Source organism: Dreissena polymorpha, chromosome 1 (genome assembly GCF_020536995.1).
Source record: "Dreissena polymorpha isolate Duluth1 chromosome 1, UMN_Dpol_1.0, whole genome shotgun sequence".
In the NCBI taxonomy this organism is placed as follows: domain Eukaryota; kingdom Metazoa; phylum Mollusca; class Bivalvia; order Myida; family Dreissenidae; genus Dreissena; species Dreissena polymorpha.
This window is the reverse complement of record NC_068355.1, coordinates 186,660,927-186,733,015: the sequence shown is the minus strand read 5'-3', so window position 1 is coordinate 186,733,015 and position 72,089 is coordinate 186,660,927. Positions and strand designations below refer to the sequence as shown.

General features: G+C 36.1%; 1 protein-coding gene and 1 long non-coding RNA gene across 2 annotated transcripts; both read left to right on the top strand.

Moving 5' to 3' along the window:
• Positions 1–13,054: 13,054 nt before the first annotated feature.
• LOC127865076 (uncharacterized) lies at positions 13,055–40,502 on the top strand. Its single transcript, XM_052404964.1, has 5 exons — positions 13,055–13,528; positions 20,911–21,720; positions 33,469–34,457; positions 35,402–35,595; positions 40,380–40,502. Exons 2-5 carry the CDS (start codon positions 21,386–21,388, stop codon positions 40,500–40,502), a joined length of 1,641 nt encoding a protein of 546 aa, XP_052260924.1. The 5' UTR covers positions 13,055–13,528; positions 20,911–21,385.
• Positions 40,503–48,851: 8,349 nt separating this feature from the next.
• Positions 48,852–52,021, top strand: LOC127864282 (uncharacterized). The gene is made up of 3 exons (XR_008041675.1): positions 48,852–49,086; positions 51,335–51,477; positions 51,915–52,021. It is a non-coding gene; the product is annotated as an uncharacterized LOC127864282 (long non-coding RNA).
• The last annotated feature ends 20,068 nt before the right edge of the window (positions 52,022–72,089 follow it).

The window sequence follows — 72,089 nt, the reverse complement described above, 5'->3', positions numbered from 1 at the left end:
CTGCTATGTTTTTCTTGCATGTTATATGACTAGTGTAGTGTCTGTTACTTGTATTATACCATAGGATGAAAATGTTAGATAAAAAAATAATGCATGCATGATCAAATAAAATTCAACTTGATTTGAGTAGGGGATACCTTGAGCTTTAAAAATAACACCAAGGAAATGCTGTATCTACAATTTCAATTTTTTAGGTGAGTGAGACTACTATGAGCACCAATACCGTGTTTTAGCCGTATATCAAGTGAACTCCCTATAATATCTAAAAATAAATATATTAGTGGACCCCCTAAATATGAAATCAAAAGTATATAGCATTCAACTTGAAAATATATTTTATGTATAAATCCGTGTAAGTCTGTTAAGTCATTTAAACGTTAAAAAACGTATTGAATCTAGCAATTTTCTTAAACAAAAAGGAATAAATCAATGTTCCTTTAGAAAGATAACGACAATAGCAATCGGTTTCGGCAGTCAAAGAGTCAGTTGGCTGATGACACGAGAATCACTGCTTCCCGAATGTTATGAAAAAGTTTTGTCATCCCTGACTATGACCTGTCTCACCGTAATTATCTAACAAATGCCAGTCCAAATACATTACAGCTTAGTTTCTTAACAAGATATTCAAAAATCCTATTATTAAATGATACACATATCTATTTGTGTGGCTGTTATTGCAATTGTAATTTCTATTTATTATCGTTGTCAATCGCACAGTCATGACCTTGATTACTGCAATGAAACCAGATTATTTTACAACTATATTCTGGAGCAGGTACATGTAGGTTATGTACAAAGTTTTCTGAACCTACTGTCCTGTACAAAGTTGACTAGTTTTGCGAAGACTCTATCGTTATACACACATAAATTCCTGTCAATGAAATTGCATTACTATTTTCACCACAAAATATGTTAAATGGTGAATGCAGTGTGTTTTATTCATCAAAACATAAAACAAACATAATAGTATGTTTACCGGTAAACATGAGTGTGAGCAAAAAATATTGCGGTCATGTTTCAGGCAATATTTTGACGATATAATTGAATTTGTAAGAATTACTAAGTGTGTTCTATTTTAGTATAGATGTCAGTGTGCCCAGTGTGTCATACAAATCAACCCAAAGCTTTGATACACATGTACAATATTATTAACTGCTTTTTGTACAAAAATTGTGCAACCTTTATCTGTATATCATATGTAAGGGCAAAGTACAAATAGTTTAATCACCCCATGTTCTATAAATGGAAAACCAATTGATAAAGTCTGATACTATTTAAATTATCTTACATTCACTTCACCTTTATAAATGATCTTGTTGTAAACCACCTGACATGAATAAACAGGTTAACTGTTAGAACATCGACAGGACATTTTGGGTTATCATCCTCATAATCATAGAAACATATTAGTTCAGATTGTTGACGTTAAATATTTATCTCAACCTAAGATAACTACAATATGGGATTGAATTTATCAGCTTAGTTAGGTATGAAAAGTCTTTTTACTGTGATTTTACAAGCTCTGATTTGATTGTGGTGTATGCCGTCAGTACATGTAAAATTAAGGGCCCGTAAATGTTTTGATAACATGATTCATTTCATTCAAACCCAACAAACAAACAATTGTCAGCTCAATTGGAGCAGTTGATCATCTATTGCAGAAAAATAGTATATGATGCAAACTGATGATCGCTTAACCTTGGCTGACAAGAAATTCACCTTTTGGACCAACAGGCTCACCTATTCCCAAAGACTGAGAAATCACATCCAACGTAGACATTTAAAGGGTCGAGAAAATAACATATAAATGAGCCATTTTTGGGGGTCCTATAACATCTGACATGACCTACACTGACATGATGCTACATTTATACTGAGTTTACCCTATAAAAGACAGAATATGACCAAAAGATAAATATTTTGAGTTAAAACACATACAGGATTTTAAATGGTGTTTTTACAAACGATTATGACCTCATCTTTCCAACCATGCATACTTAAATATAAGAAATTATGGTCATGCCGTTAATTGAAATAAAACTTAACACTCTCTTTATAGAAAACATAATTTATTTGAATATTTGTAACTTTCATGTTTTCTCAGGGAGTTTTCTCATATTGTGTTGTGTTTATAGAAATCAAAAGTGTATACATGCAATAATTATTGATATTGTATAAATACATCATTGAGTGTATTTAAAATCTACACCTAATATATTTAAGCGTACTTGATCATTAATCAAAAATGAGTATGTTTCGAGTAGTTTGTTGTCACATGGGTATCAGGTTGTTTAGCTCTCAACTAGTTTCGCCCTAGGTCGTTTTGCTTTTTAGCTCATCTATTTTAAAAAAAAAAATGAGATATTGTCATCACCTATGCGTCTGCGTCGGCGACCGGTTAAGTTTTGCGTTTAGGTACACTTTTCTCATAAAGTATCAATGCTATTGCATTCAAACTTGGTACACCTACTTACTATCATGAGGAGACTGGGCAGGCAAAGTTAGATAGCTCTGGCTTGCATTTTGATAATATTATGTGCCCTTTTTATACTTAGAAAATTGAAAATTTTGGTTAAGTTTTGTATTTAGGTCCATTTTATTCCTTAAGTATCAAAGCTATTGCTTTCATTCTTGCAACACTAACTAACTATTATAAGGGGACTGTGCAGGCAAAGTTATGTAACTCTGACTGGCATTTTGACACAGAATTATGTGCCCTTTTTATACTTAGAAAATTGAAAATTTGGTTAAGTTTTGTGTTTAGGTCCCCTTTTTTCCTAAAGTATCAAAGCTATTGCTTTCATACTTACAACACTTACAAACTATCGTAAGGGGACTGTGCTGGCAAAGTAATGTAACTCTGACTGGCATTTTGACGGAATTATGGGCCCTTCATACTTGAAAATTTGGTTAAGTTTTGTGTTTTGGTCCACTTTACCCCTAAAGTATCATAGATATTGCTTTTATACTTGGAACACTCGCAAACTATCATAAGGGGACAGTAAAGGACAAGTTGCAGCACTCTGGTTGTCATTTTTACGGAATTTTGGCCCTTTTTTGACTTAGTAACTTTGAATATATTTGGTTGCATTTTGTGTTAAGATCCACTTAATGACTAAAGTATCAAGGTTATTGCTTTTAAACTTCAAATACTTTCATGCTATCATGAAAGTACTGTACCTGGCAAGTTGAATTTTACCTTGACCTTTGAATGAACTTGACTCTCAAGGTCAAATTATTAAATTTTGCTAAAATTGCGATAACTTCTTTATTTATGAGTAGATTCAATTGATAATTTGACAAAACAACTCTTACCTGACATACCACAATAGACTCCACCCAAACCATCCCCCGCCCTCCCCCGAATCCCCCCAAATCCCCCTCAATACCCCCCATTATTATTATTTTTTAATTAAAGATCATCTAATAAATGACCACCATACCCTCACACTATAACCCTCCTCCCCACCCCCACCCCAAAAAAATAATGTTTATGCCCCCGGTAGGGTGGCATGTATCAGTTAAACTGTCCGTCAGTATGTCAGTCAGTCTGTCCGTCCGTCCGAAAAAACTTAAACATTGGCCATAACTTTTTCACTTTTGAAGATTGCAACTTGTTGTTTGGCATGCATGTGTATCACATGGAGCTGCACATTTTGAGTGGTGAAAGGTCAAGGTCATCCTTCGAGGTCAAATGTCAAATTTATGGTGTCTGTCCGTCTGAAAACTTTAACATTGGCCATAACTTTCAATGTTGAAGATAGCAACTTGATATTTGGCATGCATGTGTATCTCATGGAGCTGAACATTTTGAGTGGTGAAATGTGAAGGCCAAGGTTATCCTTCAAGGTCAAATGTCAAATAGATGGCGTCTGTCCGTCCGAAAACTTTAATATTGGCCATATCTTTTTTAATATTGAAGATAGCAACTTGATATTTGGCATGCATGTGTATCTCATAAAGCTGCACATTTTGAGTGGTGGAAGTTCAAGGTCAAGGTCATCCTTCAAGGTCAAAAAAATAAAAATAAATTCAAAGCGGCGTTCTGATGAAGCTGCACATTTTGAGTGGTGGATGTTCAAGGTCAAGGTCATCCTTCAAGGTTTAGGTCATCCTTCAAGGTCAATAAAAAAAAAATCAAGGCGGCATTCTCATGAAGCTGCACATTTTGAGTGGTGGAAGTTCAAGATCAAGGTCATTCTACAAGGTCAAAGTCATCCTTCAAGGTCAAAAGTCAAACAAAATAATCAAAGCGGCGTTATCATGAAGCTGCACATTTTAAGTGTTGGAAGGTCAAGGTCATCCGTCAAGATCATCCGTCAAGGTCATCCGTCAAGGTCATCCTTCAAGGTCAAAGGTTAAACAAAAATATGTCAAAGCGGTGTTCTTATAAAGCTGCATATGTTGAGTCCTGGAAGTCAAGGTCATCCTTCAAGGTCAAATGTAAAAAAAAATGAGATTTTTTTCAAAGCGGCGCAAAAGGGGGCATTGTGTTTCTGACAATCACATCTCTTGTTTTTTTCAAACATGGTTAAAGAACACAAATATTTATTTTTATTATTTTATTTTTGAAATGCCGTCCAACAATCCCACCCAAGAATCCCCCCCCCAAAAAAAAAAACAATAAAATATTTGTTTTGCCTTTTTTTGCGTTTTTGGAAGATAATGTAATTAATGAACACACACACACACTATGCACTCCTCTCCACTCCACCCCTCCCTCCTTAGTGATTGAAATTGAGAAAGGTCCCTACACCTTTAAAAAGAAAAATAGATGAGTGGTCTGCACCCGTAAGGTGCTCTTGTTATCTTAATTGATGTATATAAGTATTATTTTACAAAGGAAGCTTTACATAGTACTGGACAGTATGTCACTTTCAAATGACTTTGCAGTTTAAAATGTCGGCATACAAAAGGAATCGTCGTGACGCCTCATATAGATAAAACATGATATCCATACGCAGTGAATTCTGTTAAGCTAAATGGCCTTTCAAGCTCAATTGAAGGTTTGTCATATATTGAAAGGTAAGTTAAATGAAAATATATTTCAAATTACAAATTATTTTGTTTTTATGCCTTCAATTTGGTGGCATATGGCAGTCTCACTGTATATCTGTGAGTCCGTCTGTCTGTCTGGAACCTGTTTCAAACTCTTTCAGATACTGACCATATTTTTTGCGTGTGAGTCTACCTACATGAGTCTTACAGATCAACTTTACGTTTCGTTCTGGCATATTGGTTGTTGATGAAGTTACGGGTCTAATGGACTTGACAATTATCTCTATAATAGCTGCTGTGCAGCTTCAATGTACAGAAGCACACATTGTGTTTCACAAACAGCACTCTTGTTTTTAGCTCTACTGCCAAAGGCAGAAGAGCTTATGGGATGGCATGGAATCTGTCTGTGTGTGTGTGTGCGTGCGTGCGTGCGTGCGTGCGTGCGTTAGACTTTTCTTGTTTATCCGATAAAGTCCACATTTTTCATTCGATTCTATTCAAACTTTTTCAGTGCCTTTATATTAATGAGGACTCAAACCATATTGATTTTCAGGTCACTGGGTCAAAGGTCAAGGTCACAGTGACTCGAAATAGTAAAATGGTGTCCATATAATAACTCAAGAATGCTTAGGCCTAGGATCATGAAATTTCAAAGGTACATTGATCATGACTGGCTGATGACTCTTTTTTTTTTTCAGGTCACTAGGTCAAAGGTCAAGGTCACAGTGACTCGAAATAGTAAAATGGTTACTTTTTCTTCTTTATCCAATAAAGTACACAGTTTCATTTGATTCTTTTCAAACTTGTTCAGTGTCTTTATATTAATGAGGACTCGAAACCTATTGATTTTCAGGTCACTGTGTCAAAGGGTAAGGTCACAGTGCAGGGGTTTTTTTTACTAAGAAAGTGACGCCGATATTCGGCGTCTTCCCCTACCAGAATTTTTCCCCTTAAAATACAATTTCCCCACCAAAAATATCATTTTTCACCAAAAAATAATATTTTCTCTCAAAGAATTGTTTATTTTTCCTTGGGGCATTCGACAATTATCCAATTTGCACCATGTACAACGAATTCGCGCTCTCTCTCTCCAGACGAACACACAACATCTGGGAATCCCAGTTATTCTAAATATAGCTCTTAAATAACGTCATGTAAACTGGGCAACAAATCGTAATAATCATGTGACTATTTTACTGGATACCGGTCTTGCGCGAGAAGGGTGTTTCGTCAATTAATTACCGGAAACCAGTCGAATTTTCATCCGGGCTATGTGCAAGCCGAGGTATAAACGTGAAAACAGAAAAAAATGTCTAACAATTAGCGTTCTTACACAAACAAAATAAAACATTCGAACTCGGAAGATACTGAACGCATCGAGGCATTTTTTAAGAAAGAATCATCGAAAACCGTTATAACCCAGCAGGATTCTGAGGTAATCAACATCGAACATTGTGAAAGTGAAAGTAGACAATCGGCAGCTGCCGCTCCTTTCCCTTCCAATACTGTAGCAAATCAAGATCGTCAACCCATTCATCATGAAATTGAAATCACAAAATTGACATCGTTCCCCGGCCCCAGTACAAAAAAATAGTTGAAAACATTTCCCATTATTAGATCTACTCCTGCAACTTTATTAAGGACTTTGACTTTAATACCTGTTAAATGTGTTTAAGAACATAAAGGACAGAGACAAGTCTCTTTTGATGAGTTATAGACATTGAAATGAACAGTTTTTATTTTTTTCCCTAATATCTCTCTTTCGCACTCTTTTTTTCCCCTTTCACCCAGCGTCCAGCATCTTCCCCTTTCTCACAAAAAAACCCCTGCAGTGACTCGGAATAGTAAAATGGTTTCCAGATGTTAACTCAAGAATGCTTAGGCCTAGGATCATGAAACTTCATTGGTACATTGATCATGACTGGCTGATGACCCTTTTTCATTTTCAGGTCACTAGGTCAAAGGTCAAGGTCACAGTGACTTGAACTAGTAAAATGGTTACTTTTTCTTGTTTATCCAATCAAGTCCACAGTTTTCATCCAATTCTTTTCAAACCTGTTCAGTGTCTTTATATTAATGAGATCTCCAACCCTATTATTTTTCAGGTCACTGGGTCAAAGGTCAAGGTCAAAGTGACTCGAAATATTAAAATGGTTTCCAGATATAAACTCAAGAATGCGTAGGCTTAGGATCATGAAACTTCATTGGTACATTGATCATGCCTGGCTGATAACACCTATTGATTTTTAGGTCACTAGCTCAAAGGTCAAGGTAATAGTGACTCGAAATAGTAAAATGGTTACTTTTTCTTGTTTATCCGATAAAGTCCACAGTTTTCATCCGATTCTTTTCAAACTTGCTCAGTGTCTTTATATTAATGAGTACTCAAACCCTATTGATTTTCAGGTCACTGGGTCAAATATCAAGGTCACAGTGACTCGAAATTTAAAATGGTTTCCAGCTGTTAAGTCAAGAATGCTTAGGCCTATAATCAAGAAACTTCATAGGTACATTGATCATGACTGGCTGATGACCCATATTGATTTTCAGGTCACTATGTCAAAGGTGAAGGTCACATTGACTCAAAATAGTAAAATGGTTACTTTTTTCTTGTTTGTCCGATAAAGTCCACAGTTTTCATCCGATTCTTTTTAAACTTGTTCAGTGTCTTCATATTAATGAGGACTCAAACCCTAGTGATTTTCATGTCCCTGGGTCAAAGGTCACAGTGGCTCGAAATAGTAAAATGGTTTCCAGAATTCGTCTACTGAATGTAATAACTAGGGTAACTGATATTTTGTGAATTGTTCAGGAATGCATATTTTCAGACATTATCCAAAATACAGTAAGAGCACTTACGTTATTTTTTGCGCTATAAATATTTCAGTATTGAAATTATGGTAACTCAGTCTTTTTTAAAACAAAAACAAATTAAGAAAGGAGCGGCTCCTTTCTTAATTTGTTTTTGTTTTAAAAAAGACATATCAATTTGGAGTTTTGTTTCGTTTTTCAAGTGTTATTATAATACTAATCAGAAAATTTGAATATGGAAAAAGAAAAGGTTTATTATTTTAATAAAACATTTTTTTGCTTCTCCTGAAAATTTAACAAAATGTCAGTTACACTACTTTTTACATTCAGAAAATGACATGTGTTTGTTATGTCAATTTCAAAAATTTGATAAAAACATTATTTTTACCAAAAAGGTTGACTTAATATTTTAACAGTTGATGTATTTCATCTTAATAAACACAAAAATGGAAAAAAAGTAAAAATGTATAAAAATGTCAGTTACATGACTTATTACATTCAGTAGGTGAGATGTTAACTCAAGAATGCTTAGGCATATGATCAGGAAACTTCAAAGGTACATTGATCATGACTGGCTGATGACCCCTATTGATTTTTAGGTCACTAGGTCAAAGGTCAAGGGCACAGTTGTTTGTCCGATAAAGTCCACATTTTTCATCCGATTCTTTTCAAACTTTTTCAGTGCCTTTATATTTATGAGGACTCGAACCATATTGATTTTCAGGTCACTTGGTCAAAGGTCAAGGTCACAGTGACTCGAAATAGTAAAATGGTTTCTGCATGATAACTCAAGAATTATTCAGCTTACGCCTAGGATCATGAAACTTCATGGCATATGATCCCTATTAGTTTTCAGGTCAAAGGTCAAGGTCACAGTGTCTCAAAACAGTAAAATGGTTTCCGGATGATAACTCAAGAATAATAAGGCCTAGGATCATGAAACTTTATAGGTACATTGATCATGACTGGCAAATGACCCTTTATTGACTTTAAGGTCACTAGGTCAAAGGTCAAGGTCATAGTGGCAAAAAACGTATTCACACATTGCAGCCACTACAACTGACAGCCCATATGGGGCATGTTTTACAAACAGCCCTTGTTTAAAAAGAGCAATATCAAAGCAATAAGTCTAGAATGACTTCCCCTTGAATATGAGACAATTTTGAAATCCCGCTTCTTTACGCAATTTATTCCACAGTTTTCATCCAATTATTTCCAAATGTGCACAGTATCTTTATATCAATGAGGACTTGAACCCTATTGAATATGAGCAGTATCGGAGAAATAAGTACACAATAATCTCCCCTTGAATTTGAGAAAATTTTCCTTGTTTGCGCGATTAAGTACACAGTTTCCATCTTATTCTTTCAGTAGCAGTAGAGCGATTCAGGCCCTCATGGGCCTCTTGTTAAAATTTACTGATTTATAATCTCAATGGCCAAAACAATACAGCGAATCCATAATTTATTGTTCTATATTCGAATACTGTTAACCCGTATCGAGATAGGTATTAATTGCAATGAGAACATTTTGAAACAAGCACATTTGTTTTTAAGGCTGCAACGAATAAAAAAAAATTGTTCGGATCCAAATCTGAATCAAAATATAGTTTCTTACAGTTTTTCGGATCCGGAACACTAAGAAAAGAGAAAATGAGAATTTGCTGTCTAAATTAAAGAAATCAATGTTTTAGAAGTATAATTTGACTAAAAAACATTAGACATTTATTAACAAATATCATAACAAAGTTGTCGTTTACCATTGTAGCAATTTCAAAATAAAAAGAAACCTCAACACTTATTCACTTAATAGTTTGCTCGTTAACATACACTTTTCACTTTTCATACAGTTTGATGTTGTGTTTTCACTAAAATTAACATATCAACATTGTCTGGGTCCAGGCGAGCCCTATGATCACCAACAAGGTCTCCTGCTGTAGAGAAGATTCTCTCACTAGGCACTGAGGTTCCTTGCATCACAAGATAGCATTTAAAGTTAGTATATGAAGAAAGATGCTTTCAAGGCATTATATGATGCAGGAACACAATTTGACAGACTGCGAAATTATGCAAAATTTACCTAAATAACTTCCAACCACACTGGATCCACTACAGTTGTTTTTAATACAACTCAGAAAGACAATAAGGATTGAAAACTTACTTATTGCCATTAGGAATTGCATTTGAAATGTGTAAATCCTCCATGATTTCAAATTAGTTTTGCTTTCGGCGCTCATATGTTGATAATAAATGCTGAAGGATCGCGAATGATCCGCTATTTGACTGTCACATTTCAATAAATATCGGCTATTATATGTATCTTTAATCTTTTAAACAGCATTTCCAGGGCTGGATCCGTACCCACGACTATGAAGTTGGATCCGATATCATCAGATTTTTCGGGTACCCGTTGCAGCCCTATTTGTTTTATTGATATCCTCCACCATAACAAAACAGTAATTGACAGGCTGATGGACAGACTGATAGGCAGACTGACTGATGGGTGGATGAATAATTCCAAAAGCTATATCCATTCGCCTTTGGCGGGGGATAACAAGGAAATGCCTTGAATTGATATCCACGGCAATCACTAAAAGGTTCGTGACACATGGACGGAGGGAATGAAAGATGGATGGACAGAGTCCGACAGACAAAGATAAAACTCTATATCCCTCCGCCTTTGGTGGGGGATTAAAAAAACATGAAACACTAAAACATTGATGGTTGGCATATGCATATACTACCTGAATAACTGTGTATAAAATGGAATACTCTATCGCATAAAATTATCAATTCACATGCTACAGCTTCAACGATTTTGATGTCTACTTAAAATGAATTTCACATAATACTGATATATAATTATTACTGCAATATAGGATTTCATATGGAGGCTGAATTTGTAACCGTATTTTCCTTTGCTAATGCAAATTTTGGAGAATACGAGTTACCCATTATCTTGACATCGAGAATTGCACAAAATCAATATATACACAAGCTGTATAATACTATACATAATTGTACCTGTACAATTATCAAAAGTGTCAAATGGATTTTGACAAGAACAAGGTGTTGAGAGTGAGATTTAAATCATTGTGGTCAAGACAATAGACACTTTGTAGACGGGTAAGTTTTTAACTCACTCACTGCCTTATGGCGGATTCCGGAGATAGTTGCTGATTCACTGTTGATATCGAAGGTCTGATTTTGATGTTTATAATGATCACCCGTCAATAGTAATTTGCGCTTAAATTTGGGGGTTTTAATACTGGTTACTTTTTTTTAAACGTGAAATATTAATTATGTCGGTGTATGCAGAAACAAATACTAATTCTGAATCAGAGACGCAATTATAGCAATCAACTTAAGAAGAACTATAAATCCACAAAGATATTGAACAGCTAGTTTTAGTTCAATTCAGTAGCATCATAGCCAAATGCACATAGTAAAACAAAGAACATCTTAAAAAATAGCATTACTAATAATTTCAAAAGTTTAACTGCAGTGGTCAATACCTACCACAAAGTAAAGATATTTTAATTATGAAGTGATTATAAACTTATCAATATGTGACAAAGAAGTTGGAATGTTTGCACATCAAATGTAACTAGGAACAAGAGCTGTTTTCGTGAAACACAATGCCCCTACTGCGCCGCTTTGAAGCCATATATTTTACCTTTGACCTTGAAGGGTGACCTTGACCTTTCACCACTGAAAATGTGCAGCTCCATGAGATATGCATGCATGCCAAATATGGAGTTGCTATATTCGATATTGCAAAATTTGACCATTGACCTTGACCTTGAAGGATGACCTTGATCTTTCACCACTCATAATTTGCAGCTCCATGAGATATGCATGAATTCCAAATATCAAGTGGCTAGCTTCAATATTGCAAAATTTCACCTTTGACATTGACCTTGAAGGATGAACTTGACCTTTCACCAATCAAAATGTGCAGCTCCATGAGATACACATGCATGCCAAACATTAAGTTACTATCTTCAATATTGCACAATTTGACCTTTGACCTAGTAGGATGACCTTGACCTAAACCTTTCACCACTCAAAATTTTCAGCTCCATGAGATACACATGCATGCCAAATATCACGTTGCTATCTTCAATATTGCAATAGTTATGGGCAATGTTAAAGTTTTCGGACAAACTGACTGACGGACAGACTGATGAACAGACAGACAGACAGTTAAAAAACTATATGCCACCCTTCAGTGGCATAAACAAGTTCTGGCTAAAGTTAGTTTAAATTGGACGGACAGACAGATGCCATAAATTTGACCTTTAACCTTGAAGGATGAACTTGACCTTGACGTTTTACCTTTCAAAATGTGCAGCTTCATGAAATATACATGCTTTCCAAATATCAAGTTGCTTTCTTTAATATTGAATAAATGATGGCCAATGTTTAAGTTTTTCGGATGGACGGACAGACACCATATATTTGACATTTGACCTTGAAAGATGACCTTCACCTTTCACAGCTCAAAATGTGCAACTTCATGAGATACATATGCATGCAAAATATCAAGTTGCTATCTTCAATATTGAAAAAGTTTTGCCAATTTTTAAGTTTTCGGACTGACGGACATAGGCCATATATTTTACATTTGACCTTGAAGAATGACCTTTACCTTCACCTTTCACAACTCAAAATGTGCAGCTCTATGAGATGCACATGTATGCCAAATATCAAGTTGTTATGTTCTATATTAAAAAAGTTATGGCCATCAAAGTCTTCGGACGGATGGACAGACTGACACACTGACATACTGACTGACTGACTGACAGTTCAACTGCTATATGACACCATACCGGGGGCATAAAAATGCAACGTGACATTATCAGAAAGCATACTGGTATGCCAGTTGTTAAAATAAGAATATTATTTAACAGAATGCATGTACTGGGGGATATTCCCTTCCATATATATGATATCACTGTACATTTTTAAATACTGTTTGAGGAAAAGGATCTGATGTATTGTAATAAAAATGGTTTATGTAAGCACCTACTTTAATATCATTATAATTACATGTTCATAACATGTCATTTATTAGAGCAATTAAAAGTGTGGTGTGTTAAATAATCTGGTTTAAAGTGTTTATCTACAAAGCCTTGTTTTGTGCAGTTTAAAGTAATCAATACACTCATAACCCAATAGTCAGGTGACAGTGTACATAGTTACACTGTTTACTCCTATCATACAAGCGCACTTTGACGGTAAACTTGGTTGCTGTTCAGTTCGAAATTTCGTATTACTTGCCTGTTTTTAATAACATTGTGTGTGTGTTTTTTTGTATGATATTTATTGTACACATGCTTGGACATAAATATTTCAATTGATTTTAGATTTTAAAATCTTGTTTGTTTAAAGTGACTTATCAAAATGGCGACATATGCAATTTCAAGACATTCTGCTGTGGTTAAATATTAATGTTGTACAATCTGCGATAACGACCGATCTGCAGAAGTAGATGCAGATTTTTACTGTAAAACATGTATTCACTCCCACAGACACCATGGGCGGTGGTTTTTTAAAAAATCTTCTTATGGAAAGGATAAAATTATGAAGTGGCCACTTCCTAAGAAGATGGAGAATTATCTTATAACATGCATCACACACACAAATGAAAAATTAACAATATTGTGCAATAGCCATAGTGAGTTGTGCTGCTCCAGATCTGTTGAGCTTAATCACAGGTACCTGATTATTAATATGTTGTTTATCACTATTATAAATAATGGTATTGTATGATGAAATTACTATCTTCCATAATTAGTCATTGAGATTATTGTTAGCAGTTGCTTTAATTTTATTTCCTAATCATTACATGCGTGTTATTTGTTGGTCAGCTGTTAATTTACTTACTGTTTGAAAAAGATTTTTATTTTATAATGCCATTTTTAAATTCAATTAAATAATAACTATACAGATGTAAATCAAATCTTCAATAACTTAATTCAAGAAAACCTAAATCATTGTCCCATTCTAATGTTATCCTTAACTATAAATGAACAAAATCAGTCAACTATTATCGACTATGATTTATAACATTTTTGCAGATAGAACAAACTTACATACATTTAATTAATGACCTGTCCGCAGACTTGGCTTTCAGGCTGCATCTTATATTAAACAATAAACCTTTTTATCAATGTATATATTTTATGTTCTCCAACCGGGTGGGAGCTTAATGTATCACTTTATTGATAATTAATATAAAGTTTGATTTCCAGTTTCGATGGAATTGAGTTAACTTGTGTGTAAATCAAGATTCTCCGCTTATTATATCTGTCATACTCCATGCTCGTCTGTCCATCCTTTTGTCTGTTTGACTCAGGTAACTAGTTTCTGGGTTAGACCTCAGAAAATAATGATCAGAATTGACAAAACAGTTGAAACCTTTTTAAAGGGTTGACAAGTTAACCTATTATCAAACAGTTAAAATATATCATAAAGGGACATGCACACAGATCCAAAAAAAATCCGCTTTGATTAAATTACGTTGAGTTTTTGCAGTTTGGTTAACAATAAGTAAGACAATATTATATGAAATTGTTCGTGTTTGCACACAATTTCATGAACAACTGAACCTATGTATATTAAATGGTGTAATGATTCTTCTGGACGTTATTAATACTTTGTAAAAATATCTGAAACATGTAAGCCAATATCATGTACTTTTTTTAGTCAGGTATACAAGAGTTGTGAGCATTTTGTGAGGTTGTTCTGGTCTGTTGATCTGTCAGTGAGTATATACATGTTGACCAAATCGTCTCAAAACCACAGGGTCCTAGATTGTTAGTTATTTTGCATGTAATACTTTAAGTGGTTCTCTGCTCAGTTTGTTTCAAATCATGTTGATGGGGTCAAAACTTTCCACCCCAAGTGATCAGATGTAGAAACACCTTTATTGTTAACTAAATAAACCTTAAAAAATCTTCTCTTAAACTGATATTTTGTGTGTAACAAAGAATGGTAGTCCTCTTCAAAGTTTGCTCAAATCACGAGTCTGTGGTCAAAACTTACCAAGCCTATGGGTCAAATGATTTATTTTGACTGATGTAGTAAATAACATTAAAAATTGTATTCTCTGAAAATACAAGGTCTGGGGTTTAATGTTTGGTGTTTAACATCGGAGGGGACTTAATTATGGTGTGCCCTCTGTGTGTCCGTGAGTCTGTGAGTCCATCAGTCTGTCACACTTGTCTGTCTGTCTGTCTGTCTGTCTGTCTGTCTGTCTGTCTGTCTGTCTGTCTGTCTGTCTGTCTGTCTGTCTGTCTGTCTGTCTGTCTTGTCAGTCAGTCAGTCAGTCAGTAAGATAGCAACTCATATTTGGCATGCATGTGTATCTCACAGAGCTGCACATTTCGAGTGGTGAAAAGTCAAGGTCATCCTTTAGGGTCAAAGGTCAAATATCATTGTATTTTTCTTACCTAAAACTTTAACCTTCGTTAAAGTTTGGTCCTTATTTTTTTATATTGAAGATAGCAAGTTGATATTTGGCATGCATTTGTATCTCATGGAGCTACATGTTTTGAGTGGTGAAAGGTCAAGGTCATCCTTCAAGGTCAAATGTCAAATTTATGGCTTGAAAGCGACGCATTAGGGGGCATTGTGTTTCTGACAAACACATCTCTTGTTTCATGAAACTTTTAACATGGACAAATGCAATATGGAGATTATGAACGTCATTTCATTTTGTTCCAACATGTACGTGAAGAATTCTGGTTGCTATTGCAACAAATACACTAGAAATATTGCTGAAATTAGAAATATTGCTGAAAATGGTGGATCCTGCGATAGCTTCAAAAGTTCTTCATATTTTTTCATGAAAATTGAAACATGGATTAATGGCAATATGGAAATTATGCATGTCATTTCATTTTCTTCCTACGTCAAAAATTCTGGTTGCTATGGCAACAAATATATAAAAAATCTGACAATGGTGGAAAAATTCTGACAATGCTGGGGCCAGTAGGGGACAATTATTGCTTGGCAGTAGTCTTGTTGAGTTTAATGTTTATAGTTAAAACATGTATTTGCTCTAATGCTGTTTCTGACCACATTATACTAAGGGCCTTTAGCATCTTTTTGTGGGGTGGAGAAGCATTGATTATATCTGATTGCATATGAGATTATGGATAGTGTGGTTAAGATTTCAAATACTTAAAGTAGAAAACAATACAAACACATAGAATTATGCTTTACGTACATGTACATGTATACCCATATAATATAATTTGTCTTAAAACTGTACAAATGTTAAACGATTATAATAAACAAATATGAAGATGTGCAAGTAAGGCTTAATATGTTCCTTAACATTGAACCCTATTTCAACAATAATTTTTGTATTTACGCTTCTCACAATTAAACAACATTATTTTTTGCTAAAATGGCCATTGATCTGGTTATGAACAGGGCTCAACATTAACCTCAAAACCAACTTGCCCTGCCGGGCAAGTACTTAGAAAATCTACTTGCCCTGAATGTAAAGCCACTTGCCCAAAAATGAAATATCACATTTAACTGTTAACCTCATATTTTTTAATAAAGATCAAAATGATACACCACAAAACCTTTTTTTATTTTTGCACATTTAACAAAATGATTACAGCAATTTAAGTCTAATTAAAGTCTAAATTTAATGCTCTTTGTTCTTTTTTGCACTTGCCTGGGCGGACAACTAGATTATAAAATAACTTGCCCGGACCCAACTTTTACTTGTCATGGGCAATAGGACAACTGTTAATGTTGAGCCCTGATGAAGAAAATCTCTTAACCAAAATATTGAGATGCTAATAGTGTAGGAGGAGATAGTGGCCAATGGGGGTTGGGATGGGGTCGAGTCAGAGATTTTCACTAATTTTAGCTTGACTATTATATATAAAATATATATATTGGAGCTTTCCTACTCACCCTGGCGTCGGCATTTCCATTCCCGTTAGCGTAAGTGTGCAAATGTTAAAGTTTGCGTACCACCTCAAATATTTCATTGTCCCTTCACATATTGCTTTCATATTTTGCATACTTCTTTACCAACATGACCCCAATTTATTAACAAGAGCAGACATCTGTTTCAAGCATTTTGTAAGAATTATGGCCCTTTTTTCACTTACAATATGCATATTATTATAAATCTATGTTAAAGTTTGCGTACTGCCCCAAATATTTCTTATGTCCCTGGACATATTGCTTTAATATTTTGCATACTTCTTTACCAACATTACCCCAACCTATAAACAAGAGCAGACAACTGTATCAAGCATTTTGTAAGAATTATGGCCCTTTTGTTACTTAGAATATGCATATTATTGATAAATCTATGGTAAAGTTTGCGTACCACCTCAAATATTTTTATTGTCCCTTGACATATTGCTTTCATATTTTGCAAACTTCTTTACCAACATGACCCCAACCTATAAACAAAAGCAGACAATTGTATCAAGCATTTGTAAGAATGATGGCCCTTTTTTATCCCCGCTGAAAAAAAATTCGGAGGGGATATAGTAATTGGTCCTGTCCGTCTGTCCATCCATCTGTCCATCCGTCTGTCCGTCCGGCTGAAACTTTGTCCGGAGCATAACTCCAAATCTATTCAATGGATTTACTTTAAACTTAGAATATAAACAGATGGCAACTAGGAGAAGTGCAGTGACCAAGAACCATAACTCTATCTACCTTAGTTTTTGAATTATCTCCCCTTTTATATGATTTAAAAGTAAATTTTTGTCCGGAGCATAACTCTAAATCTACTGAAGGGATTTACTTGAAACTTGAAATATAAACAAATGGCAACTAGGAGAAGTGCAGTGACCAAGAACCACAACTCTATCTACCTCAGTTTTTGAATTATCTCCCCTTTAATATAATTTTAAAGTACATTTTCGTCCGGAGCATAACTCTAAATCTACTGAAGGGATTTACTTGAAACTTGAAATATAAACAGATGGCAACTAGGAGAAATGCAGTGACCAAATACCATAACTCTATCTACATTATTTTTGAATAATCTCCCCTTTTATATAATTTTAAAGTAAATTTTTGTCCGGAGCTTTACTCTATTTCTACTGAAGGGATTTACTTGAAACTTGAAATATAAACAGATGGCAACAAGGGGAAGTGCAGTAACCAAGAACCACAACTCTATCTACCTCAGTTTTTGAATTATCTCCCCTTTTATATAATTTTAAAGTACATTTTCGTCCGGAGCATAACTCTAAATCTACAGAAGGGATTTACTTGAAACTTGAAATATAAACAGATGGCAACTAGGAGAAATGCAGTGACCAAATACCATAACTATATCTACATTATTTTTGAATTATCTCCCCTTTTATATAATTTTAAAGTAAATTTTTGTCCGGAGCTTTACTCTAAATCTACTGAAGGGATTTACTTGAAACTTGAAATATAAACAGATGGCAACTAGGGGAAGTGCAGTAACCAAGAACCACAACTCTATCTACCTTAGTTTTTGAATTATCTCCCCTTTTATATGATTTTAAAGTAATTTTTGTCCGGAGCATAACTCTAAATCTACTCAAGGGATTTACTTGAAACTTGAAATATAAACAGATGGCAATTAGGAGAAGTGCAGTGACCAAGAACCACAACTCTATCTACCTTAGTGTTTGAATTATCTCCCCTTTTATATGATTTTAAAGTACATTTTTGTCCGAAGCATAACTCTAAATATACAGAAGGGATTTACTTGAAACTTGAAATATAAACAGATGGCAACTAGGAGAAGTGCAGTGACCAAGAACCATAACTCTATCTACCTTTGTTTTTGAATTATCTTCCCTTTTATATAATTTTAAAGTAATTTTTTGTCCAGAGCATAACTCTAAATCTACTGAAGGGATTTACTTAAAACTTTAAATATAAACAGATGGCATGTAGGAAAAGTGCAATGACCAAGAACCATAACTCTATCTACCTTAGTTTTTGAATTATCTCCCCTTTTATATAACTTTAAAGTAAATTTTGTCCGGAGCATAACTATAAATGTACTAAAGGGATTTACTTGAAACTTGAAATATAAACATATGGCAACTAGGAGAAGTGCAGTGACCAAGAACCATAACTCTATCTACCTTAATTTTTTAATTATCTCCCCCTTTATATAATTTTAAAGTTAATTTTTGTCAGGAGCATAACTCTAAATCTGCTGAAGGGATTAATACTTGAAACTTCAAACTTAAACAGATGGCAAGTAGGAGAAGTGCAGTGACTAAGAACCATAATTCTATCTACCTTAGTGTTTGAATTATATCCCTTTATTTAATTTCAAAGTTAATTTTTGTCCGGAACATAATGAATCATCTCCCTTTATTTGTTTTTACAAATATTATTCTACTCTCTAAAACAAATGTTGTCATACAAGCAAACACATTTCGGCGGGGATTTGGCACTACTGTGACAAGCTCTTGTTGTCTTAGTTACTGAATATTTTGTTAAATTTTGTGTTTAGATCCACTTGACTTTTAAAGTATCAAAGCTATTGCTTTCAAACTGCAAATATTTTCTTACCATTATGAGGGTACTGTACCTGCCAAGTTCAATTTGACCTTGACCTTTGAATGACCATGACTCATAAGGTCAAGAGTAAATTTTAGTTCAATTGCCATAACTTCTTTATTTATGATAAGATTTTATTAATACTTTGACAAAACAACACTTAACTGAATACAACAATTGATTCCACCCGAACAATGCCCCACGCCCCAACCCAGAATTCCTGCCCCCCCTCCCCACCCAAAAACAATAAAAAAAAAAATATTTTTGAAAGATCATCTTATAATTGACAATACCCCACATTATACCCCCCTCAAATACAAAAATGTATTATGCTCCCCTTCGAAGAATAGGGGGTATATTGTTTTGCTCATGTCGGTCGGTCCGTCCACCATATGGTTTCCGGATGATAACTCAAGAACGCTTACACCTAAGATCATGAAACTTCATAGGAACATTGATCATAACTCGCAGATGACCCCTATTGATTTTCAGGTCACTAGGTCAAAGGTCAAGGTCGCTAGGTCGCCGTGGTGTAATGGATATGGTGTCTGCCTAGCGACCAGGACGTCACGGGTTCGATCCCCACCGTGGGAGCGTTCTTTAGATCTCCCCAAAGACACCAAGTACTGGTTCTAGGCCCAGGAAACAGACTCGAGAGCGTTTATATAAGCCTTGGGCTTTCGATGCAATCGAGCTAAAAATAAATAGGTTTAAACTAAAGGTCAAGGTCACACTGACTCGAACCAGTTAAATGGTTTCTGGATGATAACTCAAGAACGCTGACCCCTAGGATCATGAAACTTCATAGGTACATTGATCATGACTTGCAGATGACCCCTATTGATTTTCCGGTCACTAGGTCAAAGGTCAAGGTCACAGTGACTCAACTTTGAAAAATGGTTTCCAGATGATAATTCAAGAAAGCTTACGCCTAGGATCATGAAACTTCATAGGTACATTGATCATGACTCGAAGATGACCCCTATAGATTTTCAGGTCACTAGGTCAAAGGTCAAGGTCACGGCGACCAGAAATAGCAAAATGGTTTCTAGATGATAACTCAAGAACGCTTATGCCTAGGATCATGAAACTTCATAGGTACATTGATCATGACTCGCAGATGACCCCTATTGACTTTCAGGTCACTAGGTCAAAGGTCACAGTAACTTGACACAGTAAAATGGTTTCCGGATGATAACTCAAGAAAGCTTTCGCCTAGGATCACGAAACATCATAGGTACATTGATCATGAGTCGCAGACGACCCCTATTGATTTTCAGGTCACTAGGTCAAAGGTCAAGGTTACATTGCCAAAGAACGTATTCACTCAATGGCTGCCACTGCAACTGACAGCCCATATGGGGGGCATGCATGTTTTACAAACAGCCCTTGTTTTTAAGGTTTTGATGCTGCGTTTTGTGTATTTATGAATATTGTTGTCATTATTGTACCTGAATCTTATATGAGTAGTTGAGTCATATAAAATAAATGTTAAGGCCACTAGAACAGAACTATTGTTTTATTGTTTAGTATTTTATTGTTTTATATATTTCAGATCCTGATTTGTACTGAAGGATTAGCTGCTATTTGAATTCTCGTCTGTATGTACATTTTATTTCATTATGGACTGAAAAGCATTCCTACATTATTAAATGTAGTGAACTGTGAACTATCTTATTTATGATGTCTTGTTTATTGGGATACAACACAGCCGTAGCCATCCGGGTTACAGTATTATAGACTATTTTAACAGAATTATACTTTAACTACATGTACTTTAACATGTAAAACTTCATACACAAGAGTATCAAAATTGGCGACAGGTTCATTGTCTAATGTTGTGAAACGTTGGCCTATGGTTGAAAAGTTTTATTGTACATCTTGTGTTTGAATTTATCCGTGTTTCAGTGTTAATTTTAACTTCTAAGGTTGATAAACTTTTGGAACTAGCTTTATTGTTTTCATATTTCACAAGAAATATACTTGAACGATACGAACAAAAAGGTATTTACATTATAAACAGTAACAAAATGGCAACAGGTTCATTGTCTTCGGTTCCAAAACGTTTGCGTATGGTTGAAGACTTTTCTTGCACATGTTGTTTAGAGCAGAATCTTACGGAATCTGCAGACATTTATTGTGAACAATGTTTAAGGTTTTATTGTAAAAAATGTGTTATCCTGCATAGTCAGTTGTTTACAAAACATACAACATGCGGAAGGGGAGATATTCAGAAATGGCCAGTTCCAAAGGAGGTGGAGGATTTTCTCAGGAAGTGTGAGGTGCATGCGGATGAAACACTGACACAGTTTTGCCATGACCATGGTCAGCTGTGCTGCTCTGCATGTGTTGGAACAATTCACAGGTATCTCGCACATTTATATTCCTTTAGGTATTAATAATTAACAGCACTTCCGCTAGCTTTTTAGCTCACCTGAGCGATAGCTCGGGGTGAGCTATTGTGAACACTCAGCGTCCAGCGTCCGTCCGTCCGTAAACAATTTGTAAACATCTTCTTCTACTAAACCATTGAGCCAATTTCAACTAAATTTCATGTGGAGCATCCCTAGGTCATGGGACAAAAGAATTGTTAAAAAAAATTTGATCACATAATCAAGATGGCCACCATGACCATATATGGTAAAAACCTTAAAAAATCTTCTTGTTAGAAACCGCTCATCAGATTTTCAAAAAATTTCACAGGAATGACCTTTGAAGGCTCCCCTGAAAAAGTTGTTCAAAGAAATTTGATTCGTCAAAAAACATGGCCGCAGGAGCTCGTTGAACTTTGCATGTTTATTTGTTTTTGCCTATTTTGTGAAAACTTTCATTTGAATGATAATTTAATAATGCATACGCGGCCAACAGGGCACACTCTGAACAATATTACTGAAGCAACTGGTCTGTAATCCTAAATCTATAATTATCAGTCCAATGAAACATCATCCTTTTAGTAAAATACAGTGAATCAGTAAAAATATTATCAGAATTTGAGATTTTTTGTATATTTTGTATGTTAAATATTGTGTTAATGTTTAATTTTGTTAATTAAAATAGATGTAAGCAGGACAGGGGAGGTAATACACTACAGGGGTAACAAATGCAATGTTTTAATTTATTGTTACAGATTTGCCTTCCTTGTAATATATTATACTACTACTACTACTACTACCACTACTTCTACTACTACTACTACTACTACTACTACTACTACTACTACTACTACTACTACTACTACTACTACTACTATTTCTTCTGCTACCACCACCACCACCTACTACTTCTACTACTCTACTACTACTACTACTACAACTACTACTACTACTACTACTACTACTACTACTACTACTACTACTATTTCTTCTGCCACCACCACCACCACCATCACCACCACCACCACCACCACCACCATTCACAGTGCCAAAAAACGTATTCACACAATGGCTGCTACTACAACTTATAGCCCATATAGGGGGGCATGCATGTTTTACAAACAGCCCTTGTTATTTTGAACTCCACCTTCCCAGAATAGTTTAGTTCCTTTGGGTCTCAGGTGAGCGCCTTAGTGCCCATGGCCCTCTTGTATAGGTTGGAAGTCCTGACTACCAAACCATAAATTTTGGACGTCCCAAACATAAATTTTGAAGTCCCACTTTTATTATGCCCCCCTTCGAAGAAGAGGGGGTATATTGCTTTGCACATGTCGGTCGGTCTGTCGGTCCGTCCACCAGATGGTTTCCGGATGATAACTCAAGTACGCTTAGGCCTAGGATCATGAAGCTTCATAGGTACATTGATTATGACTCGCAGATGACCCCTATTGATTTTGAGGTCACTAGGTCAAACGTCAAGGTCACGGTGACCCGAAATAGTTAAATGGTTTTTGAATGATAACTCAAGAATGCATACGCCTAGGATCATGAAACTTCATGGGTAGATTGATCATGACTTGCAGATGACCCCTATTGATTTTGAGGTCACTAGGTCAAAGGTCAAGGTCACGGTGACCCGAAATAGTAAAATGGTTTCCGGATGATAACTCGAGAACGCATATGCCAAGGATCATGAAACTTCATGGGTAGATTGATCATAACTCGCAGTTGACCCCTTGATTTTCAGGTCACTAGGTCATAGGTCAAGGTCACAGTGACAAAAATCGTATTCACACAATGGCTGCCACTACAACGGACAGCCCATATGGGGGGCATGCATGTTTTACAAACAGCCCTTGTTATAACTATTGTTTGGCTATGTGTATATAAATTAGTTTCATTTGTTTATATTATACAGGTGATATCGCTAATCATTACCCGATAATCGCGTATATTCCAGTTTTAAAGGAAATTCCGGTAAATATTTACGATAAAAGTGCTCAAGACACACACACATTCGCAATTATTCTTAAGTATCAAGTACATTTTGGCGTTTGTTACCATTTAAAGGTGTGATGAAATAACGCCCAATCGGGTCGGTTTTTTCCCCCATTGAACACGCATAAATCGCCTGACGTGATGAATGTTTTTATACAACACAAAATACACCCAAACATTCCATGCAATGTTGTACATGTCTGCATAATTTTCGCGCGCTTTTTATGGAGACAAAGGATATTTTAGCACTGTTTATTTGACGCTAGAATTTGTTAATGTAGCATTAGCATTAAAATTCGGAAGTGTGTTGCGGATTACAAATTTAAGAAAGCTCATTTCAGAATCAAACGAAACATTAACATTGTGCGTAATTTATTCAACGATAATTTGTTGAAGCGCACTTAGTGCCATATCGCTTATTAAAACGTGAAAATAATTAATATGAAAGTAGCATAAATCTAGGTTTCTATGCTACACAAATGTACATGTAGGTGTATATCTTTTCACTCAATCTGCCGCGTATGTATGCGGCGGATTTACTCTGTGAAAGTAGGCGAGGTTAAAACAGACTGCGTCATTGCGCAGATCGATGCCAAGTGCCTCAGCAATACGCCCGTGAACACTCGACACGCCCGCCGCAAACTAAATTTTGGGCCGTGGCGTACATGTAGCCGCAGATTATGTTTGTTCTGCGTTGGCTGTAATGTAGATCAAGCATCTAAAAAAAATGAAACCACTTCTGTCATATTAACATAGTATAATTTAAAAACTGTAAACTGTAAGCGGATGCTCAACACTACGCTTCTACAGACAAATATTGTATGAAATAAATATTATTTATTACCAAAATAGTTTTTTTTATAGTTGGTCAATGTTAATTTGGAGTAGACAGATAATACTATTCACAAATTGGTTTCATACATTAAAACAATTGTTCCACAAAGTACATAGCATAAAGGGATATGCTATATGGTTTTCAACACATGTCAATTGTTTAAGGATAACATTTTTTCGGGTCAGGACACCGTCAGGTAAAAAAAACCTTCAAAGTGCTAACTGCAAAAGTTGTATGGCCATAATTGGTATATAAGTTGCTATTGAAATTTTGCTGATGACAAGTGTTATTGTATATTATGTTCGAATGCTTTTACAAACATATTACACTACTGCGATTTTTGCCTAATCACCGACACTCTGTGGTCATTATTTATTTTGGGTGAAAAATTATCGCGATCTCGTGCGTTTCATCACGTTAGGTCGAGCATGATCACCGTGTATGCTATAAATATCATCTCCGCGGTGATTCACCGCGATTCACCCCGTTCACGGTCAACGCAGTGAAGAACGATTTTCCTACGTTACATGTACATGTCTAATCTTCACAAAGATTATAGCAATATGGGATTATTAACATTGTTGGTAGATATAAGTGAGTAGCCTTTTTTAAATTTCAACATGTATTTCACACCCATGTCCCTGACAGGTTATTTTTTACTTTTTAAATGCTGCGTATAAAACAAAACAGTGTTTGCACCTAGCTAGCTGTATGATACCGCAACTGGAAGAGTGATAATTGCGTTATTGGTATGCAATTAACAGTTTGAAGCCATGGAGAACTCATAACTGATTGTAATGTCAGCGATTTTCCTTGTCCAATTGGGAAAAGTACCTGTACCGGTCCAATTGGGAAAAATTGAGTAGTGAAAACCTCAAAATTGGGAAAAATCGAGTCGTGAAATCCTTAAATTGGGAAAATCGCGTCGTGAAGTTTGGGTCTTATTGAATGCATCATAAAGTTCAAACTAAATTGAACATGCCCATTAAAATAATCATTTGCAGGCATGCCTTAATGACCATTACTTAAAGTAATAAAGTTGATATAAATAACAAAATATTATATAGAAGACACAAAATCAATTACTAGTTGTTTTAATCTCTTATAAAGCAATGTCTCTCGCTTTCATTTTTTTGAAAATTTCAACAATCTTTGATGTTTGATCATCACTCAGTTGCTGGCATCCCTCTCTGCACAGCATCATTAGAGCTGTCAATGTGTCCTGTGATAGATGGTTCCGATTGGTCGTGCAAAGATTGTTCATTAGACTGAACAACCTTTCCACAGAGGCAGTGCTGGAGGGCATTTTAAACTACGATAAGGTTTCAAACCGACGTCAAACAGTACGCTGGCTGCCTGACAAAAGAACCGCAAACAGTAACGACTCTATTGATTGAACGCGCTGAATAATAAAACCCGATATTAATCGAGCGCGTAGTTACACACAACTATACGATTTCCTTTGTTCGCTTGCCGAAAGTTGGGTTTTGTTACGAAACTTTCGATCGTTTTGAGAAAAAATTCGGACGCGGATTGGGATTTTTTCAGATGCCGATTTGGAATTTGGGAATTTTTGCTCGATTGGGAAAGTACCGTTTACCGGTACTTTATAAAGAAGGAGGAAAATCGCTGAATGTAATCGTTGTATTTTCTCCGAGTCTCTCGATTCCCTGATACCGGTACATACGTTTCAACTGTCTCAATCACATTCATCCAACTTCTTCCGTCTTTATCCATTGCTCGATAATCCCGCATATGCCCTATTTCCATTTTAAAAGCAAATTCTGGTTAATATTGATGATATAGAGTCCTAAAGAATGTCATACACGCTGTATTGTAACCGTTGCACTAAGTTCCTTCATTATTGAAACAATTATTGTATTGTATACTGACTACACACTTAAGTGTCATGTTCATTTCATGATCTTCTTCAACGACCAATAAACAACTTTATTTATATTTAGATTAAATGCAACATGTACACATCATTTTCTGGGAATCAAGAAAGTGAGTTTATTTTGTGAAAATAAACCAATATCTGTTTATTGAAATTGTCAAACTTTTATATGTATATATATATATATATATATATATATATATATATATATATATATATATATATATATATATATATATATATATATATATATATATATATATATTAGCAATTCTAATGAAAATAAATATCGTTATTTTAAATGTTTTAAGCAATTTAAGTCTTTCTCTGAGAGCATAATGGGAATTTACTGTGTGAGCTACTTCAAAATGTTAACAGCTATACAATCATTGTTTTGACAGACAATGCGTGCTTATCTTAAGTTTGTTTCTGGTAATACACCGGATATTGGATGTTTGGGGCTCGATTGGATAATAAAACAAAGATGCAGTCGGCGGTTTTCAGTAGAACTTTTGTACAAACCAACCAGGGCTCAACATTAACCTAAAAACCAACTTGCCCTGCTGGGCAAGAACTTAAAAAATTACTTGCCCTGAACGTAAAGCCACTTGCCCAAACAGGAAATATCACATTAACTTTAAACCTCTAATAAAGATCAAAATGATACACCACAAAACCTTTTTTGATTTTTGAACATTTAACAAAATGATTAGAGCAATTAAAGTGTAATTTAAGTCTAAATTAAATGCTCTTTGTTCTTTTTTGCACTTGCCCAGGCGGACAACTAGATTATAAAATAACTTGCCTGGACCCAACTTTTACTTGCCAGGAGCAATAGGACAACCATTAATGTAGCAACCCCAGATAATCTCCGATAATCCCACATTTTATCTGGAAAACTGTGAAAAGTCTACACCGCCTGTGGCATTTTGGAGATTAAAATTACATTTGTGAATGAATATTTTTATAATTGGTCTCATTTTAAAGCTAATAAAATTCTCTACAAAATGCATGTTTTACTTTTGTATTTTACCCACTATAACCCAGTTTTATCTGTTAATAAACAATAAATATTATGTTTTTTCGCTGTTGCGCGTGATTATCAACTTTCATGCACTCGGCGCGTGGCACATGTACTCTTTGTTCCTATTCACGGGTGACTTAAACTTTATGAATATTAATGATATTGACGAATCCATTTAGAAAAGGTCACGACCTCCATTCATGACTTTGATGCAAATTTTTAAGTTCATCCGAACCGAAGATATAGTCCCCTAAAGTGTCGCCGATTTTTTACAAAAAGTACTGATTTCCGAACTATGCATCATATATCATATTGTAGGGAATGTTCTGAAGTTTAATTTGATATAAAAATCTTTTGTCGGAAACAATAGGAACCCTCCCGCATTTTAAGCCGAACGTAGTAATTTATTCAAATTTACTCCGGTCACGCGGCGACCTCACTTTTCACCTTTGACCGCCATTTTGATTAACTGATTACGCATCGTAAACACGTTTTTCTATCGACAATTTTGAGCATGTTACCGATAGAAAACATCTTCATGTGGTTCAACTTTATTCTAAATACAAAGGTGAGTTCTAGAAACCTTGATTTTGACTCGATTAATTATTTATTTCAGTGCAAATATGTAATTTCGATGTAAGGACGGGCACTTGCTCGTGCGATCGAATCGTAGGAAAACCAACCCCGTGTTACTGTTATGAAATGCCCTCAAAGGTGTTTTTATCCGTAAATTATATGTATGAAAATAAGTTTTCTTAAGTATCTAAACAATCGTTGACATGATTAAATCGATAAATTTGCCCCGACGTTGTAGAAATTGTCCAAATGTGCATATCCCCACTGGCCTGTGAGAATGTTTTTGCACTGTAAAAGTTGCATATTAACATGATTTATACATGTACTGATGATGTAGGTCTGACTTTTCTTTCCTTTTTTTCAGTAGATCTAGGAAGTCAATGGCAGACTACCCAGGACCATTATGTCATGAAAATGGTATAACAACCTCTCTTTAGAAGAAGGCAGAAACCTTGTAGCCTATAAACAGGCAGAAGAATGGACTCATTCTTGAAATAAATACTTTTATAGAAAAAATGGGGAAATTTCAACTGTGTTGTTCAATTTACTGTGTCATCTTAACCCTTCATTCAAAGCATCAACAGAAAAATATGTCAAAACCAAAGTTTCAAGAACATGTGACCAGAAAAAAAACTTGTCAATTTAAAGAAAAGTGCCCGGTGAAAAAATGTGAAAGACTTGATGAATCTAAATGCAGAATTTTAAATTGTAATGCATATGTTGCAATTGCATACCAGGATGCTTGGTATCCTGGTATGGATTTTGAAGTTAAAGATAAAGAAAACTTCGTGGTTAAATTCATGACTACCACCAGAAAACTTGGCCAGTACAAATGGCCTCTACGAGAAGACATTCAGACGGTTCAGAAACAATTCCTAATTTCTGCTGGATTTGTGCCCGACTGTTTGAATTTTGAATGGTTATGGAATGTGAAATAGGCACCTACAAAAGACAACATATATAACATATATAAGAAATATTCATAGATTTATTTCAAGGATTAGAAAGTTATAGAATGTGTGCATGTCCCCGTCCCAAAACGATGAAAAGACATTCCGCCCGCCCCCCCCCCCCAAACACCTGTGAAAATTTGATTAGAGAGTTAAGACTAAATTAGTTAAATTTGCTTTTAAAAACCTGTTTCCATTTTAAGTAATTCCAATATTGCTTTTGAGTGAATAAATGTGTTAATTGTAGATATTTTAGCCTGATGCCTTTCGAAAAAAAGATAATGTCTCTAATAAAATTATGTCTCTAATAAAATTATGTATATGCTTCCTAAATGTGTTGATCATTACCATGTGTGTATTAATAACTAAAAGGGTTTATAATACTTTAATGAACAGAGTATACATTGATCTACAAATGTTCCAAATTTCATGAAGATATCTCTAAAAATAAAAAAAGTTATGGCAATTTTACTATGTAAAAATGTATGAACTTGAATTTCCGGTGCCGCGAATGTCGCGCTTCCTTGTTCACTTTATATAGGGAGAAAATTCAGAATTTGTGCGCATTTTAGCAATATTCAAATTTCTATAACTTTTTTATTTTTTAAGATATTTTAAAAAGAAAAACTGTTCTGAAAAGCTCTTAAAGAGCTCTTTTCAAATATGCAATTGCCTTTAAAAACAGATGTTGATGAAAAATTAGCTGGGGTTGCTACATTAATGTTGAGCCCTGCCAACTTAATCAACAGTGCACATGCTTATCTAACATTTAAGGATCATTCAACACGGGTCCAAGCAGCTTGCATGGACCATAATACACAGTCCTATGGTTACATTTAGTAGCACACGTGGTCAGAAACTAACAAGTTCGAGTAATAAAGCAAAGAGATTATGATCTGAAAAATTGCAAAACAAACAAACAAACAAACACGTCTTAATGCCGAGCTAAGCCTTTATTTGTCAGTCAGCATTCCGCTGAAACATGACTGGCATGTATGTGCCCCGACCCGATATCGAACCAGGGAGATCTGGATTTTAACGCAGGCGTCTTATCCACTGAGCTACGGAGGCATGGGGTCCGAAATGAAACAGAATGCCACCAAATCAAACGATTCACCGCCTAATTTTAAGTGTAACAAACTATGTTTGAAACATTTAAAATAACGATAATTCCGAACGATCACAGCTTCCATTTTCAAAAGTATAGGCTGTTCAACATTGCTCGAGAAATTGTAAAGACAAACGATTAGTAATGTTCCATTAAATGAATTTTACACGCTTCTATTTTATTAAATAGATCTAGCAGCCCAATGGCGATTGGAGAAGCGTACATCACCTGAAGCAATGTGTAAATTTAAATTTAGATGCACATGTAAGTCATTTTCTGAAAATCAGGACGAAGTGAAAGTATTAATTTTTGCAAATAAACCAACATTTGATTTTATTCAAATGGTCAACATTATTTATATATATGTGTCGTCTGTGTATTTGAGCAATTCTCAAGCAAATAGATATCGTTTATTTCGACGTTTAAAGCGAGTCTCGTTTCCGATATTAAACTATAAAAATTTCCTCGGTATGGTTACTGACCTACACAATCATTGACAGATGACATCCGATGGTAATTGTATGAAGTATGCAGAGAAGCTGACGAAATGTTAAAACAATCGCGTCGAAGTAAAAATATCAGGTTATTATCTGTACCTGTTTCTTTCGGAGTGAATACTTGTTGTGGCTGCGGAGAAACTTCGAGAACAAAAGAATCTGTAGCCGCGAATTTTGTTGGTTTTGCTTGAGCCGTACTGTACAATTGTTATTTCAACAAATAAAGATATTGTTTGTAAAAATCAGGATTCGACATTCAGCAAGTACGGTGTTTATTTTCATATTGGAATACATTTTCGCGATCTAATGTGATCGTCAATAGTGATGACATTAGTTAATAAGTTGAAATTTAAATCTAGTTGTCACCGCGAATCAAGGCGATTTGCGGTGTTTTCGCAATGATTCTACAGCTGATCTTTATCGCCAGATGGTCGCAGTGAAATCACCGTGAATCAACCACAGAGTGGATTCACCGCAATTTGCGGCGAATCACTGCGATTTGCCATGTCGGCCCTAAAGCGGTGGTCGGTGATTTAGGCAAAAATCGCGGGGCGCGTAGTGTACGCTTATATCTTGCTTATTTTCTGAAAACTTTCAAAATATTCTTGTCCTTAACTCTAGGACATAGGGCTACCACATTTCGTATGTAGTGAGATACAGTAGTCCTCTACAAAGTTTGCTCAAATTATGCCCCTGGGGTTAAATTTGACCTAGCCCAGGGAGTCACAAAAGTGTACATTTGCTTAAATAGGGCCTATATTTAAGTATTTGCACACGCCAAGAATATTTTCAGCCTTTTTCAGCAGTAGAGCGATACAGGGCCATAATGGCCCTCTTGTACTTGTTTGTTAACTTGCAGAAAATGCACTTCTTAAAAAAAAAGAATGACTTTGCCTTTCTTTTTGGAAATTTTCAGACAGCAATTTGGAATTTCGTAGTTTTTCTTCAATTGGGAAAGTTTACCTTTTATAGGTACTTTATAAAGAAGAAGAAAAATCGCTGGGTTGCATTTGATAAGACGCTTATCACAGGCTAGAATGTTAATACTCAGACTTTATTTAGAAATAGAGGACCAGTTTGTAAGAAGCAGGGTTATTTTGCTTTGCATCTGTTCTTTAGTCTGTTGGTCCGTAGACCAATTGTGTTCCACAGTATATCTAGGGAATGCTTTGACCTACAGCCAGGCTACATGTTTTATGTTTACATTGAGGAAAATTAAGAGGTCAATCCATTTTAAGGTCAATAGGTCAAAGGTCACAGAAGATTATAACATGAAATTATAAAGATTTAGTAGTCAGTTTTAGTTCCTGTTATACCCATAATAATATTATAAGCAGATTTTCAATGATGATAAAAGTTTTATTACAGTACTGCTATTATTAAATGCATTTAATCATTGAATTTTAACCCATTTAAGACAACTGCATTAATGTCAAAAAAATATGAAGAAACATATGGAGTTGCACGAGTTTACCTGACAATTAAAATGTCACGTTGACTCAACTTAGAAAAATGGTTTTCGGATGATTACTCAAGAATGCTTACGCCTAGGATCATGAAACTTCATATGTACATTGATCATCACTGGCAGATGACCCCTATTGATTTTCAGGTAACTAGGTCAAAGGTCAAGGTCACAGTGACTCTAAACAGTAAAATTGTTTCCTGATGATAACTCAAGAATCATTAGGAACATTTTGAACAAACATATTGTTTGCACACGCTAACCTGACCATTCAAACATTTAACAATGGCGTCTTTACTTTTCCACAAATAGATCACATGACAACAACAAAAGCAAAAGAATCAAAAGAGGTTAAATAACAACAACAAATATTGGGAGATAGTAGACCAGGTCGCATGTCATAAGTCGCTCATCACAGGCTAGACTGGACATACTGAGTTTGGGAATAGACATTAAATATACGTCATGCTAGTTTTTTGTGGGATGGAAGAGCATTAATGATCTTTTCTTGCATGTGTTATTATGGATAGTGTGGTCAAGGTGTACAATGATACTAAAACTGAAAACAATATTAACTACTAGAAATGTATTCTTAGTACATGGATACCTCTACAATCCAATTTGTCCCACAACTGCACAAATCTCTTTAAATTATGAACAAACATGGAGTTGCACAAGTTAACCTGACAATTACTATGTTACTGTAGAAGTATCCCTCTATTTGAGTAACGCTTCTCACAATTGAAAAATTATTATTGTTTGGTTAAAGGGATTGTCACATAACTCTTCTTATGTAAAAAAAAACTTTAAAAAAATATCAAGGTGCATAATTTCACATGGTGGGCTATACTTTAAGAATATTTCATCCCTCTATCAGCTGTACTCTTTGAGTTACTCACAACACAATTTTAAATGTGATTTCTTTGCTAAACAGGGCCATAACTCTGGGTATGTTGAAAAAGACATATCAAACTATGCATGTGGGTAAAATTACACAATGATAAATATTTATGTAAAGTGATAGTCCTCTTGTAGCAAGCAATACTGTTTATTTTACACTGCACATATGTTAAAATGTCATTTTTGTATAAATATAAGACATTACTACAATTATGATGAAAACAACAGAAACAACATATAGAAGTGCGCATTAGCTCACATGCCTGGTTACTGTACTTGTTAAGTTGCAGGAATACATGTGGAGTTATATACAACAGAAAAGTCACGCAGATGGATGGAAAAGTGCAAATCTATATACCCCATATTAAGCCCAAGAAGCGTTAATTTATTGTCCATGTATGTTTTTATTTGACACTTTATACTTGTTTGAAGCATTTCATAATATCACTGACTATTCCTTGGTATGTACATGTATTACTTGTTTATTTCAGCCAGTGCAGTAAAGTGACCCAGATTTCGGAGCTGACCAACACGCAGCCCTCAGGCCTAGAGGGGCTGTCAGTGGAGCTGGAAACTGTCCTGGGGGAAATTAAAACCCTGCAGATCAGTCAGGAGGCCAGCATTCAGTCATTGCAGAGAACATACAATGAACATAGGGAAGTTATGATAGAGCAAATGTGTGGCAATTTAAATACTTTTATAGATGAATGTGATAATAATTCTGTGGGAACATCAGGCGGAAATGAGCAATATTTAAAAGAAGAGATGTGTAGGAGTGTTCTCTCTATCGTGAATGAATTTGATAATATTACTGCGAAGGAACTTAACGAGATGAGAGATGAAGTTATAAGCATTAAAGGGTCAGTTACAAGTTCTATGCATAAATGCACCAGTCTTCACAATGACTTGTCACATTTCCATGAAATTGTTGAGAAAATTGGAGATCATAAGCAGCTCTGCCTTATAGCCAGCATAAAATGTAAGCATATAATACAGCAGGCACTGACTTTGCTGGGAAAGTCAGGCAAGGCGTTTAATTTCCAGAGTAATGCTAAGCACAATGTGAGAATACCAAGTGATTCAGGTGAATGTAGTATCACAGGCGTATGTGTTCTGACTGATGGGCAGGTGCTGATCGCAGACTGGAATAATAAGAGGTTAAAGCTGCTGAACCAGCAGTACCAGGTGGTGAGTCACTGTGATGTGACTGTATATGTAAGGGACATGTGTCAGATCACACCCAGTGAGGTTGCTGTGGCTGTGAATGATTATGTTAGCAAAACACATAATGTCAAGTTTGTCACAGTCACCCAGAGCCAGCTCACTCTTGGCAGGAAGCTTGAGTTACAACATGGATGTACAGGTATAGCCTGCCATCAGGGAGAACTGTTTATCTGCTCTGGTACTGCTCTGTTCAAGTACACACTATATGGCAAACAGCTCTGCAGACTCTATGAAGATGAATCTGCTTATGACACAGGTAAGAATCATGGTGAATTCATCTTGATAACATACCTATTATGTACAGGGATTTTTCTAGCCATTCTGAGAAAAGGAGTTTAGTCAAATTGTGTTATTTTAAATCCATACAATGACAAATTTGGGAATTTTTATCGACTAAATAACCGAGTTGGGATTTATTTTTTTAATCAACAAATATTGACCCATTAGGCCATTATCTTATTATTTTGAAAAAAAAATCTTATAAATTTTAGTAATATACTTTGTGAGATGATTATAAAATAAAATTCAGATGTAATAGCAGAAAACCCGCTGATGTATTATAAAATATTTGATATATAATTCATATGTGCCCTTTGAATGCTACAGGACATTGTAGCCAAAAGAAGATTCACTATTATTGATTTATAAACATGAGTAATGAAGTATTTTGACTGTCACTACATGACATGTCTATAAATAGAAACTGTGTTCCTGGGAGAGAGACACTTTCTGACCCTGTCTTAATTTTGTGGTTGTTAAATGATTGTACATGTACAATATGTTTACCTGTTGATTGAACTGAGCAATTGTTTTTGTATGTGTAATTCTTTCCATCTGTGTAATTTTGCTTCAATTCATATTTTACTCACCAGTCGCATTTCAACATGTCAAACGTTTACACAATAGCTCTGCTACTGAAGTTTATTGTCACGCTTAACTATTGAATCATTGAAATGTATGCATATATTTCAGATGTGTAAAGGCCTCTTTATAGCAACATATGCGTAATACAATGTCACTGCAGTATGTTTAATAAGATTATTTAACATTGACAGTAATTCAATATCTTGATGTTACTCTGTTTTGCAGTATACAAGTGTGCTGTGAGTCCCACAGGAGACAGGCTGTACATCACCAGCTTACAGCAGAACAAGCTTCTCACCCTGGCCAGGGATGGCACACTCCTGGCTACATACTCAGACCCAGCACTAGGGTGGCTACGTGGTCTACATGTGACCCCTGCAGGCCAGGTGCTGGTCTGTGGAGACCATTTCCACACTGTAGTACAGGTGGGCTGGGAGGGAGAGAGTAAGCTGGCTACGCTGGCTACTCAGAAGGATGGAGTGAGGAGGCCACAGTCAGTCTGCTACTGCAGCACCACATCATCCATCATTGTGGGACAGTACTGGGACGACAACATCCTGGTGTTCAGAGTGGAATAGTGTGTACATGTATGTATTAGTTGTTGTAATTAGTGATTAGTATTTCAATGACCATGTGTTGGTTAGCATACGAACATAGTAGTGTGTGATGTTACAATACAACATTGTGTGTGTAGTTAAAGATACAAATAATTTATGTGCACATATTGTTATCTGATTACACAATGTGAGGGTTTTTGTTTTGAACATTAGATCTAACGAATATTATGTTATGTTGTTATAACGTTTGTGTCATTATGGTCCTAGAATTAGTTCTTGTAAACTTTGCATAAAAAAACAAAGCATTTGAACTGAACATGTAATATTTGTACATATATGCACATGTACAAAGCAACAGATGCTATTTATAGACTTTCATTTCTATAAACACCATGCCATGTAAGAAATGTATATGGGTGAATACTTTTTTAATAAAATATGACATTGTTTAAGTAATCTTTGGAGGAGTATATATTGTTTGGAGGAGTATATATTGATATTGTACGCAATGTTTACAGAAAGGTAACACTTGATGTAAGATTTATTAATTTGCCATATTTAAAGCTGTTGAAAATTTGTTATTGAGTTTCATTACATTTATATAATCGTGTGTGTGTTAATTACATTTTTTATGAATTTGTTTGAGTCCTAAATATACATACAAGAAATACATCAAGCTATTTTGCTGCTACAGTGGCTGCTGAGTCAGGACAACGATGCTGAGGATGTGGTGGACAAGAATGACCTGAATACGCAGAAGGTAACATAGACCCTTTGTCAGACCTTTTCTTTGTCATTTGGGGAAAAAATGTCATCGTGGGTTTGGAATATTTTCCTGTGAAAAGTCAATTGATTTGGGAAAAACTAATTTAATATCATTCTTTCTCATATATCAAATGATATGAATAAAATCATTTTATGATAGTTATATACTTTTATATCTAATTGAAATTTGATTGAGATATAATAATTATAATGCATAAAAACAGGAACATCACGTCAGACAATTTACGCGTGTTTAGTGGAAAAAAACGCCCAGATTGGACGTTTTTTATCACATCTTTACACAGTAACATATATGCCAAAATTTGACAACAAATGGTGAATGTTTGTGTTTCTTGGAAATTTTGAGCACTTTAATCGTAAATATTTATCAGAATGTCCTTTTAATAATGGAATATACGGGAGTATCGGGTAATGAGTAGCAACAGTAAAAGTAGTAAGTTGGCAGTAATAGATAAAAAGTATGGTTTCATACAAATGTAATAAGGAATCAATCGAGACGCGATTATGGGTATCTATGCAGAAAAGGGTTAAAACAATTTTTGTTAAATCTCGTTATTAATGACTTAATTGCTGTTTTTTTCTTGAAGAGTCATAACGCACCGTCATAATGTCATTTCACTCTGAAGAACATAATGAATTTACATAAAGTAAAATATCCTTAAATTGTTTGTATATTGTAAATATGGTAAAATATCCTCTTAAATTGTTTGTATATTAAAATGTACATACATTGTATGGTAAAATATCCTCTTAAATCGTTTGTATATTGCAAAATCATTGATATTCCTCCTCATCAAATTTTGGTGATTACAAAAGTATTTCATGGACATATTATTAGTTAATGTGTGGATTACTCAGTTTGAAAAAAGAAATGAGGAATTTGTGTCAGTTCATTTCCTGTGTGTTTGTGATAAATTTGTGGATCGGTAAAACCTTAAAATCAACAATAAATAGCCCCAAACGCATAATAATGGTTTTACAGTGTTACCTCTGTATTAAAAATGCTAAATATGAAGTGGACAAGAATATGATATGATTTCATAGAAGTTAAAATTGGGTCTTTTCTTTTATGTATCATGTTTACAGTGTTGAGTTTGTATAAAGTTGTGAGATATTTAGTTAAGCATTGAATGCCTTGGTTCTATAGAGCCTGTTTGCAAGGAGGTGTTAAGTTCTTGATGTGTATACTGTGTTATTGTTTTTATGCCCCCATTTCGAAGAAAAGGGGGTATATAGTTTTCGCACTGTCCGTCGGTCGGTCAGTCACACTTTTCGTGTCCGCTCTCTAATTCAAATAGTTTTCATCCGATCTTTACCAAACATGGTCAGAAGTTGTATTCAGATAATATCTAGGTCAAGTTCGAATATAGGTCATGCCGGGTCAAAAACTGGGTCACGGGGTCACTTAGTGCATTTCAAGAATTTAGCATGGTGTCCGCTCTCTAATTGAAGTAGTTTTCATCTGATCTTTACTAAACTTGGTCAGAAGTTGTATCAAGACAATATCTAGGTCAAGTTCGAATATGGGTCATGCTGGGTCAAAAACTAGGTCACTGGGTCACTTAGTGCATTTCAAGGATTTAGCATGGTGTCCGCTCTATAATTGAAGTAGTTTTCATCTGATCTTTACTAAACTTGGTAAGAAGTTGTATCAAGACAATATCTAAGTCGAGTTCGAATATGGGTCATACCCGGTCAAAAACTAGGTCACGGGGTCACTTAGTGCATTTCAAGGATTAAGCATGTTGTCCGCTCTTTAGTTTATGTGGCTTTCTGATTTATTTTGATAGTCTTAGACATTTTTATGCCCCCGAAGGAGGGCATATTGTGATAGGACTGTCCGTCCGTCTGTCCGTCACACTTTACGTTAGATTTTCAAAAATGCTCTTCTATGTCGCTTCAGATAGCAATTTCATATTTGGCATGCATGTGTATATGGACAAGGCCTTTCCATACGCAACCAAATTTTGACCCCTGTGACCTTGACCTTGAACTTAGAATCCGCGTTTAGGTTCGAAATCTGCGTTTAGGATTTGAAAAAAGCTAATAACTTCTATGTCCCTTGAGATATAACCTTCATATTTGGTATGCATGTGTATACGGACAAGGCCTTTCCATAAGCACGCAAATTTTGACCCCTGTGACCTTGAACTTAGGGTCCGCGTTTAGGTTTCGAAATCTGTGTTTAGGTTTCGAAAAAAGCTCATAACTTCTATCAAGCATTTTTAGGGGGACATAAGTCATCCTATGGTGACAGCTCTTGTTTTGTCAATTATAGGGGCCAAAATCGGCCCCATAACAAATGCTGGAACTATGTATTTTTCCCAAACAACTTCCTAAAATTCCCAATTGAAGGTAAAGTAAAAGAAATTTGTCTAGCGGAAAGTGTTGTCCCTGAAAGCCTGTGTGGCTGTATAGGCTTATCTGGGCAGACACTTGGTGCACACTTTATAAAGCCTTGTTTTCTAGGAATGAGGCTCAAAGTAAATCCCCCTACAGTCTGTTACAGAGTTGTACAAGATGATACCAGGTGAGCCTTGTTATGGGAAAAGGGTGCTTAATGCATGTTTTGTATCATCCACAGATTAGCCTGTGCAGTGCGCACTTAGAATTATCAGGGATAATGCTTTCCATTTTTGAGGAAATTTCCGCTTTAAAGAAATTATTTCTAAACAAAAATCATGTCTTGGTGGAAAGTGTCGTCTCAAGTTAGCCTGTGTGGACTGCACAGGCTAATGTAGTCCTATACATATTCATTAAGCCCAGTTGTCCGGAATATGGCTCAAGTTTAGTCTGCTTCCAGTCTGTTGGTATTTGTAAATTCTGATTAGAACAAATATGGTATGAAAACCACTATGATTAAAAACTGGTAATTGAGACATCGGTGTACATATAAATGCAAATTTAACATACATATTGAGCAAGTCTAATAGTAGCTCACAATTTCCCAATTTAACATAGTTTGCCATTTTTTAAGAGTTGGCTACTCATTTTTTCACAAAATTGAAAATTTCGAGCCACATTTTGTTCACAAAATATCATATCAAACACAGTTAATGTTTAAAAACACTTGGACAAATATTGTTTTGTTATTGGTAACTATGAAAATATAGATTTATGGGCGTCATCAAAGTACAGGCAAACTAGTATTGTAATATGTTAGTTATTAAGGGCAAATGGCCTGTAACATAATTTTTACTCAAAGGTTTATGTGAAAAAAAGCCTTTTCTTTCCATCTCTATAAAGTACACGTAATAGGCACTTCCTTATATGCAAGTGGACTAATAAAATGAGCACTGAAACAAACATTTCAACAAAAACGCATGTCAAAAAATATATTTTGATTGGATTTGTGCAAATAAGTTCCATGCAATTAAAAAGACCTATAATTCCCAAATTAAAAAATAGATTTTTCCCGATGTTTGATATTATTACGCTAATTTTCCTCATTGCTGTGGTACAGATACTTTTTATGTCCCCCACTATAGTTGTGAGGGACATATTGTTTTTGCCCTGTCTGTTGGTTGATTGGTTGGTTGGTTGGTTGGTCTGTTGGTTGGTTGGTCTGTTTGCGCCAACTTTAACATTTTGCAATAACTTTTGCTATATTGAATATAGCAACTTGATATTTGGCATGCACGTGTATCTTGTGGAGCTGCAAATTTTGAGTGGTGAAAGGTCAAGGCCATCCTTCAAGGTGAGAGGTCAAATATATGTGGCCCAAATCGCTTATTTTATGAATACTTTTGCAATATTGAAGATAGCAACTTGATATTTGGCATGCATGTGTATCTCATAGAGCTGCACATTTTGAGTGGTGAAAGGTCAAGGTCATCCTTCAAGGTCAAACGTCATATAGGTGGACATAGTGTTTCACAAACACATCTTGTTTCAATTTGACAAAAAAATTGCTGGTGTATTACTAATTTACTAGTTCAAAAGACTTTATATTGGTTTTCTCAATGTTACAGCAACTGCTAATCACAGAAGACAAAGGAGTAGTGAAAGGCTCAATCAAATCAAAGTCCAGCAATGTGAGGGTGACACAGCCTTTCCATGTCCTCGTATTGCAACATGAAGAACATTTTAGCTGAAACTAACAAGGGAGAGAACTGTAGATCTGCACCAGCAGTGAGTTGATGCCCTTAAGTTGTTAAATGTTTTATTTATTATGCCCCCCTTCGAAGAAGAGGGTGTATATTGCTTTGCTCATGTCGGTCGGTCTGTCGGTCGGTCCGTCCAACAGGTGGTTGTCAGACGATAACTCAAGAATGCTTGAGCCTAGGATCATGAAACTTCATAGGTACATTGATCATGACTCGCAGATGACCCCTATTGATTTTGAGGTCACTAGATCAAAGGTCTAGGTCACGGTGACCCGAAATAGTAAAATGGTTTTTGAATGATAACTCAAGAACGCAACGCCTAGGATCATGAAACTTCATGGGTAGATTGATCATGACTCGCAGATGACCTCTATTGATTTTGAGGTCACTAGGTCAAAGGTCAAGGTCACGGTGACCCGAAATAGTAAAATGGTTTCCGGATGATAACTCAAGAATGCTTACGCCTAGGATCATGAAACTTCATGGGTAGATTGATCATGACTTGCAAATGACCCTATTGATTTTGAGGTCACTAGGTCGAAGGTCAAGGTCACGGTGACCCGAAATAGTAAAATGGTTTTTGGATGATAACTCAAGCACGCATATGCCTAGGATCATGAAACTTCACATGTAGATTGATCATGACTCGCACATGACCCCTATTGATTTTGAGATCACAAGGTCAAAGGTCACGGTGGCCCGAAATAGTAAAATGATTTTCGGATGATAACTCAAGAACGCTTTTGCCTAGGATCATGACACTTCAGAGGTACATTGATCGTGACTCACAGATGACCCCTATTGATTTTCAGGTCACTAGGTCAAAGGTTAAGGTCACAGTGACAAAAAACGTATTCACACAATGGCTGCCACTACAACGGACAGCCCATATGGGGGGCATGCATGTTTTACAAACAGCCCTTGTTTTTATTATGTCTTACAACTTACATGTTGATTGACTTTAAAACTGTTTTCTAGTGTGAATTTAAACAGATTTTAACCAACAAAGATCTGTAAAGGCATGGTAAAATAATATGTGTTTGTGTTTTTTTGCAACGTTGGTGAGACATTAATATTATTATTAAATATTAATATTTTTGCCTCCCATTTATTGAAACATATATTAACAATAAAACATATCTAATGGCATTTTAAAAGTAATGTGATTAATAGAATAAGTACAATTAAAAAATATGAAATTTTTAACCAGATGGTTTTCCTTCTTTTTGTTATGCAGCAAAATATTGGCTAATAGATAAATAAGCTGTGATGTGGAAAAATGGGGCCTTATGCATGTGCTTAAAGTGTTGTTGCAGATTAGCCTGTGCAGTCCACACAGGCTTATCATGGACAACATTTTCCTCTTAAAGGTATTTTTCATTGAACAAATAATCCTCTTTATGAAAATCCAGTCTAGTCAGAAAGTACCCTCCCTTATTAGCTTATGTGAATTTCACATGCTTATCTGGGACGACACTGTCTAACATAAGTGATCTGCATATTGGCTTATTAAAATACATTTCTGAAAATGGAGTAAAGATAATAGATATAAATGTACAGATAAGTGTAGCATTAGCCAACACTTATCGTGTTTTAATACAAAATGACTTAATTGTATTTATTTTCATGCTATTAAGGACAAGGAACCAATAAAATGCCAGATTAGAAATTCATGTTGTTGAAAACCTTCACAACCTGTCAAGAGGCATAGTTTGTTATAGATTGTAATATAATTTGTTACAAGTTCCTATCACCCACTGTGTTGTTTTTGTTTTCAGCAGAGCACCAGCATTGATATCGAGTTGGCCCAGCAACCGCACGAGTCCTGCCTGCAGGAGCCCCAGTCCAGAATCACCCTTCCCCTCCCCTGACTTCTAACTCCTCCCCCTTGACCTCCTGACTCAAAAAGTCAGCATCGTTGAACAACTCCGTTCTGCAGGAAATTCTGAGCATGATTCTGTTATGAACAAACGCAATGCCCACGTCAAGTTGTCCACACATAAGCCTGGGTAGTTTTGTTAAGCTAGAGTTCCTCGTGGGCCTGAAAGGGACGAGTGTTACAGACACGAACAGTTAAAGAAAAAAATAGCAGTAGTTATGGTAACGCTAACAGAAAAATTGTTGCTGTTGGACATCACAACAAATATCATGAAGAATAAAAAGTTCAATAACTTGTTCCAATCTTTATGGGACAAACAGAAATTGAAATGGAGAAAAACAAGGAACAATAAAAGCGTAAGCTTTCCTAGTGGGATACTTCTGCTGTTGATAGTTTGGACAACAGTAGGGTTACGGCCTGCCCCAGATTGTCCTCTCAGCGGCCAAAATATCATAATAGAACGGACTTTTGGCAATGTTACTAACAAAGAAAGGCAATAATGACTTGGTTGTGAATACCCAGAGCACGATACATCCATGCTGACAAGAAAGGCGGTAATGACTTGGTTGTGAATACCCAGAGTGCGATACATCCATGCTGACACAGAAATGCAGTAATGACTTGGTTGTGAACACCCAGAGCACGATACATCCGTGCTGACACAGAAAGGCAGTAATGACTTGGTTGTGAACACCCAGAGCACAATACATCCATGCTGACACAGAAAGGAAGTAATGACTTGGTTGTGAACACCCAGATCAAGATATATCCATGCTGACACAGAAAGGCAGTAATAACTATGCTGTGAACACCCAGAGCAAGATATATCCATGCTGACACAGAAAGGCAGTAATGACTATGCTGTGAACACCCACAGCACATACATCCATGAAAGGCAGTAATGACTTGGTTGTGAACACCCAGAGCAAGATATATCCATGCTGACACAAAAAGGAAGTAATGACTATGCTGTGAACACCCAGAGCAAGATATATCCATGCCGACACAGAAAGTTTGTAATGACTATTCTGTGAACACCCGGAGCACAATACATCCATGCTGACACAGAAAGGCAGTAATGACTTGGTTGTGAACACCCAGAGCACAATACATCCATGCTGACACAGAAAGGCAGTAATGACTTGGCTGTGAACACAGAACACAATACACCCATGCTGACACAGAAAGGCAGTAATGACTTGGCTGTGAACACAGAGCACAATACATTCATGCTGAAACAGAAAGGCAGTCATGACTATGCTGTGAACACCCAGAGAACGATATATCGATGCTGACGCAGAAAGGCAGTAATGATTATGCTGTGAACACCCAGAGCAAGATATATCCATGCTGACACAGAAAGGCAGTAATGACTATGTTGTGAACAACCAGAGCACAATACATCCATGCTGACACAGAAAGGCAGTAATGACTTGGTTGTGAACACCCAGAGCAAGATATATCCATGCTGACACAGAAAGGCAGTCATGATTGGCTGTGAACACAGAAAACGATACACCCATGCTGACACAGAAAGGCAGTGATGACTTGGCTGTGAACACAGAACACGATACACCCATGCTGACACAGAAAGGCAGTAATGACTTGGCTGTGAACACAGAACACAATACATCCATGCTGACACAGAAAGGCAGTAATGACTTGACTGTGAACACAGACCACAATAAATCCATGCTGACACAGAAAGGCAGTTATGACTTGGTTGTGAACACAGAGCACAATACATCCTTGTTGACACAGAAAGGTAGTAATGACTTGGCTGTGAACACATAACACAATACACCCATGCTGACACAGAAAGGCAGTAATGACTTTGCTGTGAACTCAGAGCATGATACATCCCTGCTGACACAGAAAGGCAGTAATGACTTGGATGTAAATACCCAGAGCACAATACATCCATGCTGACACAGAAAGGCAGTAAAGACTTGGATGTTAACACCCAGAGCACAAAACATCTATGCTGACACAGAAAGGAAGTAAAGACTTTGTTGTAAACACTAAGAGATCCATACATCCATGGGGTGTGCCACAGACGCAAACTACGCCCACTATTGTGAACAAGGTGCTTAAAGTGAACACGTCTGGTTTTGTTATGAGCACTTAGCACTCCGAGCCCAAAAGGCCTCGCATTGAATTGATACAAGAAAAGGCTTTGAAAAATAACAGCAGTTTTGTTGTGTGGTCCAGTACGCCCTTTGACTTGCAACCTGAAGAAAGCAGAACTCAAACTCGGCTCTTAGCAATATCAGCAAGATCAGCATGTCATCTTAGCTTCTTGAGCACATGTGAGACCTTACAGTGTTAATTATTTTGTTGAAATTGGGGCCGAAATTCAGCCCCATTCTTATCTCAAAAAGTCTATATCCATGATTACTGGCTTAAGTTCTCAATTCATGGTTTCCCGGAAGAAAAAGAATGTTTTGATAGGTTGCAACATTGAGTTAATCAGAACTCAAATTCAGCTTTTTGCAATATCAGCAAAGCCAGCATATCAGCTCAGCTTCTTGAGCTTCAGGTGAGATCATACAGTGTTATTCATTTTGTCGAAATTGGGGCCAAAATTGAGTCCCATTCCTAATCTTAAACAGTTTATTTTGTCCATAATTACTGGCTAAAGTTCTCAATTCAAGGTTTGACCGCAAACAATGCTTTAATAGGTTACAAATTGACTTTGTTTTCTTATGCAGCTCTATAAGTTGAACCTTAGTGCAATTTATCTTGATAGCACTTATTCTCAATTTTTAAATTATGTTTAGCAAAGACTACAACCATTTTCACAATTTAATTCAAAACACTATGATTTTTTACGAATTGTCCCAATCCAAAAATGGTTAAAATAAACTCTGCACGGAGCTAGCCCCTAGTTATAGCACATTTTAAAGTTTCTTATCAGAATAACTGGCTTAATTATACCCTCACAAACGAAGTTTAGGGGGGTATATAGGAGTGAACTTGTCTGTCGGTCAGTTGGTCTGTCTGTCGGTCCGTATTAAGTGTCCGCTCTCTTATTCAAGTAGTTTTCATCCAATCTTCACCAAACTTGGTCAGAAGTTGTATCTACATAATGTCTAGGCCAAGTTCGTACATGAACCTTGCCGGGTCAAAAACTAGGTCACGGGGTCACTTGGTGCGTTTTAAACATTCAGCATGTTGTCCGCTCTCTAATTCAAGTAGTTTTCATCCAATCCTCACCAAACTTGGTCACAAGTTTTTTCTAAATGATCTCTAGGACAAGTTTAAACATGGGACATTCCGGGCCTAAAACTAGGTCATCGGGTCACTTTGTGCATTTTTTTAACATTCAGCATGGTGTCCGCTCTCTAATTCAAGTAGTTTACGTCTGATCTTTTCAAAACTTGGTCAGAAGTTTTATGGAGATGATCTTAAGGCCAAGTTAGAACATGGGCCTTTCTGGGTCAAAAACTAGGTCAAGGAGTCACTTAGTGCGTTTTAAAAAATGAGCATGGTGTCCGCTGTTTTTTGTGAAGACGACATGCAAAATATTATGTGTCAATGCGGCATGTGGGGGGATTCGTCACGTCTGTGACAAAGCTCTAGTTTGCTTATTTCACTAAGTTTAATTACTATTTTGAATCACATCTATTGTTTCTTATTAAATGCCATACAGTTGTATTGTCTCACATTTAAAGTTGTTAAGTCTCAGGTATAAGTCATAAACAGTCACATTAAAAGGTGTGCAGACTCACACTTAAATATGTAGATTGTAACATTTAAAGTTATGTTGTCTCACATTTTAAGTTGCTGAGTATCACATTTAAAATTATGTAGTCTCACATTTAAAGTTCTATAGTCACACAATTAAAGGCGTACAGTCTCACATTCTAAATTGCTTAGAATATTGCAATTAATTTTTAACCAATTAGAACTCAGAATAACGTAGTATCAATGTTTTACGCGCACCAATTTGTGGGTTTGTAGCAAGGTGTTAAATTTATTTTTTGTAAATCAAAAACAGGCAAAAAATAAATTTAACACCTTGCTACAAACCCACAAATTGGTGCGCGTAAAACATTGATACTACGTTATTCTGAGTTCTAATTGGTTAAAAATTAATTGCAATATTCTAAATATCAATTATAGGCACAATGTTTGGCATTTAAAAAACAGGTCTGTAAAGTAAGGTGTTGCAAGGCTTATTCATGTGTCACTTAACAATATGGTTTTAGTTTACTATCCATTTCCTTTTCAGTGAACTTTACTACCAAACATGACAAACGTCATTGAAATGAAAGTCGATGACAACCCCCTTCTTGCACAAATGCTACATCTCGCTTAAGAAATTCATCATGAAGACATCTTGCGTCAGACTACCAAGCCTCCTATCAATATATCCTCCCATGTTGGCTACATCAACACTTCCAACAGCAGAGCGTTGGTGAGTTCGACTTCCGTCTCAGCATCGATGTCGCTTAGCAACAATTGGATGATGGGCGTCGACAAATAAGGCCGGACAAGTCGCTAAAACTGAAACCAACTGATCCAACAGGTAGAGCAGGTGTTGCGTGACACATCCGTTAATGTGACTGACCTCGATATGTTATTCTTGAATAATGCGAACCTTAGGCCTGGAGAGCAGTATGCGATTGACGCCATTCAAAAACAGTTGTTGTCGGCAATTCTCGGGTATGGGGTGGCGACTTCAGCGTCGGGACTCACTCCATCTCTGTCTATGGCCCAGTCGCAGCAGCAGCAACAAGAACAATAAGTAGTATCTTAGCGGTGTTCTGGGATATGGGGCTTCATATATGTGCTTAAATTGTCATCCCAGATTAGCATGTGTAGACTGAACATTCATTAAGTCATATTAAAGTGTCATCCCAGATTAGCCTGTGCAGACTGCACATACATTAAGTCCTATTTAAGTGTCATCCCAGATTAGCCTGTGCAGACTGCACATACATTAAGCCCTATTTTCCCAGAATGAGGCTCATATAGTTCACTTAACATCAGTACTTTTCTGCCTGATTAAAGAACAAGGTCCAAGCATCAAATGGGAATTATGTGTTTTTAAAATTAATCAACTTGGTAAATAAATAGCAAATAGCAATTGATCTACTATCAGGTTTAATCATAGAAGGTCTAGGCATAGTTTTGTCTACATTTCGGTTGAAATTCAGCCCTTGAACCAAGCAATTATCCTTGCATACAAAATCCTCTGTAATAGACTTGTTAAATTTTATTCAATTTTAGCAAAACAATTATTTAAATGACTTCAGCACATTATACAATTATTCCCTCCAATATTTATTTAAGTTCCTGAATTTTGTTATAAGAGCCGGTTCCTTCATGATCCCATACAGTCACAGGGCTCGAATTTAACTTTTCTCTCTACTAGCAAAACATTGCGAGCAGCTTAAATACCAGCTCGCAAAATCAAAAACATTCTCGCAAAATTTGCTGGAAACATAAATAAAAGCAAGTTTGTACATAAGTTTAGAACTATTAAAACTAAATAAAATATGACATCAACCACAAGTTTGGGTGTTATATATAAAGTTCTTTTTCCCACTTTTTCACTGTTTTCGTGGAAGAATTTAATTTCCGTTTTTTTTTCTCTCAACTCAACGGTTAACTTTGCTTTATATTTCGTTTTGTTATTTCAATCTGTGGGCAAAAAGAAACTAGTTATTTTTCGCTTCGACGACATGACTGTTCAGGTTTTTATGTCTTTTATAGTGAACATGTGTGGATAATCAACTGTTTCATGTTCTTTGTACCAATACCATCCGCATATATGTACTATAAGTATACCAGTCTACATACAAAGTGCGATCTTCCGCATATGGGTATTCGGACGTTCTATTAATGGACCTGGGGTTTAGCGTTCACAACGTCGAGCGCATTTAGCAATATAACTCTTTTTTTTTCACTCTTTCTTCACTCGCAAAAGATTTCTAGTGGCTTAAAACTTAACTCGCAATCGGTATTTTTCACGCGCATTTTGCGAGTGTGCGAGTGTTAATTTCGAGCCCTGCAGTCATAGATCGGTACCCAGCTGAACAACAGGCTGTCTGGTAAGCTGGGCCCGGATAGGTGCAGCCAGTCTAAAGCTGGGGCTCCAAACTGTCCTGCCAAGTGATATTACCTCTTCTACAAGGTACATTGGTCCTGTAATTGACCGTGTATAATGTGCAGTGTGTTACTACTCACAATTTTATTTCAATAGTGTGTGCGTGTTATACATTGGTAATACTTTATCCTTGCTGCTAACTTAAACTTAATTCATTACGTAATTGTAAATATTCATACTCGTTGCCATTTTGTATTGCCTTGAAAGGGTGCAGGGGGGAGGTCGTATAGACTTCTTCCTTATGTCCGTCCAACTCTTTTGGAGTTACACGTAACTTAATGCAGATTGGTTAGATATGGATGACAAATGATTGTATCAAGTGTACAGTATATAGTCGGCTGTGTGTGTGTTAAGTGTTTATTGTATACCTCATTTGTATCAAGAGCCTTCAAACATAATGTATTTCTTATATTATTTAATCAAACAACATTGATTGACCTCCAATATAACTGATGCTATTTCAGAATGCATTAATTATTTGGTTTACAGGGACATATGTCAGTGATGCGCAAAGAGCTGGTTTTCTGTTCACAGAGAAATATCCTAACAACTCCAACTCAGCCACTACATCTCAATAGGTAAGTCCCCTAACCATTGCAAAACGTACATTGTGACACCAGATCACTGGGATATTAGTCGTCCGTTTACATTTTGCACAGTATGCAACCACAGCAAATTTGCTTATTTCCCTCACAGGTACCCAATAGAACAAGAATGGGATTAATTATTTGATATGCACAGTTCTGTGGTCTGAGCAGAATTCTACCTTGGGACCTTTCGATTCCTAGACCAGCATCCCACCACTTGACAAAGGTCCCACATTAATACAGTATTACGCAAAGACATGATATCTGAGCTATTTTCATGTATTTTTAAGTATTGCCAATGTAAAGTGATGAAATATTAGGATATTTATTACACTCCGGGATTAAGAGAAAGTCCCTTTTCCCCATTGCTATGCACCTAGTGAAGATATTTGTTTTTCTATAACCACCTGTGAAATAACGTTTAATAATATACTGAAATTGACTCAACACATATTCTCTGTTGATTTAAAATGATTGCATTGCATGTCTATATTATTATGCCCCCCTTCGAAGAAGAGGGGGTATATTGCTTTGCTCATGTCGGACTGTCGGTCCGTCCACCAGGTTGTCAGATGATAACTCAAGAACGCTTGGGCCTAGGATCATGAAACTTCATAGGTACATTGATCATGACTTGCAGATGACCCCTATTGATTTTGAGGTCACTAGGTCAAAGGTCAAGGTCACGGTGACCCGAAATAGTAAAATGGTTTTTGGATGATAACTCAAGAATGCATACGCGGCCAACAGGGCGAACTCTGAAAATATAACTGAAGCAACTGGTCTGTAATCCTAAATCTAAAATTATCAGTCCAATGAAACATCATCCTTTGAGTAAAATAAAGTGGATCAGTAAAAATATTATCAGAATATGATTTTTTTTGTATATTTTGTATATTAAATATTGTGTTAATGTTTAATTTTGTTGATTAATATAAATATAAGTAGGACTGGGGAGGTAATACACTATTCTATCTTTCTTATATACAGGGGAAACAAATGCAATAAGTTAAAATTTCATGTTTAATGAATAGAGGATATCACCCCCCCAATTTTTTTTTAAAACTCATGTAATAAATTACACCACCCTACATTAAACCCCTCTCTCACTCCCCAACCCCCTACAACCCACCCCCCTACCCCCCACTCCCCCTACCCCCCCCCACCCCCCCTAACCCCCATCCCCCCCCATTTTTTTAAAAATCTAATAAATTACCCCACCCCACATTATACCCCCTCTCACTCCCCCCTACCCCCCTTTCCCCCACCCCCCCAATTTTTTTAAACATCTAATAAATTACCCCACCCCACATTATTACCCCCTCTCACCCCCACCCTCCCCCTACCCCCCCCACCCCCCAATTTTTTTTTAAAACATCTTATAAATTACCACACCCCACATTATATCCCCTCTCACCCCACCCCTCACCCCCCCCCCTACGCACCCCCATCCCCACCCCCCCTCAAAAAAAATATTTTTTCTTAAACATCTAATAAATTACCACACCCCACATTATACCCCCCCCCTCTCACTTACGCCTATCCCCCCTAACCCCCCCACCCCCCATCCCCACACCCCCCACCCCCCCCCAATTTTTTTTAAACATCTAATAAATTACCCCACCCCACATTATTACCACATCTCACCCCCCCACTCCCCCTACTCCCCAACCCCCCATTTTTTTTAAGCATCTTATAAATTACCACACCCCACATTTTACCCCTCTCTCACCCCCTACCCCCCTACTCCCCCCACCCCCCCCCAAAAAAAAGTTTTTTTCTTTTTTTTAAACATCTTATAAATTACCACACCCCACATTATACCTCCCTCTCACTCCCCCTTGATCATGACTGGCAGATGACCCCTATTGATTTTCAGGTCACTAGGTCAAAGGTCAAGGTCACAGTGACTCGAAATAGTACAATGGTTTCTGGATGATAACCTACATTAGGTCAAAGGTCAAGGTCACAGTGACAAAAAACGTATTCACACAATAACTGCCACTACAACTGACAGCCCATATGGGGGGCATGCATGTTTTACAAACAGCCCTTGTTTTCAGAAGCTTTTCATCTCTGAAACGTTGTTGCCACAAAATCGCTTCTGTTCAAATCTGTTTATGTTGGCTAAGCAATATGGAAGCTTATGGTTGACAAAGACAATTTCAATAATGCAAAAAATGTTTGACATATTTGCACAATTATCTGTCAAGTTTGACACACAATCTACTTTTTCCAGACAACCCGAATATCAAGGCATTAAGTTTCTTCTGGATGCAGTTAGTCACAGCTTTCAAGCCAGCAGCTGTCGATGTATTGAGATTCTCTCCTCTTCATGTTACCCGACCTGCTGCCTGTGAACATCCTGCACATAGAACCTTTGTGAGTTTGTGAGACGTGTATAGGCTTTTTGTAAATACCTACTTTCAGAGACAGTTTAAGGGAACACTGGTCCGTCTAAACGTTTGTCCGCCTGTCAGGTTGTGTGGCATATATAACCTCAAAACATATTTCTTAATTTGTTATGCAACTCTCCAAACATGTTAATCAGCATGTGGACGTGTACTGTTGTGTATTTTATATCAGCTTCCTTTTGCATTAGTGGAATTTGGGATAAAAAAAACTTCATTACATGTTCATATTATTTTGCCGTAAATATTTAATAATTAAGGAATATATCTCGGACCACCTATCTATAAATTCAAATCAAAGAAGCTTAAGCACCATATGTCAGTTTTGTTCTTTTTCACTGCTTTCCTAAGTAACAAAATCAGAATAATGAACTGAAATTAACAGTAACATACCTTCCTTTATTTCAGATCCCATTCGATGTAATTAAACCGGCCAATCAAAAAGACAGCCTGAAATATTCCTCATCTTGAAATATTGGGAAGGCAGGAAAACGCCTGTCACTGTTAAGATAAAAGATAAGATAAAAATGAGGGAATGACAAAGCACAGTAAGACCAGTTAAGTCCTGTGATAAGCCAAGTCCTGTGGCCAGACATGTCATGTGCCCAGCCCAGTCCTGTGATCAGACAAGTCCTGTGATAAGCCAAGTATTGTGATCAGTCAAGTCCTGTGGCCAGACACGTCTTGTGGCAAGCCAAGTTCTGTGATCAGACAAGTCATGTGATAAGCCAAGTCTTGTGATCAGTCAAGTCCTGTGGCCATACACGTTTTGTGATCAGCCAAGTCCTGTGATCAGTCAAGTCATGTGATCAGTCAAGTCCTGTGGCCAGACACGTCTTGTGGCCAGCCAAGTCCTGTGGCCAGACACGTCTTGTGGCCAGCCAAGTCCTGTGGCCAGCCAAGTCCTGTGGCCAGACACGTCTTGTGGCCAGCCAAGTCCTGTGGCCAGCCAAGTCTTGTGATCAGCCAAGTTCTGTAATCAGTCAAGTCCTGTGGCCAGACACGTCTTGTGGCCAGCCCAGTCCTGTGGCCAGCCAAGTCGTGTGACCAGCCAAGTGTTTTTACCAGCCATGTCCTATAACCAGCAACTTTGTCTACTACTATTTTGTCTGTATTCAGAAACTGACTATATAGCTTTATCCTGATTATCGTAAACTGACAGACAAAATGATTGTACAATTATTTTTTAAACATTGATTTTAAGCCTTCACAAAGTTGTTTAAATAATGCTGATACCTTCGACAATATTTAATGTATTTATTGTATAAACAAGACATGCTTATTTTTAGTTTTTACCTATAAAATAGCAATATGTGCTAGATAAGATAATTGATCAGAACGGTTCATAATTGTGATGCTTCTATTTGGATATGTCTGTCATTCTGTCTGTGTACATTTCTCATCAGTTTGCTCTTTTGAGACAGTATTTTGTCAAGAATTTCATGTAGTGATGTAATAGTAAAATATCAAAATAATAATTTGATTTATTCAAACAATATTAACCTTCTGTTAATTATCAATTTATTTATTGACAACAAATTCCCCCACAAGTAATTTTGTTTCAAAGTATGCTTTCATTGTTGAAAATATGATAGTAATTCCTCCACAAGTAATTTAGTTTCAAAGTGAGTATTTTCATGAATAATGATCCTAGATATGGTTGTAGATTGTTCTTGTTGTATCATATACTGGCATGTGTTGACATTTGCATTCTATCATTAAAAGTTCATTATGCTTTAAATATTTGTATGTTCACATTTGCGACCAGCTTTTCTAATGTAATAAGTGAATAACGTAACACAGATTAATGTGTCACTGTATATAAGTTTATTTTGTCATTTGTGAATAGATCAACTGCAAAGCTTATGTTTTTGTTTGTACATTATTCATAAAATGTTGCCATTTCAAACAGATACATTCACTGTTTGAATTCATTTATACAAAATTGTTTCATATAAAACATCATTTACATATCAGGCAATAGAGAAAGAATTGCTTTGGATGAATGAGCGCATTAACCTGTATAGTAAATTAAGACATGCAGAATATCAGATTATTAACATAATAATATACTTTAAGCATTAGAAACACCTTGTTTTATGTTAAGCTTTTCAGTTAATATAATTAAGCAACTACTATCTGGAAATTTGGAAAACAGTGAAAAACGATTCAAGGGAGAGCAACTGTGATAAACTAAATAAAAGTCGTCTCCCTTGTTAGCGTATAATTGTACCTCTCAACGTAACAAGAACATTGATTTTTTTAAAATTATTCCACACTATAAACTATATACTATATTCATTGAGTATAATTGTACCTCTCAACGTAACAAGAACATTGAATCTTTTTTTATTATTCCACACTATAAACTATATACTATATTCATTCAATAATCACTAAAGATATATGGTTTGCATTATTGTTTATTTCTATGCGTTATACCAAATTCACCAGTATGGCATCAATTGGCCATACAGTGCTAAAAGTTTGGTATTCTGACTATTATAAGTGCATGTTCTCATACAATATCACATTGTATATTTTAACACTGAGGCAATATGTGTTAATATATTAATTTTTATTTATTGACTTGTTGTTGCTTGTTAAGGTGTCTAATTTTGAATTATAGCTGTTAATTGATTGTGACCATTTTCCAGTTTTGAATGGTTGCTTTTAGTTGATTGTTTACAAGTTTTGTAAAAGCTGTTTTCATGTTGACCGCTCCACATTAAATGTCCCAACAAATCTGATGTCTTATGATTGGATTCCATACACACGTGGTTGTTTATACTCAGCTTGCTTTGCATTAAACATGTCTGCTTTGTTGTTGAACAATTATATACAGCTTTTTATTGGACAAAATTGTGTAATATTTCAAATTTTTGCTTTCAATTTTTTATTTCCAACAAAAATATATTTTGTTTATTTGTATGTATATTTAGCTATAATAAAAGTGTTTCTATAATATATAAACAACCTATTTATAAGCAATAAACTATATTTGTAAAAGTAGATTTTAAGCTCAAAATCATGTCTTAATTTGTTTGATTATCCCAAATTAACATTTTGCAAAAGCAAAACTTGTTGAATAAAGAAAACTTTATGCAACGTACTACCAGGTCTTTTAACCATTGATTGTGTATCACTAATTATCAGGACTTCATCATCAGGGATTAATAATTGCCTATGCACGGTTATAATTTTTGTGTTTTTGATTTGAATAATTTCTGTAGTTTGGTGCACATTAATTGTTGTTGTTTTTTTAAGACATAGCACACGTCATATAATATAGTATCATTGTAGTTTTAGTATGTTAAGGGATATAATCATGTTAATGTATGTGATTTGCTGATCCATTTCTTGTTGTTTCGCTCCATTTTATGTATATAGCCATGCATAGACCAGGAATATTGTTGTACTGTAAAAAAATGTTGTTATAGCAAATAAAAAAAATTTATGTTAATTGTTTCCTCACTTCTATATAAATTTCCCTTTTGGCGATGGCATATTGTGATTAGTTCTGTCTCTCCGTTTTTTCGTTTGTCCCCCGTCATACTTCGGTCAGACTCGGATACCTTTCAGAACCTTAATAACTTTTCTGACAGATCTTCACTTGGGAATTGTTCTTCATGCAGATATTATGTAAGTCGCTCCAAAAACTTATGTTGTTCCCACGATTAATAAGGTAGTGGGAACGAGATATCTTTGTCATGAGAATGAAAAACCTTACCCGTGGGAATGAGAAAGTAAGTCAATTGAATGACGTACTTAATCATGGGAACAAGTCACTAATTCATTGGAATGACAAACTTAAAAACGTACACGTTTATCTGTGCACACGTACATTTCACGCCATGATTGGTATTTTCAGTAGACGAAGCCCACTCCTATTGAGAGTAGGTTAAGTATGTCAGGCAGAACGATTTATAAAATATGTGATTTTTTTATGTACTTGATTCAATGCGGCACTTTAGGATTATTTAAGACAACTGTGACCACTATCTGAAATCAGGCTAAATGAATGGGAGAAACATGTGTTCGTTCTGAAAATTTGTTTTCGTTCTTAAAGCTAACATCTAGTATTAATTTATATGAATTTTTATTTTTCGTATCAAACATATTTACATGCCATATCTTCCAAGTCAGGGGATTATAGTGATTTGGTCTTGTCTGTCATTCTGTTGAAATGTAGAGTATAATTGCTGAAGTGATGAAATGGCACACATATATATTCAACAGAATACAAACTTATATCAAACATGTATTTATTATGTTGTTTTAATAAGTTATATTATATTTTAGTCCAAGGTCGTTAAATGGTTAAACAATATGAATCACTGTATTTACGTTGGTCAAAAAGAGATGTTCATTATACACCATAAGAATTTCTTAATCTCTAAACAATCGAAAACAATGTTTTGTGAAAAGAATGCTGACCATTTGATAGCAAAATCGCGTGACCAGTAACTGTAAGTATATGGCTACAAAGTACAAACCGGCATAAATGTTTCGTAACAGGCTAGAGCGAACATGAGAGACGTATTCGCATCTGTTTTAAAATAATTTGTTAGAAAAAGTTAGTGAGGCGTGATCAATGACATGAAGACCTTCTGACCACGACTACAAACGTACTCTTAAATGCGTATTCACATGTGAACAATATTATTATTGTTGTTGCACTACTTCTTATCTAACAAGCAACCACAATATTACTACAAAATTACACTAAAGAACACTAAAATGCATGCATTTGTATATTACCATACGTTTTTTTTTCACTTGAAAGACGCATAATTGTCGCATGAAATGTGTGATATCAATTTCAAACCACACATTAGTGTCAGTAGATAAAATTATACTACGGGAGCACACATCATATGCCCTCACATGCCTTATTATGAGTATATTTCTTAACTATCAAAATATAAATCGTATGTTAATATTTGATTTAAACGCAGTTTTCTTCGACACATTTAAACCACACTTCCATAGCCGCGTCATGCAAAAATGGGTCTTATGCGATTCGTTCAGGGTATCTTAAACCCAACATGTGCGTTTTTCGCAGTCTGGTCAGAGGCGATATTATTGGCTATAAATTCACTCAATGGGCTATATATAGGATTGGCGCATACGAAATAAAGATCCATTTTTGCATGACGAGGGTCATTAAAAATCTCATTGCGAATTGTAAATGGCACATTACAGCACAATGCTTTTCGATACAAAATTTAATTCAAAATAGCAAACTTGTAAATAATGGCGGCGTATCCAGGCGTTCAGGAACAATTTTCACACGTGCTCACCGAGTACGGCAAATATTGTGGTTGGATAATTAAACGATTTTCTTCTTATCGTGACACTTTACTATTTCGGTAATGTATGCTTTCTCATCTTGAAAGCAAAACTGTGTTTATCGATAATCAATTATATATTCACCGGACGATTAAGTGAACGAGTACTGACACTGAAATTCTGGGAGATAGATGTTAACGCGTAACTGGGCCACACTTTGTGTCGTTTGAACATACAGTAGTCCGGAATTCCTTACACTGAACAGTGCTACATCCTTTGCGCTGAGCACAGACATAGTAATGTAGCCAAAGTTCAGAGGTTTTATCTCGAATCAGCCTATGAAATATTCGAAAATATATATGCGTGTCTGCTGGCGTTATGTAAAAGTCATTTAATGTGAAAAGCTGGGTAAACAGCTATGCCGAAAAAGCGCATTAGTGCTCTATACCTATGTTTAGGTCAGAGTTGCTGACACCGTGTGAACTGCTAGGGTACGAGTAATGTATAAACAACAAAGTACGAGTCAAAATGGCTGTCTTTATGACTACCTAATTCGTGAGTAAAAAGTATTGCTCGCATATTTATTTTCATCAATTGTTTTGAATTTGTATATTGTGTCAAAAATTAAAAGTTGTGTGCAGGGAATTTTCATCATGAAATCATATTCTTAGTGAGATAGGTATTCGATATTCCCAAAGATTATTAGTCCCAAAGATGTTTTGATAGAACTAGTTAAATTTACCTTAAATTTACCTACGATTTATACGAACACGTATATGTTTGTAGGAGCCAGGCTGTGTATTAGTGCCGTCTCAAAAGTTCCCCCACCACTTGGAAGAGCATTTATACAACTTTCTGTTTACCCTTTGCGGACTGCCAACGCAAATCTGGGACGACACTTAACGTACATGTCTAAAACCTTCTGTTTACCAAATTCGGACTGCTAACGCTAATCTTGGACGACACTTGACGTACATGTATACAATCCAGTTTTCCCAGAACGAGGCTCAATCGGATGCTAAACGTCTACACCGCCATTGATACGGGAAGCGACTCTGCAAACAAAAAATCGATCACAACGTAGTGGTCAGCAGCTAAATTCCGCGCAAATACAATCAGTTGGAAATGACAAATGAATCCCTGTGGAATCCATTTCGACAATAGAAATCGGATCCCCGGGAATATCGCTGAAGTCTCTGTTCCGTTTAGACCCTGACGAATACCGCTACGTTCTGATAGTGAACATCTCAGTCGCACTCTAGGCTAATGTTTCAGGCTTTAATTTTAAAACCGAAAACTTCTCTGATAAGATTATGGATTGTCAAAATTATTTATACGCCACATAAAAATATATCATTTATATGGTGTTTTATGTCATAATTTACCCCGCTGTTTTGTGACGATAGCGCACGAGTTATCCATTGTTTTAATTGAGCTCGGGTAAAACGGGTGTTAATGAATATGCATACAATGCCATCTCATTTAAGCGTGGCTAATCAGGGACGACACTTTCCGTCTTAACTGGATTATCGCTAAGAAGAGACTTCATTTAAACGAAAATTACAATAACAGCTGAAAGTGGTTTCTCTGATTAGCGTGTGCGGACTGCACATGCTAATATTGGACGACATTTTATACATTTACTTTAAGCCCCATTTTCCAAGAGTGCGGCTCCTTGTTGTTGTTACTCAGCTTCTCTGCTATTGCGAGGAAACTGTTTGTCTATCACTCTGGGCTGAATGCCAATCTTAGCCGGCCGATACATGTCCGCTTCTTGTGGTGTTCCGAAAAGAATAGTGAAGCCCTGGATAATTAATATCTCTGTCAATGACAAATGTCTTATAAAAAAATAACAGGTAAAAAACCAGCTGTGATATTACTGAATCTTTTATCGTGTTAATTAATATCGTAATATTTATTGATAGCGCAAGCATATATCAGAACTTTTCTTTTGAAGCAATTTATTTATGTATTTTTTTCGGAAATGTATAAATGCATACGATGGAAAACATTATTAACAGTACGCTAGTTAATGAATTAGATACTTTACAATGTTTCATAATATATTACATATTTATGATTTGTTAAAAATTGTTTAACGTATTGAGAAGGCGTGTTTGATTCATTAGTAAAAAGTTAAAGCTCCTAAAATGTTATGTGTCCGTTATTTTAACGCTTTGAAGAGTTATGTACATGACTTGTAACTGAATTTGTTATTCGTCAGTGTTTGTAATAATCTAAATCTAATGATTTTAAATATTAGCATTTTCCCATGTGTCAATCTCATAAACTCAAACGGTAATGTAAATCTAAATGTCAAATCATAACAGTTACTTTTCGATTCAATTTGTTAATGTTGTAAGTAATATTAATGATGCCGTTCACAAATGTTCTAAAGCTTATAACTCAGTGCAAAATTTCTGGTAGATGAGAGAATGTAAATCGTCTAGCTGCTGTAGAAATGCATGCCATAACGCACACCTGCACTATATAATATTGCATACTATATGTAATTATTCAAAGTTTCTTGATAGTCATATTTGTTCATCTAGATTCCCTGTATCCGTCATATATCTTTTGAATGCAGAATGCCGGATTGCCAATTAATTTTGAAACCTGAAATGGAATATATCAAGAAATAAAATATGTTGTATGGTTTTAAATCTATGAGACGTAGGTTCTCAATATAATGCAAAATCCATTAGATATATATATATATATATATGAGAAATTACACCCCAGTATCATAATGAGTATATAATTGTGCGTTATTCATTTATTTAATGCAAATGACCTATTCATATGATCCAAACAATTGCAAAAAGAGGATTAAATCATACGTACAGGCTAATCAGGGACGGCACTTTCCTTTTCTATGGAGTTGTTTGATTTAAAGGAAGTCTCTTTTAAACAATAATCAAGTATCAGCGGTAAATGCCGTCCTACATTAGCCTGTGCGGACTGCTAATCAAGTCTCAGCGGTAAGTGCCGTCATATATTAGCCTGTGCGGACTGCTAATCAAGTCTCAGTGGTAAGTGCCGTTCTACATTAGCCTGTGCGGACTGATCAAGTCTCAGCGGTAAGTGCCGTCTTACATTAGCCTGTGTGGACTGCTAATCAAGTCTCAGCGGTTAGTGCCGTCCTACATTAGCCTGTGCGGACTGCTAATCAAGTCTCAGCGGTAAGTGCCGTCCTACATTAGCCTGTGCGGACTGCATCAAGTCTCAGCGGTAAGTGCCGTCCTACATTAGCCTGTGTGGACTGCTTATCAAGTCTCAGCGGTTAGTGCCGTCCTACATTAGCCTGAGCGGACTGCTAATCAAATCTCAGCGGTAAGTGCCGTCCTACATTAGCCTGTGCGGACTGCTTATCCTCAAGTCTCAGCGGTAAGTGCCGTCCTACATTAGCCTTTGCGGACTGCTAATCAAGTCTCAGCGGTAAGTGCCGTCCTACATTAGCTTGTGCGGACTGCTAATCAAGTCTCAGCGATAAATGCCGTCTTACATTTGCCTGTGCGGACTGCTAATCATCAAGTCTCAGCGGTATATGCCGTCCTACATTAGCCTATGCAGACTGCTAATCAAGTATCAGCGGTAAGTGCCGTCCTACATAAGCCTGTGCGGACTGCTAATCAAATCTCAGCGGTAAGTGCCGTCCTACATTAGCCTGTGCGGACTGCTAATCATCAAGTCTCAGCGGTAAGTGCCGTCCTACATTAGCCTGTGCGGACTGCTAATCATCAAGTCTCAGCGGTAAGTGCCGTCCTACATTAGCCTGTGCGGACTGCTAATCAAGTCTCAGTGATAAGTGCCGTCCTACATTAGCCTGTGCGGACTGCTAATCAAGTCTCAGCGGTAAGTGCCGTCCTACATTAGCCTGTGCGGACTGCTAATCATCAAGTCTCAGCGGTAAGTGCCGTCCTACATTAGCCTGGGCGGACTGCTAATCATCAAGTCACCGGTAAGTGCCGTCCTAAATTAGCCTGTGCGGACTGCTAATTGTCAAGTCTCAGCGGTAAGTGCCGTCCTACATTAGCCTGTGCGGACTGCTAATCAAGTCTCAGCAATAAATGCCGTCTTACATTTGCCTGTGCGGACTGCTAATCATCAAGTCTCAGCGGTAAATGCCGTCCTACATTAGCCTGTGCGGACTGCTAATCAAGTATCATCGGTAAGTGCCGTCCTACATTAGCCTGTGCGGACTGCTAAACGAGCCTAATCTGGACACCACTTTACACACGTGAAAAACCCTGTTTTTCAAAAGGGTTGCTTATTTACACATCCAGGAAATGCATACAATACATAAAACATAAACGAATTAATACAGCGGATGTGACTGCTTTTGAACAATCACTACATACATTAGTTGTGTTTAAACCGATTGATGACTTCACGCCATACTTGGCCCAGAATTATCACAAAACTCAAACGCGTAAAAAATCAACCTGATTATATATCAATTTGCTTTATTCCGCATGAAATGTTGTAAGTTCGGTCTGGAAATGTCTCAATAGATTAAATTGGAACTTAAAATATGCTATGGCCATGAAGTGTAGATATTCAAAACGCATACATGTTTACTGATATGGCTGGAAAGTGAGCGTCATTTAAAAATTAAACATACGAAATAAAGGGTATAAAACGGCGGAAAAATGTCTCGGTATGAACGTCGCCATTTTGACTATCGCGTGATATAACGCATCCACTTCACATTTCATGACAGTCAACTAAATTGAACACGACAATCATACATTAAATGTGCAATGATTCAGTTATATAAAATTGATGTATTAATTATATTAATGTCCTTTAAATAAATAAAAAAACATCAAAAACATCTATTTAAGTTTTCACTAAATAATGTGTGCTTTTGTTGAAGAATTTCCTGATAAATTAACGTAAACAATCATTAAACGCCTGCATAAAAAGACTTGTAGAGTTATTAAACACATAAATTTACGTATAATATAAGAACAAAATGTGAATGATAAATTTTACAATGCAATTCGCTTATGTATTGCATAATAAAAACAGCTGCCTTCGGATACAGAATACTCGGTAGTCGTCAGCGTCGACTCTTTGTTCACTTCCGATGACTGGATGCAGACGATTCGGGTCACCAAAACATACGATAACGTATTGTAGTACTACATCACCAAAAATAGCAATCTTATAATTACAGATACATGGGCTTTATAACTAAGCGCTTAACTAAATGGTTATTATTTAACTTTCCCTTATAAGAGTCATTATGTAAATGCCTTTTGATAAAACTACGTCCGCATACGTGTTATCATTATCACTCTCACTCATATTTATATTGTTTAAAGAGACTGGATACATAGTCGATTCCTACCCGGCGAACGACATCGCGATACTGCGACTGGAACATTCGGCCTTCCTGTCCAACTACAACCGCCCCATGTGCCTTTCATCGCCGCTACTTCCGGTTAGCGGCGTGTCGCATTGAAGTCAGTATCGACCGTGTATGATGCTAACGTTAATGCCGATTGTTACGTAACTGGGCACCGAGCGACCGAAGACAAACTTGATGGGAGATCGTAAAATGGTTTCTTTTAAGGATGGCCTAACGAAATTATCGTTGAGGTAAAACATACATTTTAAACAACAGCGTTATTATCGCCAAAATAGTACTCTTTATGATGCTTACTATCATTATATTCATCAGCAGCGCTATGAACACCATGATTATAATAATAATAATCATCACCATCATCATCCTCATCCTCATCATCATCCTCATCCTTATCATCATCATCATCATCATCATCATCACCATCATCATAACGTTCTAAGTTTGAAACGGATACACTTGTTTGAAATGTGCGCGTTATTTTCTTCTGCGAAACGGCTTGATAACTGTTCACGTTTGGGTGATTCACAATACATGTACTATGCCATTTGGAATGAATTATTTAAGTCATTCAAACTTAACAGCTGAAACCATAAAAGATGTGTAACAGGCTCACCTGTTAACCCAGGTTAAAGTACACTAGTGGTGTAATAAAACAAAACAAATGCCATTATACTCAGTTTATTTGGAAGTACACTACTAAACACTAGAATACACACCAACAGACTAAATGTTTTAATTGACTGATTGGATAATAGAACTGAATATATATTAAAATACACTAATATACCAGGATGGTTTTTAATAAAAACTAAATAAATATTAGAATTTAAGCCACTAAAATAAAATAGGTCTTATTGACTTTTCTCGTTAACGCAGGCAGGAGCTGCCTTCAGTGTTGGTGAGAAAAGCAAAATAACATGGCAATCACAGGCTTATATACCATTGCCCATTAGAGGCCCTGTCTCAACTTGACACATAAAGTTACAATAAATAAATGTTTTACACACTAGATTAAACATAAACAGAAGTAATTGTATGGGCCTCCCATTTATATAACTAAAAACACCATGAAATCCATGAGAAATAAATGGTCACGAAATTAAGTAGACTAGCAAAGACTGGTTACAAGATGACATTTACAAAAGAATAAGTAAAATTAGACTGGAGACTTAATTACAAAAATAGACTTCGTTATGTAAAATAGTCATTCCTGCTACATTCCCCTCCCCTTAAAACCTAAATTATAAATGTTAATTCAATTTAGTTTAAAAAAAAACAGCAGGAATGATACACATGACATTTTAAAGACCTGAAATATAACGAGTGAAATCGAAATCGTTTCAATATAGAAACATGCATAACGCTGCAATTAAATATAGAAAACAACATGTTCAACAGTGGTATTAGAATGCCAATAGTAGCAAAAAAAAACTGCAACACAAAACAAAATCAACTTTTAATTTTTTTAAAGAACACACGATTGTCTTTTGATAACTCAAAGGTTCTTTAAAAAAAAACTGCAACACAAAACAAAATCAGCTTTTAAATTTTTTAAAGACCACACGATTGTCTTTTGATAACTCAAAGGTCTCATCCCTACAGTCAGCACGTTCTGTAGTCAAGGACACACTGGCCTCTTCTACGTCTCTGGCACGTTGCAGTCTGAGTCGTTGTCTGTGGTCCACCATGTATGGAGGGGTCCCCTTTGGATCGATGTACGCCTTGTTTGGTACTTCCCTCTGGATTGGCGTGGCCAGCAAGTGGTGAATTTTTCGTTGGTGTGCCACCAAATCTGGTTTTCGCCCAAACTTCTTATTGCAAGAGGGGCAGAACAAGAGTGTAAAGGTGTTCTCATGTTTGGCACACCAATGCCGTTTGTAGCTTTGGAAGCTGCTGTACTGATGACCCCCACACACGTTGCACGCTGTTGGCTGGTTAGGCCAACAAGGCCTTTCGAGGGTCTCAAATGCAGCAAGCTCTTGGCTTATGCCATCAAGAATCTCCAGAGATGCCATTATAAACTGAAAATATATGCAGGATAAACATAAAATATTATCAATAATAAATAAAATTGTTTTTATTTATTTTAGGCACAACAAAATGTGATCTTCTGGTAGATTAAATTAATTATCTTATTGAATGTTATCTAAACTAACAATAGTATTCTGGTCCGAGAAAATGTAGATATCCAGAATTATCTCCATACTAGGTAATTAAATTATATAATTCCTAGGCAATCAAGTCAAATATATATACTAGATTGAACTTGTGATCAACCAAGGACAAACAATAAATATTTATGATGACATCTCCTCGCACTAATGTTTACCCAGAAAACATTCAATACTATAATAGTTTATTTAATCAATCAAATTCATTTAGTTAAAAATTAACGGTTTAGGAATATATGTATTCCTTTTTATTGCAGTTAACGTATCTTAAATCATGTTTTATTGAATTAAGCGAAAATAAAATAAGTTTCCCGGTCTGGATGCGCATAAGTTTCCAGGATAACTCCCATCGTAGGTAATTACAACATATTTGCAATTCCTAGGCATTTTATATATGGAATACTATCTGTACGTAACAAATCATACTGAACTGATTTTCTACCGCAAAAACAGACTCCATAGAAATATGATGGCATCCGCACTTATCCATGAACACCAAAATTCAGCAAAACCTGATCTTATTTTTATAAAATTAAATTAGTATCTGAGGTTATGTTTAAATCCAGCAATATATAACTAATGAGGCTTTATAGGGTCACTTTTAGACACAATCTTTTGACATTTCCTGCTTAATGATGTTCTATTATTATTTAACTTTAAACATACATATAATGGCGTTATGTAATTTGTTTAATAAATAAACATTTGCATTTAAGAGGAGTTCTACCCCTATGCATGCAACATGCAGCCAAAGTATTTCTATACCCCCCTAAGGCCGGGGGCCAATTAAACATACAATTTTTTTAATAAACAATAATTATTAGACAATTATCCATTATAATGATAATATTAATTTAAATATCATCATAATTAAATGAACATCAAACATGAATAACAATAAAGCATTTCAATTATGTTTACAATAGCAGACCACTCAAATGAGGTGTTCATTATAAAAACATTAAATCATACACCTTCTACTTGACACCATTTATACGTGGTGGAAATTTGAAACATCATCAATACATTATTTACACTAACCGAACTACCCTATGTGATCATAAATTTATAAATCACTAGGATCGAATAAAATTGAAACATCATCAATATAAAATTTGCACTATTCGAACTATCCCATGTGATCATAAAATTACAAATCACTAGGATCGAATACAATTGAAACATCATCAATATAATATTTACACTAACCGAACTACCCTATGTGATCATAATTTTTACAAATCACTAGGATGGAATACAATTGAAACGTGATCAATATAATATTTACACTAACCGAACTACACTATTGAAACATCATCAATATAATAGTTGCACTATTCGAACTATCCCATGTGATCATAAAATTACAAATCACTAGGATCGAATACAATTGAAACATCATCAATATAATATTTACACTAACCGAACTACCCTATGTGATCATAATTTTTACAAATCACTAGGATGGAATACAATTGAAACGTGATCAATATAATATTTACACTAACCGAACTACACTATGCGATCATAAAATTACAAATCACTTGGATCGAAAATCTGCTTTGGTTTGACCGTGCGTCCACTTCGTGTACGGTATTGTTGACCGTTTGATACGGGATCTGGCAATGTTTCACATGCAGCACAATCTAGAAAATTTGCAGTTTCTGTATCTGTTTCACCTACGAATTCAATATTTTGTGAAACTGACGTATCACCTACACATAACATTTGAGAATGACATTGTTTTAAATGGTCTACGTGTACAACTAAAATTTTGTTAGAGCTTTGATGCACAATTTTATAGGTTACAGTTGTAACCTTTTTCAGCACCTTATATGGTCCTATCCAGGCCAGACCCAACTTTTGATTTGCTGTAGGAGGATACCATCGCCAAACCAACTCACCCTCACTAAATGTTCTAGGTTTTAAGCCTTTAGAATACACTTTCTTTTGCCTGGACGCAGCTATTTTTAATTGAGCGCTAACCTGCTTAAAAGAAATTGCCATAGACATTTTTAACCATTCAACATACTCTGCAGGACATAAATACTCTATTTGTCCAGGGGTTTTTCCTAACATAACGTCTACAGGGAGTGTTATTTCCCTTCCAAACATAAGTAAATTAGGACTACATTTTGTACTTTCATGACACGATGCTCTGTAAGCCATCATAATAAATGGTAAATGGTCATCCCAATCATCTCTGTTATCGTTCACATACATGGCCAGCATTGCTTGTATTGTGCGATTATGCCTCTCCACTAAACCATCTGAACGGGGATTGTAAGGAACAGTTCTAGTTTTTTGTATTCCTAAAAGGAGGCACATGTGCTGAAAAAGACGGGATTCAAATTCGGGACCTTGATCTGAATGTATAATTGTGGGAACGCCATATCTGCAAATGAACTGAGTAACAAGTGTGCAACAGTAAGTGCTGTATGATCTTTGAGAGCGAACGCTTCTGTAAATTTTGTGTAATAATCTGAGATCATTAGAACATACTGATTATCATTACTTGTTATTGGTAATGGTCCTAAAATGTCCAATGCTATGCGATCAAGAGGTTGATACGAGATATCTTGCTTTAGTTCTGATTTGCCACGACCTGGACCAGGTTTCCTGCGTGAACACATTTCACATGAACTAACCCATCGTCTTATATCACTACAGTAGTTTGGCCAATAGAATCGTTTCTTAATAGAAGCTATTGTTTTGTGTCTACCTAAGTGTCCAGCCAATCTGCTTTCATGCAACTGTTGAAAAATTTCAGACCTTAAGGTTGATGGAAGTACAAGTCTTAAGCCGTTTTCACCTGTTCTCCATAACAAATTGTCCTTTACAGTCAGGGTTTCCCATAAACTCCACAAGATTCTTACATTTTGACTATGTTCATTGACAACAGACTTTGATGGTTTATCACAAGAAACGGACTTGAACTGTAATAGAGTTTTAATGTCAGAATCACTACTTTGCATCTCCTCTAACTGTTCTTGTGACCACTTGTCAATCCAGTTGGAACACAACACAGTACTTATGTCTACTTCAATCTGCTTGGAATTGTGCATACTATTATCAGAAGACTGAATCGAAGAACATTGAACATCATCCGTACGTGCCTTTCCACTGAGTGCTTCAGGCATCAGTATGCCTTTTTGACTACTGGAATGACAAGGATTTAAAGCATGAAGTTCTAGACCCTCATCAATACACTCATCTGGGCAAAATGGAATACTAACGCTAGATTTTGGAGCTAATGTTCCAGGCAAAGAGTTGCCTTTTGAACTTAAATCATGACAATCAGAACAATTTTCACATTAACAGCGACGGTTTCTCAAAGGATGTCTAGACATTTTATCAGCATTGCCATGCAAACAACCTTTCCTATATTCAACTGTAAAGTCGTAGGTGTCACGGTTAACCATCGAGCGAGCATGCCCTCTGGTTCTTTAAAGTTTTGTAACCATGTAAGTGAAGCATGATCCGTGCGAACAAGAAACTTCCTTCCCCACAAGTAATGCCTAAATTGTTTAACAAAGGTTACAACAGCTAGAAGCTCAATCATGGTAGTGCAATACTTCTGTTGGGACTTATTAAGTGACCTACTGGCATATGCTATCACTCTTTCATCACCATCCTGGACTTGAGAAAGAACTGCACCAATTCCTGTTTGTGACCCATCTGTGTCAAGTATGAACATCCCAGTGTTTTGTGGAAAGCCTAAAATTAGAGGGGATATCAGCTTTTCCTTAAGCTGTTCAAAGCTGGATTGGCATTCTTGAGACCAAAAGAACCGTTTTCTTTTCTGAGTTAATTCGGTCAATGGAAAAGCCTTCTGTGCACAATCGGGAATAAATTTTCTGTGGTAATTCAAAAGACCTAGGAAGCTTTTAATTTCAGTCTTATTTTGGGGCACAGGCCATGATTGAACTGCCTCGATTTTTGATGGGTTACACGAAATTCCTTCTTCTGAAACAATGTGACCTAGATATTCAACTTGTTTTTTTAACAAATGACATTTCTTTGGTTTGAGAGATAATTTTGCAGCACGGAATCAAGAGAAAACCTCAGATAAATTGGCAAACGTTGTTTCAAATGTACTTCCAAACACAATGATATCATCCAGATAGAAAAGACACTGTTTCAATTGCATGCCACGCAGAACTAATTCTACCAACCGCTCAAATGTTGCGGGTCCGTTGCATAGGCCAAATGGCATGACCTTGAACTGATATAACCCACAATGTGAGGTAAATGCGGTCATATGCTTATGTTTATCGGCCATCTTAACCTGCCAATATCCACTAGTCAGATCTAATGTACAGAAGTATTTCGCACCTGCAAGAGTATCAAGGGCATCATTTATTTTAGGTAAAGGATATGCATCTTTCCTCGTTAATGCGTTTAGTTTGCGATAGTCAATGCAAAATCGGACAGTATTATCTGTTTTCTTTACTAAAACAATTGGTGCCGCCCAAGCACTGGAACTCAATTCAATGATTTCATTATCAAGCATCTTTTGAAATTCAGTTTCAACAATACCTTTCTGAGCCAGAGGAACGCGTCTTGGGGGAATTTTGACTGGTTTTGCGTTTCCAACCTCAATTGTATGCTCTACTAGGTCTGTCTGCGAGACCTTTCCAGAGTTGTCGTCAAATATGTCACTATACTCATTCAGGAGACTTTTAAGCTTATTTTGTTGTTCAGTATCAAGAGTTTGGCAAGCATCATCAAATAATGGCTGAATATGAGTAGGCAGGGTTCTTGAGTCTTTAATTGTATGATCGTGTTCATTTATCTCATTCACTGACACAATTGGCTGTAAGCTGGCAACTGTCAAATTTCGGTCCATTTTTATACTTCTATTAGTCAAGTTTATAAAAGTAACTGGAATTTCGGCCCGGTTAGCATTAATAACCGTTTTTGCCATAATTAAGCCTCGTTTTTGTACTAGTTTGTATGGTTCAACTATACCTTGTTGCTCAAGAAATTACCCATCTATATTTGCATTGATTGTCATTTCTGAGTCAGCGGGGATCGAACATGTATTTACTAGCCGAATTCGTGCTATTTTTGAGCTTTCATGTATTATTAGTTTGATTTTGTGCTTACCAATTTTCATTAAAGCTTTGCCAAACTTTAACTGAACGTCAAACTCTTCCAAGAAATCATTACCTAAGATAGCTGTTACCTCATCAATATCGGCTACTATGAAATCATATGTTATGGTCTCATTATCCAATTCAAAACTAATTGTTATCTCACCATGAACTACAATAGTACTACCATTGGCAGCGGATAAGGTTTGGCTATTTTTTTTCAAACTATTGAGATCAATGTCACATTTTCTAACAAATTCAGTAGACAGAATGCTAACTGCAGAACCGGAATCTATTAACGCTTGGCATGTGTAACCCAATATAATCAATTTTGCAAGTAAGCATGACCTTTTGATTGAGTTAATCACAATGTTTTGTTGCCCTGGATGTGAACAGACTGATTGATCGGGCGCAACATCAGTCTTAGCTAGTTTTCCTTATCTCTATTTGGACAATTAGGGGCAATATGTCCCTTTTCATGACATTTGAAGCATTCCCTATCAGACATGTTAGTGCATTCACGACTATCTCTATTTTGGACAATTAGGGGCAATATGTCCCTTTTCATGACATTTGAAGCATTCCCTATCAGACATGTTAGTGCGTTCACGACTATTTGACCTACTTCTAACTTTCAAGGTGTGAGTGAGATTTTTCAATAAATCTGCGATGTCATTCAGTGTCACTTCTTGTTGGTTCTGCTCCATTTGATTACAAGTCTCATTTTCATAATCAAACCGTGGTTTTCGCATTATTCCTTGTGAACCCTCAAACGCTTCAAATTCTGTTGCTAGGGCAATAGCAGCATCTATTGTACTAGGATGTCTGTATTGTACATGACTTCGCAGTTCTGGTCTAGTGAGACCATGCACAAATTGATCGATTACATACATCTCCCTAGCATTGGATTGAACATTCGGATAAGCCTTCGTACTCAATTTTTGAAGAGCATAACCAAATTCTGCTGCTGAGTCAGACCTATTTTGTCTCCTATTTCGAAATTCACACCTAAATGCCGTTTCCCTTTCAACTGGATTGAACCTTCTATTCAAAACTTGAACAATATAATCATAGTTGTCCAAATATATGGGATTTAACTCACTGAGTAACCGTTGTGCATTACCCTTTAAACTCATTACTAGTTGCTGGGCTTTTTCAATGTTTGACCAATTGTTCCAACGGGCTACATTCTCAAATTGAACAAAATAGTCTTGCCAATCTGTGGATTGTCCATCAAATTGTTCGGGTTCTTTAGCTTTTCGCATGCTATGTGGTGTTTGCTTTGACATGCGGTCTTGATCTTGCGTGCTGTGGTTTTGGCGTAAAGACATATTTTGAGGATGTGCGATAGGTGTTGATTCATATGCATGATTGTTCAGCATAGCTGTATAAGTTGGACCACAGTCACTCATAGTAGGATTTATAATACTGTATTGAGTTTGTGGCCTATGGTCAATGGCTGTGTCCATGCGTAAGCTATGTGCATTCCTGGGCTGTAAAGTTTCAAATGTCATATTATCAGGCACTGTGTTGCTTTGCATGAGAGGTGTTTGCCCACTGTGGTGTATGTGATACATTGGGTGAAGTTGTGTTTCCGCGTGTGGCATATGGTCAATGTCTGTGTCCATGCGTAAGCTATGTGCGTTCCTGGGCTGTAAAGTTCCAAATGTCATATTATCAGGGACTGTGTTGCTTTGCATGAGAGTTGTTTGCCAACTTTTATGTGTGTGATACATTGGGTGAAGTTGTGTTTCCGCATGTGGGCTGTATGTGTTGGTGTACATTGCATGCGATTGTCTACTGCGTTGTGTGTGAGACATTGGATGCATATGTGTACTAATCTGAGGGTTGTTTGTATTGTTATGCATCATGTTTATGTGTGCATCAGAGCTTTGCTCATATGTGTGTGTAATCGGTGTGCTTTGATATGTGGTGGACACAGGTGTTTGTTGGTAAGTGATTGACACAGGTGTTTGTTGGTAATTGTCCGACACAGATATTTGTTGGTATTTGTTTGACGCTAGTGTTTGCCTAGTCATTCTTGGCATTGACGACGTAGCAGCCATTGTGTGTGGGAGTTTCTTGAATGAACACTGTGATATGTTATCATCATTCGTTGACGCTTTTGGCTGTGAATGCCCAGAGAATTTAACTTCCCTTGTTTCTCCCAAAGGGATCCACCATGACATAGAGTCACTCATTGTCATTCACTTTGTGTAATAGGAAGGTAAGACTTCCTTTTATTGCTATTAATCAAAAGTAAAATTCACTAAGAGTGAATGAATTTAATAATTATAGACTTGTATAGCTATGTCTATTTACTAGTTTGAAACGGTGCTCCCAATAATGTATACACTCACTGTTACTAATCAATTAACCAGTGTTGTTTTTGTATTAACAAAAGCTTCTGCAACTTATGATACGCTTCAATAATCAATGAACCAGTGTTGTTTTTGTATTCACAAAAGATCTGCAACTGATGATACACTTCAATTGTGTGTCTATTACACAGAACACGACTGTCAGTGCATATATGAATGCACTAACCTGTCTGTGGCGTGTACATATATGTAAACCTACATGTACCTCCAATTAAACACAAAGTTTTATTACAATATAGTTTATTTGTTTTAGAACGGACGGGCCC

What these genes read in the sequence shown, in the direction of transcription:
- LOC127865076 (XM_052404964.1), top strand. Translation starts at nt 21,386, where the DNA reads ATGGCAACAGGTTCATTGTCTTCGGTTCCAAAACGTTTGCGTATGGTT. An exon ending in TGTGTTGGAACAATTCACAG is followed by an intron (nt 21,721 to 33,468) that starts GTATCTCGCACA and finishes TGTTTATTTCAG; the next exon opens with CCAGTGCAGTAAAGTGACCC. An exon ending in TGAATCTGCTTATGACACAG is followed by an intron (nt 34,458 to 35,401) that starts GTAAGAATCATG and finishes CTACATACTCAG; the next exon opens with ACCCAGCACTAGGGTGGCTA.